The 60948-nt window shown below is 41.4% G+C and overlaps 1 protein-coding gene and 1 long non-coding RNA gene across 2 annotated transcripts; one reads left to right on the top strand and one right to left on the bottom strand.

Annotated features, from left to right (window-relative positions):
* Positions 1-381: 381 nt before the first annotated feature.
* On the top strand, positions 382-5809 carry RPL37A (ribosomal protein L37a; the record flags this gene model as incomplete). The annotated part of the gene is made up of 4 exons (XM_043993355.1): positions 382-624; positions 2531-2659; positions 3571-3653; positions 5661-5809. Coding segments are annotated over 4 exons (519 nt in total), but the record flags the coding sequence as incomplete, so codon positions are not given.
* A 13716-nt stretch (positions 5810-19525) lies between these two features.
* Positions 19526-23479, bottom strand: LOC122746380. Its single transcript, XR_006355538.1, has 2 exons — positions 23356-23479; positions 19526-19775 (listed from the first exon to the last, which is right to left on the bottom strand). It is a non-coding gene; the product is annotated as an uncharacterized LOC122746380 (long non-coding RNA).
* Positions 23480-60948: the final 37469 nt, after the last annotated feature.

Genomic DNA, 60948 nt, shown 5'->3' with positions numbered 1-60948 from the left:
AACAATATTAGCTATTAATATTTTTATAACTGCATTTCAATAAAATTGGTTTCTTTTGTAATCCTATGTATTTTATTTTATGCATTTTTAAATCTCAACCAGAATGCCAAAGGTGTTCAGGACGACACGCAAAAATTAAGAACTCCTGAACTATATCTATGATCCTATGATCTGTAAAGTAAGTCTTAAAAGTCTCCACTCACTTTTTTTTTAATTATTTTTTTAGTGAGGCAATGGGGGTTAAGTGACTTGCCCAGGGTCACACAGCTAGTAAGTGTTAAGTGTCTGAGGCCGGATTTGAACTCAGGTACTCCTGAATCCAGGGCCGGTGCTTTACCACTGTGCCATCTAGCTGCCCCCTCCACTCACTTTTAAATCTTATATTCCTATGAATTCTATTTCAGATCTAACGTTCTGCAACTCGCTGTCTCTTCCACGGCGGGGGCGGGGCGGAGAGAAAAGCCTCCTGGAGGACTCGTCCCTAGACTTTACCGCCCGGCCATAGAGTTCTGTTGCTATGTAGTCCCACCTCCACGACCTTCACTTCCGGTCTCCGGCCCTGAAAGTGCGCGTGCGCGCTCTCTTCTTTCCTCTTCAAGTTCCGGGCCTGCGATTGGCAACATGGTAAGCTGCTTCCCTCCCGAGTTAGGCCTCCCTCCATCCGCCGCCATCTACCCTACCACCGGCCCCCTTCTGACCCAGGTTACCCCCGGCCTCCTTCTCCAGCTTCTGCCCCCATCAGGCCCCCAGCCGCCGGGGTGGCCTTTGCCCCAGGACCTGGCGCAGGGGCCAGGCCCGGGGAGTCGCGCGGCCTGCACAGCCTGGAAGGACCGGGCCCCGCGACTGCGCCTGCGCCTCTGGGAGGGAAGGGGATGGAGAGGAGACGGCCGCGGCGGGGTCGGGCCCTCGGCGCCCAAGGCGCCAGCAGGGTTTAGGGGCAGTGGGAGAGAGGGGACCGGACCCCGGCGTCCAAGGACGGCTTGGAGTAGGGGGGGGAGCGGGTGTTGTGGAGGAGGAAGGATGTCCGGGGCCCCTACCCCGGGCCTAGGCCCCGGCCCCGGCCCCTTACTAGCCGTGTGGGCAAGCCGGCCTCGGTTACCCTTGCTGCGAAACAGCGAGGAAACACGGGCCTGGTTCTAAACGCCCACCGTGTGCCCGGCGTTCAGCCGGCCTAGAAGCATTTATCAGGCGCCTACTGTTTGCCGGCCTCTGTGCTAAGAGGCCTAACGCGGAGGTGGCTGGAGGCGGAGTCCGGGAGACCCAAGCTTTTCCATGCTAGGCAAAGCTATTCGGTGCCTGCCTCAGTTTACTCATCTGTAGAATGGGGCATTGTCGTGGTGGAGTGGATAAAATGCTGGGCCGGGGTCAGGAAGACGCCTCTTGCAGATATCAAATGTGGCCTCGGACACTTAATAGCTGGGCAAGCCACTCAGCTCAGCCTCAGTTTCCTCATCTGGGGTCATGCAGTGAGGCAGCCGAACAGCAAAAATGGCCTAAAAGAGCTGTGCAGATGCTAGCTGCGTGGGGGGGTGGTACAAGGAAGAACAAGGGGGAAAGGCCTGCTTTTCAAGGGGCCCAACACTAATAGAAGAGACATGTCACCGGCTACATACGTACACGTGCATATTTTACATATATACACGCATATACGCAGGAAAAATTGGAGGTAATTAACAGGCACTGCTTTTTGGGGGCCTTGACTGATTAAACCGTTATGGGTTGTTCATATTAATTTTTGTTTGGTTGGTTTTTTTTTTTAGTGAGGATATAAGTGAGTTGTTAATGGTTGGAGCTTTTTAGAAAAAGTCTATTGCTAGATTCCTTAGAGTTTGTGTAGGGTTCTTTTCCAGGTGCCTTCTGGGATCAGATAAAACTCATACTCAGTACTTTAAAGTGAGTGGCTTTTGGTTTCAGCTGTTATTGTAAGCTCCTTGAGGGCAGGGACTGTCTTTATCTTTTTGTGTCCTCATCTGCACTTAGTTCAGTGCCTGGCTGTTAGGTACTTAATAAATGTAGATGGTTTGATTGATTGATTGACTCCAGACTTTGCCCTTCAGTGCATATTTCTACCTTTGTACCTAGTAGTTACCTGGGGGTACTGAGAGGTCAAATGACTTGCCCACCAGGTTCACATAGTTTAGTATGGATTACAAGCAGGATTTGAATTGGTCTCTGCTTACTGATCCTCTTTCGGTTATTTTCCATTGTATCATGGTTTATCCAGCTTGCTCTTGAAATGAAATCGTGTTTATTATAGTGCTTTAAGATTTGTAAAACTTACTACTTTTGATCCTTATGAAGCCTGGGGGGTAGGTGCTATTATTCCCAATTTGCAGTTGGGGATGCAGAGATGAAGTGACCTGGACTAGGGTCTGCCATTTAAGTGCCTGAGGCTGGGTTTGACCTCCTGTCTTCTTGTTTCCAGGTGCATCACTTTTATCTGCTGTGACACCCAGAAATGTTTATTTTTGTATTCTAAGTCTTAATAAGTTCATTAATTAAATGTTTTATTGAAATTGGACCATCACAGGCTAAACGCACCAAGAAGGTCGGAATTGTTGGTAAATATGGAACACGTTATGGTGCATCCCTCAGAAAAATGGTGAAGAAAATTGAAATTAGCCAGCATGCCAAGTATACCTGCTCCTTCTGTGGCAAGGTGAGTAACATAGGGAAAGAGACTTGCCATACCATCCTTAGAACTTCTGCCCAAGTATTGTTTCCTGTCCTCTCTCTTGTTTTTAATCCTTAAAACCAAGCTTAGTGAGTTATAAATGCCTTCTTTGTGTATGGCAATGTACTAAGCCCTAAGGATAAAAAGAAAAATACTTAAATAGTCCTTGCCCTCAAGGGATTTATATTATAAGGCAGAGAAAATAAAATTTAAATTTGGGGAAGGATCACAAACAACTTGGGTTGATTAGGAAAAACCCTGTGGTAGCATTTGAGCAGAACCTTGACAGGGGCTAGGAATTCTAGGGGAAGGAGGGGATGAACAGGAGGGAGCATGTAGGGCAGGGGACATTGAGCAAAGGCACAGAAGTGGAGAGCTTGAAGGGAGCAGAGCAAATAGCATTGGTGCTTAGGTTAAGGCTTTTCTGTTGGTTCTTTACCAGATGTAAAAGGTGTACAAGATGGCTCTTAAATTCCAGCTCTGTCCTTGCCTTATCTGTAGCCTTGGGCAAAATCACTTCCTAAACCTCAGTTTCTTCTGTAAAATGGATATGATGATGTTACCTGCTTAAAAGGTTTTGGGGGAGAGTGCTATATAAATGTGAGCTCTTAGGAATGAGGCTAAATCTAGACAGTATTAAAGACTTAAATGGAATATATATATATATGCACAGCAGTCAATAAACACTTGTTGACTAGAAGATTTAGATAAGATTCTTAATTTGAGGGTGTGGGAGGAAAAAATTCTAAAGGAAAGGACATGACTGTTACCCCGAACTGTGCATCACACCTGGCAGCTTTTAAAGAGCTAAAATGGCTAAAATCTTAGTTGTGTGAAGGTTTAAGAAAGTCAGCGTGGCTTTTGGTTAGTTCATGTGGAAAATTTCTTTTTTGTAGACCAAAATGAAGAGACGGGCTGTGGGTATCTGGCATTGTGGATCCTGTATGAAAACAGTTGCTGGTGGTGCATGGACTTACAAGTAAGTCAGTTTTGTGTTTCTGTGTGTAGAATACATGTTTCTGTAGTGGGCAGTGCTAAGAAGGTTGCTCCATTTTTGATGCCCACAAAGTCTACTTTGTTCCATGGCCACAGATTATGTAGCCAACTCATTTGCCACTCAAAACACAGTTATGAATACATACGCATGCTTTGGGCCCTGAGCAGAAGGGCTTCACCATTGTGAATGGAAAGAGGTAGTTGTGCAGTGCTATAGATACAGAACCTCGAATTCACTTGGAAATCATTGGTGTGTTAAGCTTTTGTCAGGCTGTCCCTCATGTCTGCAGTGCACTTCTCCCCATTTTTTAATTTCTGTACTACTTAATCCCTGAAACTATCTCTATATTTAAAATTTCCTATATTTTGAATATACCTAAATGTGTACATGTTGTATCTCATAGAATGTTAGCTTCTGGGGAGGTAGGCAAAAATATTTTTTGTCTTTGTGATCTTGACTTTGGTCTGTATCAGTAGTATGATGTTGGACAATTTACCCCAGACACTCCTTGAATCCTTTGTTTACAGATAGGTTGCCATATTAAGAAATCAAAAGACCAAAGGACTGAGGTAGCACTAACTTTTCAGGATTCGATTGGATCCAGCCTCAATGAGTCAGAATTCTAATCACATACAGAATACATGCTGCATACAGTTTTGTTAATCTTTAAAAACATTTCTGCAAGACTTAGAGTTGATCACAATTTAATGGAGAGGTTTATAAGTCAAAAATGTCTTTTTTAAAACTTCAAAAACTTAATTCTGACCATTTTTATGTTGGACATATTTGTCAAACTTTTTACATACTTATGTGACATTTTGGTAGCCATGGGGGTCAGCATGATAATTATCTTAAGAGTCTGAGTTGGGGGCAGCTAGGTGACACAGAGGATAAAGCACTGACCTTTGATTCAGGAGTACCTGAGTTCAAATCTGTCCTCAGATTAACTAGCTGTGTGATCCTGGGCAAGTCACTTAACTGTCATTGCCCTGAAAAAAAAAAGTATGAGTCAGCAACAAAGGAAAATATAGGTAATTTTAGAACATTTTCAGAAATATTCCATGTAGTGTTTGCCAGCTTAGTGTTGCAGAAACTTTCTAAGCTGTGAACTATGACAAAGTAAGGTCAGTGTATGAAAAATGAAGTCTTCCTTAAACTGTTCAGGAATTTTTTTTTTTTTTTAAACAAAACCTATAAAAGTGATTGTTAATTCCACGCACTAACAATTCTGCTTCTTTTTGGTATGCAGACCTGCTTTTTTCTTTTTCTTTTTTCGGTGAGGCAGTTGGGGTTAAGTGACTTGCCCAGGGTCACACAGCTAGTGTTAAGTGTCTGAGGCTGGATTTGAACTCAGGTTCTCCTGAATCCAGGGCTCTATCCACTGCACCACCTAGCTGTCCCAGACCTGCTTCTTTGAAGCTCTCCTCATTCCAGTTTGCCACTTAGTTCTCTATTCTGGTCTGATTAATCAGATGCCCAGGATTGTTTAAATTGAGCAGAAATTAGGAAGCATTGAGGTGTGAATGACTGCTGAACACTAGAATTTTTTAACTGTTGCCTGTCCTACCTCAGTTCTCTTAGCTATTATAAAAGATCAAGATTAAAACAACAATAAAATACTAAAGGCCATCTATTTACTACAGTGCTGTTTCAGTGGTACCTCATAAAGTTGATTGTTTGCTTATTTGTTTTCTGCTGGCAACTGAACCATTAGAAGCAATAGTAGCATACGCTGTACAGTCAAGATTTTACCTTTCTGCAAAAGACTTTTAAAGTAGTCTCCAGGAATGAATTATTTTTGAGTATAATTTGCATGTCCCACTAGGAAATCCCAGAAGAGATCTTAACATTAAGATGAAACTAGCAAAGGCAGATTACTTTTCCATTTGCCATTTAAAGAGTTTTCTAGTTGGGGTTTCATAACATCTTTTCTTGTGTTAAAGTAGCTGTTTATGTTGGAAAATCTGACTTTGTTGCTTTTCTTTCCAGTACCACCTCTGCAGTTACAGTCAAATCTGCCATCAGAAGACTGAAGGAATTGAAAGACCAGTAAAATCTCCCCATCAAATATCTGTAGCCCATAGTCCAACAATAAATGGGTTAATTTATGGAATAAAAAAAATCACTTTGGTTTTTAATAGTCATTGTTTGAATCTATTCATAATTGCCTTGCAGATATTTGGTTAGTACAGAGTGTTTAAAAGCTGGGGTTGAGATGGTGGGGATACCTGGTTCTCTTCTCACAGAATTAGGTGATTGGAGGGAAAAGACCCAACCTACACAGAACCATAATGTTTAACATGCATCAGAGACTTGGGACATCTACACAAACTATAATGATGTTTGTAAAGTTCCATAACAGTCAAGGTCTCAGTTCTAAACCCAGTGTTCTTAGCATTCTACACCTGGTTTGTTAAAATCATTTGTCTATAAGGGTTGAAGGAAACATTTTTCTTAACATGAAGTAGAACTACAGGCTTGTATCCTGGGGTCCTTGGGTGATGAAGGGGTCCATGAACTTGATATAAAAATTATATCTTTATTTCACTGTAATTGGTTTCCTTTATAAATTAATATGTATTTTTGTTTTGTGCATTAAACTATTCCAAGGAGGTATCCATAGGCTTCACCTCAATTCCCCCAAGGGGCTTTGAGGGGTGTCTATGACCTGAAAAATGATTAGGAACCACTGGTCTAGAGCAGGGCTTCAAATTTTCCCAATCATGACCCCTTTTCACCTGAAATTTTTATGTGACCTTGGGTATATAGTGTAATGGTTGGAGTGACACCACCTGCTGGAGATAGGAAAGCTCCGCCGAGAGAAGGATCCTTTTTGTTCTTGACCTCACTGTGGTGTAGGTCGCATGATGGGGTCTCAGAAATAGATTTTTTTACCTTTCTCTGATCATTAGATCCTAATGTTCTTTAATTTTTTTTTAAGTGAGGCAATTGGGATTAAGTGACTTGCCCAGGGTCACACAGCTAGTAAGTGTCAAGTGTCTGAGGTCGGATTTGAACTCAGGTACTCCTGACTCCAAGGCTGGTGCTCTATCCACTGCGCCACCTAGCTGCCCCTAGATCCTAATGCTCTTTAATAAATACTTAAATACTCTTGCTAAAGCTTCTAATTTATTGGCGACCACTCATTAGATATTTTAGACTATAGAATTTTAGCAACCTTACAATAGGTATACATAACCTTTTGCCAAATTTTTTGTGACCCACAGTTTAAGAATAGCTAAGGTCTAGAGGATCAAACAGCAATGAATTCTATTACAAACCTAGACTTGGTTTCTCGGTGAATGATAGGACATGTATACAAAGTAGGTGAGTGACTTAGAGTACATTTGTAATTTTGTTTTAAATAGAATTTATGAGGCCTACTGAATAGTTTTATATTAATTTGGGAAAATTAGGGGCAAAACATCAGTGTTTTTACTTCTGGGGAAAGACAGGAAACATTGAGTCTCTAACTGATACATGTGACTGCTGAATTTTCACTGGTGTTTGAAAAACAGAAAAGAGGACAGGTGCCACAGTACTGCAGATGGGTGGATTTGCAATTATCTAAAGAGAATGTTCTTCAGACTAGGTGTTCTTTTTAATTCTTGGCAAAAACCAATGAGGCTAGGTTAGCCTGATTTCTTTGGATAAACTTGCTGTGCCTTTGGGGAGTCAAAGTATCCACCTGGGTTTCAAAAAGGCAATTGACAAAGTCTTGTTATCCTCTCGAACGAGGTGGAGGCGTATTCAGAGTTAATTACTTGGACCCAGTGTGTAGTGACAGTGGTTAGACGTCAACCGATCTAGAACTGGATCCACCTTTGGCCTTTTTGTGTTTCATTAGTGTCTTAGGTCAAGTCCTAAAATAGAATTTGGAGCAGGGAGTTTGTCAGTCAATATGCATAAAACACCTATGTATTAGGCACCGTTTTTGTTTGTCCTTCATTCCTGAAGAGGACCTATGACTTGGCAGTGAATTAGATTTAAGTGAAAGCTTTGCCAATTCACCACCCTCACTCTCCAGAGCCATTTGAGTCTGCTGCAAGATATAAGGATGGCCCAGGATGTTGGGGTTAAGTGAACTTGTGCAGGGTCACTCAGCTAGTAAGTGACCAAGGTGAGATTTGAACTCGGGCCCTCCCAATTTGAGGACCAGTGCTCTATCCATTGTACTACCTTAGCTGGTCAGGTGCTGCTATCTCCTCAGTTTACAAGCCATTCCAAACCCCCTTCCCCCATTTTATAGATGAAACAGGCTTGATTGTGACTCTAAAAGAGCCCTTCACATTCCTCCCCTACTCTAACTTTTTGGGGTTTTTTTGCTTTTTGTGGGGCAATGAGTATTAAGTGACTTGTCCAGGTTCACACAGCCACATTTGAACTCAGGTCCTGAATCCAGGGCCAGTGCTTTATCCACTGCACCACTTAGCTGCCCCAGGACCATGCTAACTTAAAAACAAAAAACAGGCCATTAAAGTGAGCCTCCTGAGAATCTTGAACTTCACTTGTTAAAATCGTTCTGTATTCTTTCCTTTGCTCTAGTCCATTTTCGATTCCATCTCTTCCCATTTAGGAGCTTGCCCTTCAGTCACCTTTGTCATCTTCAGTCTTAACTACTAGTACTTTCATGCTCAGGACCCCCATCCTCCACTTGATTCAGCTGGGGGAAGAAAAGCACTCATTGCCTCCTACTTCACCCCTTAAAATCTGCATTCTACTATTTACCTCAAATAGCTTCAAAGTTAGCAACCGATAAAACTAATGGCCCTTTTGCAACCCATCATTATTGATCTACAGCTTCTGATGTCAACTGTATCAGCACCCTATACGATGACACCCCATTTTCCTTGGTTGCTGCTTTACTTAGTTTCTGTAACATTGTAGTAGACAGGAACTTCCCTATTTCCTGTATTTCTGAGGTTACCAACTATCACAACTAAAGAATCTTCTACTCTTCCTCCTATCTCATAGTTGCCAAGTATTGTTGATTTTATTTCCCCAATATCTCTGTCATCTGTCCCCTCTACTCAAATCATGACAACCCTAGGTCAGGTTCTCATCCATTCTTATCTGGACTATTGCAATACCCTCCCTATTGGTTTCCCTGCTTCCAATCTTGTTTCTCTAAGTCATGCCCGCATGCCAAATTATTATTCCGAAAACACAGTTCTGACTATGTATCACTTGTCTGCTCAAGAAGCTTCCGTGGCTCCCCATTGCCTTTAGGTTAAAATACAAACACTCCCATTTGACATTTAAGGGTTTCACAATCTGGCTCTAGTTTGCCTTTCCAAGCTGATTATGCAAAGTCCCTCCTCTATGCAAAGGAGCCTATGTAGAGGGGTCTGGTGGGAGCTCAGCCTGATCCAGGAGGTGCTTAGCCAAAGACTTTCCTCCACCCCAGAGTCAAGGATCAGGTATACTCCCCGGATTGGCATGATACTTGCCAACTAGGAATGCTGTTAATGGCTCCTGGTCTAGACCTACTTCCACAATATGTGAGTATCAGTATGGTCCTTGGACTGTCCATCTGTTACCCATCACAGCTACAGCATGACCAAGCCACCTACTTTCACAGTTATTAGTGCTGCATAAATATTAATAGACCATATGTTGATGTGAATATGTAATCTCTAAAGTTCAGGAATTATGTGTGTCTTGGTTTAAGTCAAGCAATAGGATTTGAGGAACGTGATTGATAAACCATAGACTCTGATAATGTTGGTCTGTGTAAGCCATTGGGTCTCTTCAACTTCAACCACTATCACTATCCCTTTATAATTTTTCCCCTCTTGAAAATGCTGTATTAGGTTCTGGGGGTATAAAGGAAGGCAAAAGAAGGTTCCTGCTTCCTGAGTCTAATGGGGAAGAAAACAGGCAAAAATCTATGTATAAACAAGCAATAGGGGGGCAGCTAGGTGGCGCAGTGGATAAAGCACTGGCCCTGGATTCAGGAGGACCTGAGTTCAAATCCAGCCTCGGACACTTGACACTGTGACCCTGGGCAAGTCACTTAACCCTCATTGTCCCACAAAAAAACCCCAACAAAACAAACAAACAAGCAATAGACAGGATAAATGGGAGGTAATCAGCAGAGGGAAGGCACTAGGATGAAAGGGAAACGAGGAGAGCTTCTTGTAAGTTCCTGGGTCTTGAAGGAAGTTGGCAAAGCCAGGAGGTGAAGATGAGCAGGGAAAACATTCTAGGCATGTAGGACAGCCGGTGAAAATGCCCAGTGTGAGGGTGTGGACTTTCTTGTTGAAATAACAGCAGGTAGGTCAGTGTTACTGGACAGGAGAGTACATGGCCTGGGGGCTGGGAGGCATAAGGCATAAGAAAATTGGAGTAGGGTGGGCAGGTGATGAAGGGCTTTGAACACTAGAGTTTTTATATTTAATATTGAAGGTGATAGGCAGCCACTGGAGTTTAATGAATAGGGGGCAGGGGCAATATAAACAGACCTGCAATTTAGGGAGAACACTTTATTTTCGTAATAGTGATCTTTGGGGGCAGCTAGGTGATGCAGTAGATAAAGCACCAGCCCTGGATTCAGGAGGACCTGAGTTCAAATCCAGCCTCAGACACTTGACACTTACTAGCTATGTGACCCTGAGCAAGTCACTTAACCCTCATTGTCCCTAAAAAAAAAGAACCTACTATGTGTCAGGCACTGTAAGCAACAGAGATTTAAAAAGAGGCAAAAGACAATTCCTGTACCACTCAAAGAGTTCTCATTCTAATGGGGGAGTCAACAAGCAAACATATATGTATGTATGTATGTATATATATATATATGTATATATACATACACACACATATATGTTATGTACAAGATAAATAGGAAATCATTCATTAAGAGAGGGAAGATAGTAGAATTAAGAGGGTTTGAGAAAGGATCCCTATAGCAGATGGGGATTTAGTTGAGACTAAAAAGAAGGCAGGGAAGTAAGCAGGCAGAGATGAGGTGGGAGAGTACTCCAGGCACTGGGGACAGACAGAGAAAATGTCCAGAGCTGAGATGCAGTGTCTTGTTCATGGAATAGCCAGGAGACCAAGTGGATTTGAGTTACAGATCAAAATGTTATGTGAACCCCTATCCCCCAGCACAAGAAGCTTGAAACAGTGATCCTTGTGCCCCAGGAGCAGACCTCAACTTTAAAAAATAAGCCATGATATGAGCAAGAAACAGAAAAGGGATCTTACCATTGAAAGCTTCTGTGTCAATAGGGAAGAGGAAAACACAAACTCAGATGAGGACAATACTCTCAAATTGCCTACATGTGAAGCCTCAAGAGGGAAGATGAATTGGTCTCAAGACCACAAAGAGTTCTTGGAAGTGTTCAAAAAGGCTTAAAAAATCAATTGAGAGATGTAGAAGAAGAAAATGGGGAGAGAAGTGAAAACAGCACAAGAAAATTATGAAAAAAGAATTAACAGCTTGGAAAAAGGACAAAGATTGACTGAAGAAAGCAATTCCTTAAAAAATTCATTTGGCCAAATGGAAAAGGAGGTGCAAAAGCTTACTGAAGGAAACAATACCTTAAAAATTCGAATTGGACAAATGGAAGCTTATGACTCCATGAGACACCAGGAATCAGTCAAACATAATCAAAAGAATGAAAAAAGAGAAGAAAATGTGAAATACCTCATTGGAAAGACAACTGACCTGGAAAACAGATCCGGGAGAGATAATTTGAGAAGTATTGGACTACCTGAAAGCCATGATCAGAAAAAGAGTCTAGACACCATATTCCAGGAAATTATCAAGGAGAACTGCCCTGATATTGTAGAATCAGAGGATAAAAATCATCATTGAAAGAATCTCCAGTCACCTCCTGAAAGAGACCCCATAAGGAAAACTCCAAGGAATATTGTAGCCAAATTCCAGAATTAGGTGAAGGAGAAAATACTCCAAGCAGCCAGAAAAAAAGCAATTTAAGTATCATGGAGCCACAGTTGGGATTGCACAGGACCTGGCAACTTCAACATTAAAGGATTGCAAGGCTTGGAATATGATATTCTGGAAGGCAAAGGGGTTTGGATTGTAACCAAGAATCAACTACATAGCAAAACTGAGGATTCTCTTTCGGGGGAAAAGATGGACATTCAATAAAATAGGGAACTTTCAAGGTTTCCTGATGAAAAGACCAGAACTGAATAGAAAATTCGATCTTAACATACAAGATTCAAGGGAAATATAAAAAGGTAAACAGAGGGGAAAAAAAAGTTATTCAATAAGGGTAAACTGTTTAGATCCCTACATGGGAAGATAATACTTATAACTGGAGAACTGTATCTCTGTTTGGGCAGACAGAAGGACATAGAGGGTATAAATATAAATTGTCTTTGATGTGATGGTATAAAGAAAATTAAGGAGTGGAAAAAAAGGAGTATATGGGGAGAAGAGGGAAGGGGAGGTGGAATGGGTTTAATTACATCATATGAAGAGGTATATAAAAAAAAACTATTACAATAGAGGGGGAAAAGGGAAGGATAAGCATTGTTTCAACCTTCCTCTTATCAGATTTGGTTCAAAGAGGGAATAATATGCTCATTTGGATAAAGAAATTTAGCTTAGTCTTTAGGGAAGTAAAAGGGTAAGGGGAAAAGGGGGGCTCTGATAGAAGAGAGGGCAGAAGCAAGGGAGAAAAGGGTAAAGAAAAGGGAAAGAGACTGATAAAAGGGAGGGCAGATTGGGGGAGGCAGGGGTCAGAAGCAAACCACTGGTGAGGAGGAATAGGGTGAAAGAAGGGGAAAAAATACAAAGGGGTTAAATAGGATGGAGGGAAATAGATAGTAATAATAACTGTGAATGTGAATGGGATGAACTCTGCCATAAAATGGAAGTGAATAGCAGAGGGGATTAAAAACCAGAATCCTACAATATGCTGTTTACAAGAAACACATTTGAAGCAGAGAGATACACACAGAGTAAAGATAAAAGGTTGGAGCAGAATGTATTATGCTTCAGCTGAAGTAAAAAAAAAAAAAAAGCAGGGGTAGCAATCCTTATCTCAGACAAAGCAAAGGCCAAAATAGATCTAATTAAAAGAGATAAGGAAGGAAACTACATTTTGCTAAAAGGTATGATAGATAATGAAGTAATATAAATACTAAATATGTATTGACAAGTAGTATAGCATCCAAATTCTGAGAAGAGAAGTTAAATGAGTTACAAGAGGAAATAGACAGCAAAACTATACTAGTGGGGGATCTGAATCTTCCCCTTTCAGAATTAGATAAATCTAGCCACAAAATAAATAAGAAAGAAGTTAAAGAGGTGAATAGAATGTTAGAAAAGTTAGATATGATAGATGTCTGGAGAAAATTGAATGGGGATAGAAAGGAATATACCTTTTTCTCAGCAGTACATGGCACATATTCAAAAATTGAGCATGTATTTGGGCACAAAAACCTCATAGTCAAATGTAGAAAGGCAGAAATAGTAAATACATACTTCTCAGATCATGATGCAATAAAAATTATATCTAATAAAGAGACATGGAAAGGTAGACTGAAAACTAATTGGAAGCTAAATAATCACATCCTAAAGAATGAGTGGGTCAAACAAGAAATCATAGAAACAATAACTTCATCCAAGAGAATGACAATAATGAGACAACATACCAAAACCTATGGGATGCTGCTAAAGCAGTGTTTAGGGGAAATTTTATATCTCTAAATGCTTACATGAATAAAAAAGAGAAAGAGGAGATCAATGAATTGGGCATGCAACTAAAACAGCTAGAAAAAGAACAAATTAAAAATCCCCTATTAAATACTAAATTAGAAATCCTGAAAATCAAAGGAGAAATTAATAAAATTGAAAGCAAGAAAACTATAGAATTAATCAATAAAACTAAGAGCTGGTATTATGAAAAAACCAAAAAAGTATATAAACCTTTGGTTAATTTGATTTAAAAAAAAAAAAGAAAGAAGAAAACCAAATTACCAGTATCAAAAATGAAAGGGGTGAATTCACCACCAATGAAGTGGAAATTAAAGCAATAATTAGGAACTATTTTGTCCAACTGTATGCCAATAAATTTGACGATCTAAATGAAATAGATAAATATTTACAAAAATACAAATTGCCCAGGTTAACTGAAGAGGAAATAAAATCCTTAAATATGCCTGTATTAGAAAAAGAAATTGAACAAGCCATTAATGAACTCCCTAAGAAAATATCTCCGGGGCCAGATGGATTTACAAGTAAATTCTACCAAACATTTAAAGAACAATTACAATACTATATAAATTATTTGGAAAAATAGGTGAAGACACAAATATGGTATTGATACCAAAACCAGGCCAGAGCCAAAACAGAGAAAGAAAATTATAGACCAATTTCCCTAATGAATATTGATGCAAAAATCTTAAATAAGATATTAGCAAGGAGATTACAGCTAGTAATCATCAGGATAATACACTATGACCAGGTGGGATTTATACCAGGAATGCAGGACTGGGTCAACATTAGGAAAATTATCAACATAATCAACCACATCAATAAAAAAACTAACCAAAATCATATGATTATCTCAATAGATTCAGAGAAAGCTTTTGACGAAATACAGCACTCATTCCTAATGAAAATACTAGAGAGCATAGGAATAGGTGGAGCTTTCCTTAAAATAATGAGCAGTGTCTACCTAAAAACATCAGCAAACATTATATGTAATGGGGATGTTAGAGTCATTCCCAATAAGATCAGGGGTGAAACAGGGATGTCCATTATCACCTCTATTATTTAATATTGTACTAGAAATGTTAGATTTAGCAATAAGAGAAGAAAAAGGAATTAGAATAGGCAAGGAGGAAACAAAACTATCACTCTTTGCAGATGATAGGATGGTATATTTAGAGAATCCTAGAGAATCAACTAAAAAAGTACTTGAAACAACAACTTTAGCAAAGTGGCAGGATATAAAATAAATCCACTTAAATCATCAGCATTTCTATACATGACCAACAAAGTCCAGCAGCAAGAGATAGAAAGAGAAATTCCATTTAAAATAACGTTAGACAATATAAAATACTTGGGAGTTTACTTGCCAAGACAAACCCAGGAACTCTATGGACACAATTACAAAACACTTTTCATACAAATCACATCAGATCTAAAAAATTAGGAAAATATCAGTTACTCATGGATAGGCCGAGATAATAAAATAAAAATGACAGTTCTACCTGAATTAATGTACTTATTCAGTGCCATACCAATCAGACTACCTAAAATTATTTTATAGAGCTAGAAAAATAGTAACAAAATTCAGCTGGAAGAATGGAAGGTCAAGAATATCAAGGGAACTAATGAAAAAATGCACAGGAAGGTGGGCTAGCCTCACTAACTCTGAAATTTTACTATAAAGCAGCAGTCATCAAAACTATCTGGTACTGGCTAAGAAATAGAGTGGAGGATCACTGGAATAGATTAGACGCAGGAGACACAGTAGTAAATGACTTTAGTAATGTATCGTTTGATAAACCCAAAGACTCCAGCTTCTGGGATAGGAACTCATTATTTGACAAAAACTGCTGGGAAAACTGGAAGATAGTATGACAGAAACTGGACATAGACCAACATCTTACACCTTATACTAAAATAAGGTCAAAATGGGTACATGATTTAGACATAAGAGGTGATACCATAGGTAAATTAGGAGAGGAAGGAATAGTTTGCCTCTCAGATTTATGGAAAGGAGAACAGTTTATGACCAAACAAGAGATAGAGAATATTATAAAATGAAAAATGGATGATTTTGATTACATTAAATTAAAAAGGTTTTGTACGAACAGAAGCAATGCATCCAAAATTAGAAGGGAGGCAGAAAGCTGGGAAACAATTTTTGAGGCCAGTACTTCTGATAAAGGCCTCATTTCTAAAATATATCGGGAACTAAATCACATTTATAAGAATGTAAGTCATTGCCCAATTGAGAAATGGTCAAACGACAGTTTTCTGATGAAGAAATCAAAGCTATCTATTGCCATATGAAAAAATGCTCTAAATCACTATTGATTAGAGAGATGCAAATTAAAACAACTCTGAGGTACCACCTCACACCTATCAGATTGGCTAATATGAAAAAAAAGGAAAATAATAAGTGTTGGACAAAATTTTATGTGAAAGATGAGGGAAAAGCTTATTAATGACCTTGGGAATCTGGGGTATGGGGGAATGGGCCTTCCAATTGAGACGTAAGGGAAGCATATCCATAAGCAAGGAAAGGAAGAAGAGCAATCCAAAAATAGAAAGTAGCATGAATGGAGGTACTGAGAAGAGTTAGTGTTCTGATCATTGCTATGCAATCTCAGGATGTGTTTGCTGAATGATTGAATTAGAACAGATGAGTTTCCTCAAGGAGACAAGTTGAAACAGAAGCAAATGATTTTAAAGGACATTTATCGAAAGCTTCTCTGTGCAGGACATTGTATTGAACGCTAGAGGGTGATGAACAACAGGAAAAAAGATAGAAACCATGACTTCGTGAATCTGCTTTTCTTCAATAGAGCTCGGTCTTAGAAAATTACCAAAACCGGTCCGGCTGAGGCCCGATGGTTAATGCTCTGATTTAAGAGATGAAAAACTTCATTTATCTTATTTAATATACATCTAGGATGAAAAGGTTGTTGGTGTCAAGAAAGGACATCATCCTGGACAGGGGGAAGAGCATAAATGTTTCTGGAAGGGACCAACTGAAGTCCAGCGGGGCATCAGTCAGGAGGGGCGGCCAGTTAGAATATTGAACTCTCTGGAGTAATGCATGACTTCTGGTTACCCTAAGTCAATAACGTCATAAACAGTACTAGAGGGACCAATCCACTTTGCTGACAGAGCACGGCCCCCCAGGATGTGGGTGAGAGGGCCAATCGATTTTGGCGGGGTGCTATCACAACATCGATATCACAACATCGCTATCACTAGAAGGAGCCAATGAGAAGGAGTTGTCATTTCAGGCGAGTAGGTGGGTAAACTTTGGTTTAGCAAGCTATCCATGTGTAGGGGCCCCCCAAACCACAGATAGAGTTAAGTTAAGCCCCCAGAGATAGAGGCAGAAGATCAAGGGTCATTTAATATTTCATCTAGTATGATCAGGACCTTTCACTCAATTCTAAAGGCTCTGTTAGATCGCTGTTGAGTTATCAATGGACTTAGAATATTCAGGTATTACCAGCATACTGGTATCAGATTCAGTATAATTATGCACGTATCTTTCAAATTTTGAGAATTTTTCCAGTGGCTGTATATGTCAGAGATTTGTTTTGTAGAATCTTTGCAAATCTCTCTGCAAAAAGCTATTACTAACCTGGTAATCAATTGATTTAGGGTTGCAAAGTACCTTGAAGTTCTTTTACTTCAACCCCACTATTTAAGGGAGCTGAGACCCAGAAATGCCTTGTTCAAGGTCATATATAGGTAGTTAGTAGCAGTCAAAGATCCCATGCTCTTCCTGCTTCGTTACATTAATTTGGGGTTTACAGCCTCACACCAGTCCTTGCCTCAGTTTCTTCTTTTTAAAATGGAGGTGATAATATTTGCACTGCTTAACATGCTAGACTGTTTCAACGAAAGCACTTTATAAATTGCAACACTTAGACCAATGTGAGATCATTGATGTTAGTTTGTTAATATTAATACAAACTGGCTTCCATTTTTTCGTGTTTCATGTTGAGTATTTTCTAATATGATCATGTTGAAATCTAGAACAAATATACAGTAAGCTTAGAGAGAGGAGTAAACCACGTTTTGTACCTTTCCAATTTAGAGAATTTCAACTATCATAGAACTGAAGGTACTTATAATGAATTTGAAGGAAAACTGAAAACAATTTATGGCTTGGTGAATTAACATATTTCTGTACCTTGAAAGTTTCTAACATTTCTATATTGATATGAATTAAAAATATTTGTAAGGGAAGGAATGGAATATTGAAAACAATATTGTCATATGTGAATTAACCAAACAAAACCTTTTTTTGTTTTTCTAGGTTTGTCCTAAAAGAAACTTTTTTGAAAATGCAGTAAATTCAATGCCTTGGACGCTCTTATTTTCTAGCTTTGCTTAAGGGTCAAACTGATTTCATATAAATTGAAAATGTATAATATCAGTCAACAAACTTTTATTAAGTATTTACTATATTCCAGATTTTGGACTAAATTCTGGGAATACAAATTCAAGTGCTGCCCTCAGGGGGCTTACTTTCTGATTCAGGAGAATCACCACCTCCCAATCACCACCTCCCTCTGTTGCTAAATGTTGTTGATTCTGCCTTCTAAATATCTCTCCTATTGGTAGCCATAGTTAGGATAGAGTTTTGGATTTGGAGTGAGGGAGCCATGTTCAGATCTTGCATCAGACACTTAATAGCTATGTCACCCTGAGTAAGCCCCTAACCTCAGTTTTCTTATCTCTAAGATGGGTTCGATAATAGCACCTACCTCACAGGGTTGTTGTTGGCATAGATTAGGGTCATATTTGCAAACCTTGAAAAAATATTGTTTGTTTTTAGTTTTCGGAGAGGACCAATGACATCATGGGGTATTCTTGACTTGTGGGCAAATTGTATGTAGGTGAGAAAGAGTTGTACAAAGTCATCAGCCTTACTCTCTACGGTTATTGAAGTCCAGTGGGCAGCGGATGACCTGGCATCTAAGCTGTTTTACCACACTCTAAGGGCTCCACAGGGCCCTCTTCAGCTGCCTTCATGGGCCATTGGAACAGATTGTTCTCATCCACCCATTCATTCTGTCAGGGAAATCTTCACATGCTTGGGGTAGAAATTCCCCCTAACTCACCGATGAGTTTGAGGACTGCTGGTTACCCCAAACCTGGTTTAGCCTGTCCGCTGAGACCATTTTTTACTGAGGTGAAGCTGTTGCACATGCTACAGCTTCTTGGAGCCACAGGTACCAAAGGTAGACACCAAAGGTAGTTGAGCAGCCCTGAAAAGGGCTCATCATGCCCTCAGACAAGGGCTATATACATGCTAGTTATTACTAAATGCCTGGACTATTGCAACGACCTGTTGGTTGGTCTCCTTGCTGCAGTCTCTCCCCACTACAATCCATCCTTCATTCTGCTGCCAAAGTGATCTTCCTAAATCGGTGTTCTGACTATGTCACTCTCCGTCTACACCCCCACCTTTTACCCCAAAAACTCCCTATTATCTCCAGGACCAAATATAACATCCTTCATAACCTGTTACTACCTTTCTAGTCTTAATCTTCGCATTTACTTTGTTATTCAAGAATACTGGCCTACTTGGCTGTTCCCTGAACAAGGCACCACTTCTCCCAACTCATTGCATTTTCACTGGCTGTCCCCATGCCTGGAATTCTCTTCCTCTTAATTTGTGGCCTCCTGGTTTCCCTCAGGTCTCAGTTAAAATCCCATCTTCTACTAGGAGCCTTTCCGGACTCCTCTAAAGACTAGTGCCTTCCTCTCAAGATTAACTCCCATTTAGCCTAGAGAAATTTTTTATGTGGATAATTGTTTACATGTTCTCTCCCCCAACAGAATGTGAATTCCTTGAGGGCAGGGACTGGTTTTGCTTTTTTTTTTTTTTTAGTATTCCCTGAACTAAACCCAATGACTGGCTCACAATAACTGCTTAATAAATGTTGATAACTTGACTTTTTAACATCTAAATATAACGTAGGCTTGCTCTGGCTCTACTCTCTGAGTTTCTAGGGCCAGGTGGGTTACTTCATGGGTCTCTCTTATACCCTGAGGTGTATTGCCTAGAACTTTTACTGATTATGTTCCCATTCAATTTGAAGAACCCAGTGATTCTATTTAATTATTTAACCTGGGATTAGCTGTTACAAAGGAGCATTTACTTCAAGGATAAGCATTTAAACACTTCCCCCAATACCTTGGTAGTTTGGTAGGGAAGGGAGATTAGATTCAATTTAATTCCTACGTAGCAATAATCCCATCAAGTTCAAATTCAAAATTCCATTGGGCTAGCATCGGTGGACTCCTCTGTTTTTTTTAAGACTGCTAGTCTGGCTTCAATGCCTAGCTTGAAATCCTTGTCTCCAAGGTCCTTGTGGCTCCAGCTTCTGGGTCAGGGGCTCCATTCTCTGCACTTAGAACTGAAAAGAAAAAAAAGAATAAAAACCTAATCTCTTTCTTAGAGGCCACATTAAATAATAATGATAATAATAATAATAATAAATATTTTAATGGAAAGTTTTGAGTTCCAAATTCTATCCCTCCCTCTCTCCTCTCCACCCCCCCCTCCCACCAGGAGGTAAGCAATCAGATCCTACCTTTCATCTTAATTACTATGTCCAGCATTTGGTTGGACACAGAAATTAATTTATGGCTTCTGTTGAACATCAAGTCCAATGAGTGGCAATTATCAGTTATGGCTGTGAATCATATCTCTATGCAATTTCCCCAAGTATAATCTCACCTGCAGCCTAAGGATTTACTGTTACTTTCTCTGTCAGTCTCTTAGTTGAACATTCAATCAAATTACAAAGTCAAAGAGCTTTTCTTCTTTGACGGAAGAGCAGAACAAGTCAAGGTAGCATCTGCTTGCTGTGAAATTCTACCACCACCACCTCAGCCACCACAACCACAGCCACCACAGCCACCACCACCACCTTGGCCACCACAGCCACAGCCAACACCGTGGCCCCACTGCCGCCATAGCCACCACCACCACTGCTATGCTTTCCGTGTGATTCCAGGCTCTGCAGCCTTTGAGGCCTGCCCAGATCTCACAGCTGTTCCTTTATCCATAAGTGTATTATTCCTCTTTTCTTTTCCCAATTTTATTTTCTTTTTTCTTCTCCTCTCTTCTAACTCAGGTACTTTCCAGTGCTTTAGTGAATCAGTCAAATGATTCATCCAAATTTTCCTTGTCTCCTTTCTAAAGAAGATTCCTTATTTACACCTAAAACATCCCCTTGACATGGGAGATCTAGGCTCGGTCTTACCTATGGGTGAGGCGTATTTGACTTAAGAAAATATCTGTTTTTCTGTTGGCAAGCCTTCTGCTCTCATGAAGGCTTCTGATGTTTTAAGCAACTCTCTCTCTCTCTCTCTCAGAGGAGAAGGAGTCTGGTGAGAAGCCAGGCTGTAAAAGGAGGAGCTTTCTCCCTAACAAGGTCATGTGTCTTTAGTAGTTGCCTTCTTCAGTTTTATTCTTTTCCCTTCTAGGTGAAGGGATTGGATCCTATGATCTTGTGCATTTTGTTCTTTTTGTTGTTGTTGTTGTTGGGTTTTTTTTTGGTGAGGCAATCGGGGTTAAGTGACTTGCCCAGGGTCACACAGCTAGTAAGTGTTAAGTGTCTGAGGCCGCATTTGAACTCAGGTCCTTCTGAATCCAGGGCCGGTGCTCTATCCACTGCGCCACCTAGCTGCCCCGATCTTGTGCATTTTGAAAGGTCAGAAAGGTGAGTGTCTAGGCTTTTCAAAGAGTCTGGACTTTCATCATTTCAGTTGAGACGAACAAGGAACAACCTTCAAGAGTGACCTATGGCACTCAGCCCAGCAGTAGCCGAAAGCTGGACTCATCTGACAATAAGGCTATGTTTGAACATGAACTTGGTGGGGCCAATGGTATGCGGGAACTGAGACTGAGGGGGGTTAAGGGAGATTATGTCCCTGAGGTGTTAGGGGGAAGCTTGTGTACTTTTGTTATGGCTATATCTTTGAAATAAACATCCCTTTGTAAAAGCCAATTGAGGTTAAATAGTTAAATGCAATTGAGACCCTACTCACTGGCTTGCCTAACATCGGGGAGAATGTAGCCAGTGAGGGGCTCTAGCCAAGGGCGGAAGAGAAGAAACAAGCCACAAGGATCACAAGAGTAAGTATCCTAGAACCTAGAGGCACAGATATATCTGGTTTGGCTTTGGGAGAGCTGACCGGGGCATATGAGCTATATTGCTATGAATTATTTTATAATCCTCTAAATCATTTATTGTTAGTCTTGGTGGTTTTTAGAATGTTATTATCAAGAGACTTCCGTCTGCATCGCTGCCCATGATATGACAACACATTGCAATCAAGTCAACTTCACTTTTTTCCTCCGAGAAATTGATCCACCAGATACTAAATTGAGCATTAGAAATACAATATTGTATGATAATAACACGCTGAATCAATAGTTGTATGCAATTAACATATAAATAGAAAACCAGGGAGGCTAATTAGTGACATCATAGAATGACTGGCACAGAATAATGGGAAAGCAGTTATGATAACAACTCCCATATACCAACAATTACTATATAACTGCACTAAATAAGTACCACTTACATATGCACATAATCTCATGAAAATACTTAGTAAGTACATTAATCAGTAGCGTCAACAAGAAATGTTCTACATTACAATCATCTTATGAATTCAGTAGCAGAATTTTGGAAGAGGGACACACATTCTTGGAAGACTAAAACAACAACAACAACAACAACAATACAACTAAAATTAGATTTTTATGTGCATATTTTATCTATGTTTGATATGTGTATAAAATATAATTATATATCACAAATAAAATTTTTAAAATTAAAAAAAAGAAACCAGACTGAGAAAATATAATTTCAGTGAATTAGGGAAATAAAAATTAGGAAAGGTAAAAAGAAAGACAATTCTTCCAAAATCTGCAAGAAAACCTAGACTAAAATCTAGGCCGAAATCCAAAGGCACCAAGGAAAAAGAAATCTTTCACAAAGAGAGTGTCCCTAGTGTCTCTGAAACAAATTTGCTTCAAAGGCAAACTGAATAATAATACAAGGAAGAACATAAAATATAATTTAAAAGTTCTCAAACCATGAGAATCTTTTTCAAAAATTCTAAGCATGGGGCAGCTAGGTGGCGCAGTGGAAGAGCACTGGCCCTGGAGTCAGGAGGACCTGAGTTCAAATTCGACCTCAGACACTTAACACTTACTAGTTGTGTGACCCTCGGCAAGTCACTTAACCCCAAATGCCTCACTAAAAAAATAAATAAATAAAAAATTTTTTTTTAAATTCTAAGCATATACTCCTACATGGAAGCTCCTGGTGTTGGGGTGGGAGGGATAGGGTGAGAGGAGTGTGCCACCCATAAGAAACTGGGGCCTTGAGGGGATGGCTCCTTGATGTTAAGCAATATTAGCAGCAAACACATTGACTGGTGTCAAGGGATCTTTAGGCAAAAATTTCACCAATCTCTTACCTTGTGTGGCTCTCAACTGGTTTTCTTAAAATCTCTCTATCTCATTGGGTTCAAAAGAAAAAAAATCTGGAGTATGACTTGAATATATGCACACATACATACATACATATCAAATATACTTTCATCAGCTCCATCCCCATTCGGACTTTGCTAGAGGAAAAACACAAACTTCTTTTCAAAGAGTTTAGCTTCTCTCTCAGTTTTGCTTTGAATATTCATAGTCACCCAAATTTATGTTATATAGACATCTAGATTTCTTAATAATCATTTCAAACAGATCAGAAGCAATATCGAGCAACTAAAGGAATACTGTTTTCAAATAACTAGCTGCTTTGACTTTCATTGAGAGGGGAAGACTGTTCTCCCTCCCCAACCCCATCTCCCCACACACACCTTCTCGAATTGGGGTAGAGGGGAAATAGTGTAAGCGAGCAGCTTCCCTGATTCAAGAATGCAGGGAAGGAAAAAGCCAATGCTTCCGAGGTTTAGGTGTCTTACCAACCCTACAGTCTGCTACTACGTCCACTTTCGCTTGTTCCCACTTTTAGTTACACAGCCTCTGGTTTGTTCTGTTCTTCCTCATGCCTGGTCAGCACCTCAGGTCCAGTCCAGTCTAGTCCTCCTCATTCCCACTGTCCTCTTCTCCTCCCTGCTCCCACATCCTGGCAAGTAGGGAGAAGTCCTGGCCAATATGGATGCCAGCCAATGTAGACTCTTTCTCTATTCTCAGTTTATCTACCAGTCTGTCCCATGGAAATGCTTTCAAGGTAAAAAGCCACAGAAACACGCTTGTTCAACGATAAGTAGAAACTTTTGACCTATCAAGTCTCCATGGTAAAGGCTGGAGGGTGGGGGTGATCTGTGCCTAGACAGGGGCTATTATGTCTAGCATTTTCAATAAATGGAATGGATGAGTTCAGCGGAATGCATTTTCCTCTTTGTCACTGGGCTAGTGAGATCTAGTCAACACTATTTAAAACTCTTCTCTCCTCCTAATATATGTCCTTTGAGTTTAATTCAATATAAATTCAATAAACAGGGCCAGGCGCTGTAAGCTCTGTGGATACAAAAAGAGGCAGAATACAGCCCGTGCCCTCAGAGAATATACAGTTTAATGGTGAGCCAACATGCCAGCGACTATATATATACAAAGCAAGTTACTTCCAGGATAAATAGGAAATAATTAACAGAGGGAAGGTACTGGAATTAAGAGAAGTAGGGGAAAGCTTCCTAGGAGGTGGGATTTTTAAAAAGTCAGGGAGGTTACGAGATGGAGTGGAAGAGGAAGAGAAATTCAGGAATGGGGGGCAGCCAGGAAGCCAGTGTTTCTGAATTGAAGAGTACATGTTAGGTACCTTCACCAAAAAGGATGGCTAGGTAGAGTAGCCAACGTTTGAATTAAATTAGAGGCCTAAGGAGAAAAACTTGCCAGCTTCCCGTGGCCCAAAGATTGCCTGAGGACTCACCCTCTGCTCAATCTTCCAAAGTTAGGACCCACGTCATATGTGCATGTGAAAAGCAAAGAGTAGCACATCTCTAATTAGAAAACTGATGATCACATCCTGGGCACACTGCCCAGACAGGTGCTGTGGGTTTTCATCACTGGCAAGATTGAGGTGAGCTTTGTCAAGAGTTTCTGTTTCCCCTCACCTCAGGGTTGTGCCAATTCTAAACCTACCCCGAAGCAAGGCCCTGACAATCAATGATTCAAACATTCACACCTGTGCAGAGTCAGAGCTGACCCAAAAAACGGAGCAGATGAATTTTTCTTCTTCTTTTTTTTTAACTTCTTGGTAGTATTTGCTTTTATTTTCCAATTACATGTAAAGATTGTTCCCCAAATTCATTTTTGTAAGATTTGGAAGTCCAAATTATTCTCCTTCCTTCCCTTCCCTCCCTCCCCCCCTCCCCAAGATGGCAAGCAATCAGATATAGGTTATATATATATATATACAATCACATTAGACATATTTCCACATTAGACATATTGTAAAAGAAGAATCAGAACAAAAGAGAAAAACCACAGGAAAGAAAAAAATAACAACAATAAATAAAGTGAAAATGGTATACTTTGATCTGCAGTCAGACTCCACTGTTCTTTTTCTGGATGTGAAGAGCATTTCCTGTCATAGGTATTTTGGAATTGCCTTGGATCATTGTGTTGCTCAGAAGAGCCAAGTCCTTCACAATTGGTCACCACCAGAAGTTGTTGTTACTGTGTACCAATTTCTCCTGGTTCTGCTCATTTCACTCAGCATCAGTTTATGTAAGTCTTTCCAGGCTTTTTTTGTTTGTTTGTTTTGTTTTTGAGGGGCAATGGGGGCTAAGTGGCTTGCTCAGGGTCACACAGCTAGTAAGTGTCAAGTGTCTGAGGCCGCATTTGAACTCAGGTACTCCTGAATCCAGGGCCAGTGCTCTATCCACTGTGCCACCCAGCTGCCCCCTCCAGGCTTTTTTGAAACTCACCGAATAGACAGATTCTTGGTCACAATGCTGACCAAAGACAAAAGGAGAAGGGAGATAATAAATGAGAATCCCATTGGCCACTCTTTCCACTAGTTAGTTACTGGCTTAATATTATGAAAATTTATTTCCAGAAGGTAGAAACACTTGCAGGAATGGAAGAATTCTGAAAGGGTGGTCTATTCGATTGGTTTCATCTTCAGCAACATGGCAGGAGTGTGTAATAATATTAAGTTTTAGAGAAGTGTAGTAATATTATGTTTTAGAGAATGTTTCAGTTGTTTTGTTTATATTATATGTTTCATGTGTAACAACTAAGATTCTGAATTCTCTTAGACATGTTTTTGAGAACTCTCATTGTTTGATTTGATTGTTGACAAAGCTATTTTAAAGTTGTGCTAAGCTCAATTTTCCTGGCTGATTACCAGCATCCACACATCAACCCCTGAAAAGACTTCCATTCCATGACTACACCCAGAGGACATCCCAAGAATCATCCGAGAAAAGACTTCCAAAGACTTAAATGGACATTTCCCTGTTTTCCTTTTCCACATTGTATACACTGTTTATAACGTCCACTTACTAAAGGGGAGTGCCCCCTTTAGGTCTTTTTCTGTTTGTGATGTCCACCTGCTAATAGGGGAGTGCCCCCTTTAGCCTTTGTCAATGAGTCGCTCAATTTCTTTTTCTCTCTTTTCATTCCCTTTACTTAGTTAGTCATAAGCATCTGTAATGTTATTGCTTCATGTGAGGAAACCATGTTTCTTTACTTGAAGCACAGGGGGGACTGTGACAATTGGAGTGACGCCCCCTGCTAGAGAGATACTGTAGGAAAGCTCTGCCATGAGGAGAAGGTGTCTGAGGACAAGTCATGTGGCTTGGAAGGTCAGTTACTTGGTGTCAGAAGTGACATTTGATGTTTCTGGTTTAGACAGGAGGCTTGTGAGACGAAGAAGGGGCGAGGCTCTCTCTTTCGTCAAGACCTCGTGGGGAGTGGAACAAAAATGCTGGCTCCCTGAGATAGATAGCTGTAGGCATCTAGGCCTCTTTCTCTCTCCTCACCAAATTCTTATGCTCCTTAATAAATGCTTAAAAGTCTAAACTCTTGTTAAAGCTTCTAATTTATTAGCGATGACTCATTAGATTTTTAGACCATATAGCTAGAATTTTAGCCCCTTACAAGTGGAATGTGTTGGGGGGCGGGGGGAGGTTCTATGCTTACTTAGCACAGTGCTTGGTGCATGGTAAACACTATGTAAATGCTAGTTATTGTTGTCATTATATCTGTGTTAGGGACCAAGCATTTTTTGCATTGTATTGGACCTCTGACATCTCAGAGTGAGAGTGGTTCTAGAAATCAAAATAAAAATTTTAAAATTTGATCTGTGACTTACTTGGTACAGAGAGCTGGGTGAGGGGTTGGGTTCTCTCCACCAAGGCTGATTGGCAGCTGCTCTGCAATTTACAATCTTAGTTGTTTAGGGTGTTGAGCTGTTAAGTATGACCTGCAGCCAGTCCCATGTATCCAAGTTAGGTCTTGAAGTCAGGTCTTCTCAAATTCCAAGGCCAGCTTTAATCTACTTCACCACTGCTGCCTCTCCAAACAAAATTTAATTTTGGGGGGAAAAAAAGGCAAAAAGGACTGTGTGGGATGAAAACTTTTCCATAAGGAAACAATGGCTAGCACCCTGGAAATGAAAGGTTTTCATTTCTAGGGAAAGAAAGGAACTGACAAAGATTTTGAAAACTTCATTTAGCAGGGGACCTTGGCCACAGACAAATCCAACACTAGGATTTTGTTAGCATGAGAATAGGAACCAGTGAGTCCACAAAACAGAAGACAGCGAGAAGAGCCCAGATGAAGATAGAAAGAAAGGCATGGAGGGATGTGTACAAAAGACTGTGCCAGGAAATGAGGGGAGGCCTGTGTAAAGACTGCAAAGAATTCAGAAGATTGTGTTTTAAAGAGGCAGAAAGTGGGCACACAGAAGCAGAGAGGCTTCCCTTGTGTCAGCAGAAGCCTGGCTCTGTTGCCCGGGTATCAGAAATGCCCTGCAGGTTGTTGCTGGGAAGGCTTGGAATCAGGAAGTGAGATGAGTAGAGAAGGACACAGGGAGCTAGGTGGGGAGTAGGGCCATGGTCGGCCCTTTGCGGTGGGGGGGGGGTCCCAAATCATTTTTGATCACTTCAGGGTGATCTCATTGAGAAGCACGGGGATTCAACTACTATCTCCTTATCAATCCTGAAGTGTAAAGAGAGCAGCCACGTAGTGGAATAGAAAGAACAATCCCTTTGGGTTTGGAAGATCTGATTTCAAATCCCATCTCTGACATTTCTTGCCTTCCATCTGTAAAATGGGGGCAGGTAGGTGGCACTGTAGTGGATAGAGCCCTGGAATCAAGAGGATCTGAGTTCAAATCTTACCGCAGACTCTTACTAGCTGTGTGACCCTGGGCAAAGCACTTAACTCCAATTACTTTGTGTGGTTTTTTTTTTTTGTTTGTTTGTTTTTGTTTTTTTAGTGAGGCATTGGGGTTAAGTGACTTGCCCAGGGTCACACAGCTAGTAAGTATTAAGTGTCTGAGGCCAAATTTGAACTCAGGTACTTCTGACTCCAGGGCCGGTGCTCTATCCACTGTGCCATCTAGCTGCCCGACCCCAATTACTTTAAACATACAGGGTCAGGGGCAGCCAGTGGATAGAGCACTGGCCCTGGAGTCAGGAGTACCTGAGTTCAAATCCAGCCTCAGACACTTAACACTTACTAGCCGTGTGACCCCGGGCAAGTCACTTAACCCCAATTGCCTCACTAAAACAAAACAAAACATACAGGGCCATCTCCAGTCATCCTGATCTATATCTTGCCACTGGACCCAGATGGCTCTGGAGGAGAAGGTGAGGTTGGTGACCTTGCACAGCCCTCCCTCACTTAAATCCAATTCCTTACAAGCCAGGACATCACCCTGATGTCATGGTCCTCTTTGAGAACAAAGGATAAACAACAACAACAATCTGTAAAATGAAAGAATTGGACCAGAATCTGTAATGGAGATAGAGTAGTACTGTGGAGAGAACACAGTTGTTGTAGTCGAAGGACCCCAGTTTGGATCCTGGCTGTCCTAGTTACTACTACAGTGACCTCAGGCAAGTCATTTAGCCTCTTCTGGACCTCACTGTCCTTATCTGTAAAATAGGGGGAGGGGGGTTTGGATTAAATAGCCTTTAATGTTTCTTTTAGCCCATAATTTTTGATTGTATGATTCTAGTTTGTCTCTTTTATCTAGCTAGGGAAAGAAGGAAACAATCATTTGTTAGGCACCTACTACATGCCAAACATATCTTATTTTACCCTCACAATAACCCTGGGAGGCAGATGCTATTATTATCCTAATTTTGCAGTTAAAGAAACTGAGGCAGACAGAGGTTAAGTAATAATAATAAACTAACATTTAGATAGTCTCATTTTACAATTGAGGAAACTGAAACAGACAGAGGTTAAGGAACTAGGCCAGGGTCAGGGCAGTAATCATCTGAGGCTATATTGGAATGTGGGCCTTCTTAACTCTGCCCATTAATTTATTCACTCAACCACCTACCTATGCTTATACATATATTTATATTTCCCATTGTCTATTATGGTGCATCATTGGACTCATTAATAGATGTTTGTTGATGAAGAAGACAGCAGGCAAGCTGGAACTTATCATATATCCAGTGGTCATTTCTGCAAATGAGAAAAGATTTGGGACCAGCAGAGGGAGCACTTGATGTTAAGATTTCCATTGGTATATGAAATTTAGAAAGCTCTAAGGTGTGTGTGGGGGTTGGGGGGGGGGAAGCCTCTGTTATGTAGGGCCTTCCCATAAGGCTCCCAGTCCACTTAAGGTACTCAGTCGCTTCAGGCTGGGCCTTTAGTCCCCAAACCACACCCCACTTTGAGTAATTACCCGGGGGCCTTTTCTCTCTGTTTTCTACTTTTCTAATAGAGCTTTCACAAAAACTGCCCGAATGATTTTTTTTTTTTTTTGGTGAGGCAATTGGGGTTAAGTGACTTGCCCAGGGTCACACAGCTAGTAAGTGTCAAGTATCTGAGGTCAGATTTGAACTCAGGTCCTCCTGAATCCTGGGCCAGTGTTCTATCCACTGTGCCACCTAGCTGCCCCTTGAGTGATCTTAATGCATAGATTTGTTCTAATGTTCGTTCTATCCTCCAAATATCCAGTGGTCCAGGCAGATTACTGGGAAATATCATGGTGCAGTGGGAAAAGCTGTAGATTTATAGTCAGAACACCTGGGACCTGGGTTCAAATTCCAGCTCTGCCAATTATTGTGTTAACTTCTCTCCAGTCTTCAGTTAGGTAGCATAGTGTTAGAAATGGAGAAAAGACATTGTTGTTATTGGGTCGTTTCAGCCATGCCTGAGTCTTCGTGGACCCATTTGGGGTTTACTTATTAATTTTCCATTTCCTTCTCCCACTCATTTTACAGATGAGAAAACTGAGGCAAACAGGGTGAAGTGACTTGTCCAGGGTCACACAGCCAGTAAGTGTCTGTGGTCAGATTTGAATTCAACTAGATGAGACTTCCTGACTCCAGCCCAGCACTCTATCCACTGTGCCAACTACCTTAAGTTTTTCTTTTTTTTGGTTTTTTGTTTTGTTTTGTTTTGTTTTACGGGGCAATGAGGGTTAAATGATTTGCCCAGGGTTGCACAGCTAGTGTCAAGTGTCTGAGGTCGGATTTGAACTCAGGTCCTGCTGAGTCCAGGGCAGGTGCTTTATCCACTGTGCCACCTAGCTGCCCCGTAACTACCTTATGTTTTAATCCTGCCCCAGATGCTTAGCTGTATGCGCCTGGACAAATTACTTAGCCTCTTTGTGACTCAGTTTCCTCATTTGTCAATGAGGGGGTTGGACTTGATAACCTTCCGGCTCTAAATCTGTATTTGGTCATTAGTAAAATGAGAATGGCTGTGACCTCAGGAATTGAGTCCAAACTACTTAAAGTGGTGTGACTTCCCAATGTGGAATGGGCTCCTCAGCCTGTGACTATTGGAATTCTCTCTGCTTAAGGTCCAAACTTGGTTGAATTCCCTGGCCTTCACCCCATCCCACCGCCCCTTCCTCTCCCCTCCCCTCCACCCCTACTCCTGACAGCAGGCCAGTGGCTATCTGCCAAGGAGGAGGCTGCTTTTCCTAAGTGTCAATCCAAGGTCCAACTGGAAAGTTCCACCCCCCCCCGCCCCCGCCCCTCCCTCATCCTGGAGCCTAAGGTGGGGGCAATGAGGAAAGGGGTACAATGTTACTTTCAAGGCCAGATGAAAGAAGCTAGGGCTCTGGAGCCCAAGTTCCAAACAAACATTGCTGACAACAAACTCTGGCCACAGCTGGGATACTTGTAGGGGAAGGAAAAAAAAAAGTTTCTCCCGTGTTGTCCTTGCATAGGGACCCCCAAGGGCATTCCTCTGGTCTTGCTTTCTTGGGCTCTTGCAGCTTTGAGGGTCCAAAAATATAGCCAACTTTTTCGCCTTTGTCAGTGGGAGGACAGGGAGGATAGGGAAGGATGAAATCCACAGGTGAGCCCCATTTCAGTGATATTGGGTATTTAAGTCCCACTTTCTAACAAGAAGCAAAGTGAAGGTGTTTCCATTTGACTTTCTCCCATTGCCCCTGCCTCACCCTTGCCTCCAGGATTGGAGGGAAAAGCTTTCTCCTCCGTAACCACCCTTTGCCCCCTGCTTCCTTTTCTGGGGGCCGTGCACTTGGGAAGTTTTAATATGTTCAGATGAATGAAATTCCTTGGGATGTGGGGCTGAAAAGGGCCACACAGAGCAACCTCATAACCTTGGCCTCCCAGGTCCGAGGGGGACAGCAGGGGGTCTCTGTCCCCCTGACCACTGGCTCTTTGGTGAGCTCTCTTAATCCAAATACAAAAATCTGTTGGCAAGAACTCAGGAAGCTTTCTGCTTTAGCCGCACATTTCTCACCCAGCGAGAGACAGCAATCTTCAAGTAATGAAGTTGGAGCTGACTTCAAGGACCTGGAGGTGGGGAGGGAGGAAGGAGGAAGGGGGGAGGTGGGGAGCAGGACAGTCCTTGTTGAATTGTGCTAATTTAGTCTCTTTCTATTTTCTCTGGGGAGGAAAGTGCTTCTTAAACAAAGTGTCCTTATACATGCAAGTTATTATCGCTATATATAATATATCAACAATTAAAAAAACAACAACATTGTTTTTAAGGCCCCGGGGGAAAAATGATAAAAACAAAACAATTTTTGCCCTTAAGGAACTCAGGGTCTGCATCGGCAATACACTGAAGCTCCTGGGGAAAAGGCATTGAGTCTAGAAGTCAGGCTCACCTCAGACTCTCAGCTCTGGGTCATTCGGCCAAGCCGAACACAACTTCCTTGTGTCTCAGTTTCCTCAACTGTACAAATAGAGGGGTTGGATAAGATGGATCCTCCTACTCTAAAAGTAACATGAAATATTTTAGGAGGGAAAGATTGCTAACAACCAGAGGACAATCTGGGAAGACCTTGTATGGGGAAGCATTTATTAAGCACCTACTAGATGCCAGGCACTACGCTAAGCGCTTCACAACTATTAATTATCTCAAATGACATAATCAAGACCATAATTTGAAAAGGTAGAGAGTGGGAGTCTGAGTTGAGACATAAATGCACAAAAGGTTAAACAATTACTGGAGTTAGATGACAATATAGACTACACAACTGTGTGATTAGTTGCCTCATGAGTGATATAGACCACTGGTTTCCAGATTTCTCCCTATCAATAAAAAAAATTTTCTCTCACCCCACAAATATATATTTACACACATGTAAATTGGTTATGTACATATACTCCTAAATATATACATTATAAAAGGTATAAAAATGGGCATTTTAATTAATTATTTATTTTTAAAAATTTTTTTTTTAGTCAGGCAATTGGGGTTAAGTGACTTGCCCAGGGTCACATAGCTAATAAGTGTCAAGTGTCTGAGACTGGATTTGAACTCAGGTCTTCCTGAATCCAGGGCCAGTGCTTTATCCACTGCACCACCTAGCTGCCCCCAAAATAGACATTTTAAGAGGATGGGTGTTGATGTTGAATCCAGCTTTCTGTGACCCCACTTGAGGTTTTCTTGGCAAAGATACTGGAGTGTTTTGCCATTTCTTTCTCCAGCTAATTTTACAGATAAGGAAACTGAGGCAAACAGGCTTAAGTGACTTACCAAGGATCATACAACTGGTAAATGTCTGAGGCCAGATTCGATGAGTCTTCTTGACTCCTAGCTGAGCTCTCTATCCATTGTGCCACTTAGCTACCCTAAAAGAATGGGATAATGTTTGATCCTAGAATCAATAAGGAGTCCCTGGAGTTTATTGAGTAGGGAGAGAAACATGGTCAGACCTGCACTTTAGGAAAATCATTTTGGCAGCCATCTGCAAGATGGATCAGAGTTGGGAGAGACTTGGGTCAGGGAGACCAATTAGGTGCCCATTGCAATAGTCCAAGAGAGAGGTAATGAGGCCTGCATTAGAGTGAGGAAAAGATTGCTGACAACCAGAGGCCGTCAGAAGGATGGCTAAGGGGACAGAGAAGAAACAAGAGGTGGCAGGTGATTGAATCTGTGGGGAATGGAAAGAGAAGAGTTGAAGATCACAAACTGTAAAAACTGGAAGGATGGTGGTGTCATTGAGAATCACAAGGAATCCTGGAAGCCAGGTGGACAGGGGGGAGGGGAGGATATTTCAATGATCTCTTTGATTCAGATCATTCATGTCCCATCCCAGACAACTCATTCTGTCTCACCTAAAATGAAAAGGGGGCGGTGATCACTTCCCTGGAGCCCAGAGTCCAAACTCAAAGGGGAGCCATGAAGTGATCTGGATGGTGGGGGTACGGTTGGGGTAGTGGTGGAATTTTCCCAAGGGCACCTGAAAAGTTGAGGTTATACTTGCTTTGAGTGGGCATGTCAGGCTCACAAGGGGGTGGAGGTGGACCAAGGAGGGGAGCTGAGGGTAGGTTTGCTCATGTCGGACACAAGCCCCACACTTGGGCATTGGATCAAAGGGGAGGTTTCATCTGTTTCATCTCATTAGGTGACCTCTTAGGGACAGCCCAAGATCTCCCTTTGAAGTGAAGTGTTGATTTCAGCCCACATTTGGGGAGCCACTCCTAAAGACAACAATGCTATTCTCAGCTTTCATGGAAAAGAGAGAATTCAGGCTCTTTCAAGATGATAATAACTGATATTTATAATTCATTCTACATGCTTTATCATAGGTGGCGTAGTGGCTAGTGTGCCAGATTTGGAGTCAGGCAGACTTGAATTCAAATCCTACCTTAGACATTTACTATCTGTGTGACTCTAGACAAGTCACTTATCATGTATAAAATGTGGACACTAATAGCATTTACCTTAAAGGGTTGTTGTAAGGTTTAAATGAAATAAAATGTATCAAACATTTTGCAAACTTTAAAAGTTCTATATAAATGCTATTCATAGAGATATAAAATATAATCATGCAAATCACATATTTACATAAATATAAAATTATACAAATATAGCATTCATATCAATGCTCATTTATTCTTCTTATTAGTTGTTGTTTAGTGTTTAGTTCTTTTCAGTCTTGTCTGACTCTTCATGACCCCTTTTGGGAGTTTTCTTTTCACTGTAGTGGTTTGCCATTTCCTTTTTCAGCTCAATTTACAGAGGAAGAAACTGTGGCAAAGATTCGCTAAAGGTCACACAGCTAGTAAGTGTCTGAGGCAAGATATGAAACACAGGTCTTCCTGACTCCAGGCCTGCCATGCTATCGACTGAGTCACCTAGCTCTCTTCTCCTCCTCCTCCTTCTCCTCCTCTTCCTCTTCCTCCCTCCCCTTCCTTTTCTTTCTCTTTCATCTTTTCCTCTTTCTCCTCCTTCATTTGACTTGATCCCCATATTAACCCCATGAAGTAAGTACTACAGGTATTTTCTTTTTTTTTTCTTTTTCTTTTTTTTAGGCAATGGGGGTTAAGTGACTTGCCCAGGGTCACACAGCTAGTAAGTGTCAAGTGTCTGAGGCTGGATTTGAACTCAGGTACTCCTGAATCCAGGGCCGATGCTTTAACCACTGCGCCACCTAGCTGCCCCCTCAGGTATTTTCTTACACATTTTACAGATGAGGAAGCTGGAGCTCAGAGAGATTAAGGAAGGAGTTTACTTATGCTCACATAGCTAGAAAGTTACAAGATCAGGATTTTAACCTAGATTTGTCTCTTCACTCCAGACCCATGTTTTCTGTGCTGTTTTCCTCTTTCGTTCGATGGTTAAGCATTGGCTCAGTGGTTATGTAATGGAGGAAGACCATGGGCAAAGATATGAAAAGAAGGGACAAAGTGTCTGTAGGAGGTGGTTTTGTAATAATTGATGATGATGATGATGGCAATAATAATTATATCTAAGAATAGAATGAAGACTCTGAACCAATAGGGAAACAGATAGTAAAAAATATTTACACACCTTTTGTATGTGTCAAAGGCCAAAATGCTTTTGTAATGGGGTACAAAGGTTAGAGAATATTTGCCTCTCTTTTCTAAGGGTTTCCTTTCTTTCTTTAAAAAATGTAGTCCTGTTTCTAAAAGTCTGGTCTCCTGGTTGCTTAGCACCAGGAGATTTTCACTCCAAGCTTCTTTATCCAAACTACCTTTTATTAGTCTGTGAAAGAAACACAGTCCAATGGCAGAAGTTGCTGTGAAAAAGTCAGGGAGGGGGACTTGAGACTAAACCCAGCGAGTAGAACGTGAGATTTTCAGATTCAGGTCTCAGACCAAACTGCTCAACAACAACGTGGTTTAAAATAATGGAATTTATATGATCATAGAATCATAGAGTTGGAGCTAGACCACTGAGTCCAAGTTTTCCATTTTTCAGATGAGGAAATGGAGGCACAAAGAGGTTATATTACCTTTCCAAAGGGAACTTTGAGTCTTCCATCTACAGACTGAAAGAAGTTGGATAATAATATTTATTATCCAAAAATATTATCATCAACAATACTATTAATAATTAATATTAATTAATGGCACCATTATTATCATCTAATAAGATCATTTTTGGATAATAATTACTATAGTCTTGGTAGCACGTTAAAATTTATAAAGCACTTTCCTCATAGCTACCTCATGAGGTAGGTCATAAAAATATTATTACCTCCATTTTATGAATGCAGGCATTACTTCCTGTCTCTGTGCCTTGTTTTCTTTATCTGTAAAATGAAGCAATTATATTAGATGGCCTCTGATATCCTTAGATTGACTATGATAAAACTGGTTTTCTTACTCTTCCTCACACTCAGTGTTTAGACTACTTGCCTTTGCAATGACTGTCTCCATCCTTGGAACACATTCCCTACTCTGACTCTCAAAATTCCTTGTTTCCCTTACGACTCAAACAAAACATCACCTCTATAAAGTCTTTCCTGATATCCCCACCCAGGTGCTAGCACTCTCACCTCTAAATCACCTTGTGCCTACTGGATTCTATGTGTAGGTGTTTTTGTTGTTTCCCTTGGCTAGGCTGTGAACTCCTCAAGGTCAAGAACTATTTCACGTGTATTTTTGTATATCCAAGAGCAAGCATGGTGCCTGACATGTGATATTAACTTAACAGAAGCTCATTGATTTGATTAACTGATTAATTCTGTGATTCTGCCTCCTTCAAGGGACCCTGCAGCCCAGTTCTCACCATTGGGTCACATGGTAGGTTACTATGATCACTGAACACTGAAGAAAAAAAGGCTTCATCTCTCTTTCTGAGATGCTCAACCCAACAGCAAGGTGGACCCCCGTTCATAAATACCCCGAGAGAAGGAGGAGGAAAAGAAGCTCAGGGACAAAGAATTTAAAGCTTAGAGAGCACCTAGCCCAAGGATTCTTGACCTTTGTTGTGTCATGGATCCTTTCTCAGAATAATGATTTTTTAAAAAATATATACTTTTAATTTCATTTATTTTTTAGTGAGGCAATTGGGGTTAAGTGACTTGCCCAGGGTCACACAGCTAGTAAGTGTTAAGTGTCTGAGGCCGGGTTTGAACTCAGGTCCTCCTGAATCCAGGGCTGGTGCTCTATCCACTGTGCCACCTAACTGCCCCAATAATGATTTTTTAAAATGCATAAACCAAAGTGCATAAGATTACAAAATAAACCAATTATATTGAAAAGCAGTTATCAAAAATTTTAAATTCATAGATCCTAGAATAAGAACCCCTTACCCAGTTGTTGTTGTACAGTCATATCTCACCCCATTTGGGTCTTAGTAAAGATAATGTGGGATAGTTTTCCATTTCCTTCTCTGGCTTATTTTACAGATGAGGAAACTGTGGCAAACAGGGTAAAGTAACTTTCCCAGGTTCACACAGCTAGTAAGTATTGAGACTGGATTTGAACTCAGGAAGATGAGTGTTCCTAATTCTAGGACTGGCGCGTTATCCGTCGTGCCACTAGCTGCCCAAACAAAGCATCCCTGGGTGAGACCCTGATTCTGGGGCCTTTATCTGGTGCAACCCCTTTATTTTACCAAGGTCCAAAGGAAACAAGGCTCAAAGAGCTAAAGTTATTTCTTTTCTGAAGTTGCATGGGTACTTGGTAAGCAGCAAAGACAACCAGATAGAGAAGAGAGCTTTGGAATCAGAAAGACCTGAGTTCAAATCTTGCCTCAATAGACTTACTTAGCTATGTGACCCTTGATAGATAACAACCTCTGTACCTCAGTTTACTGTTTTGCAAAAAAGGAGGTAGTAATAATACCAATTTCAGAGAATTGTTGTGATGATTAAATGAGATAACATATAAAATGCTTTTAAAGAGATATGTAGAAGTTATTACCAATATTATGAATTATTAATAATGCTATTATATTATTGCTATATTATAATGCTATTATATATTATTGCATAATAGCATGCTATCAGTTTAATAATACTAATTATAACATGATAATTAATATAATAATGACTCCAACCCTGATGTTCTTTCTACTGCACTATGGAATTCCAATCTTGTGTTCCTATTGGGTTGGAGGAAGGACCAGCTCTCAGGAAAATTCTAAAGTCATGTAGCATATATTGGGCACTGCTCTTTCAACATCACTCAAGATCTTCCTGCTATCATTGTGGAAAGGATCTCTTAAATTAATTTACCCAAAGTCTTTACAGACCCAATGTGTTACCCTCCAACTGGCATTTAAGCTTTAAAAGAAGACTCCCAAATCTGAACTATCCTTACCCCACTAGTCACCACTGATGAAATTTCATGTATCCCAGGATATTTGTTGTTTAGTTATGCCCAATTCTTTGTTACCCCATGGGTTTTCTTGGCAAAGATACAAAGATACTGCCATTTCCTTTTCTAGTGGATTAAGGCAAACAGGGTGAAGTGACATGCCCAGGGTGACATGGCTAGTAAGTGTTTGAGGCTGGATTTGAATTCAGGTCTTTCTGCCTCTAGGCCCAGTGCTCTATCCACTGAGCCATCTAGCTACTCATTTTATAATATATGTTTGTATATATCACATATATGTATATATCATAAGATACACATACATATGTATTTGGATATATGTGGATAGACACATGTATGCACATATATTTATATACACACCTATACAAACGTGTGTATATATACACACACACATATATATATATATATATAATCCTCATGCATATATGCATATATGTGTGAGAGAGATTTTTTATCAGGAGATAATTTGGGACAAAGGGACCCTTGATAAAATTTCACTTATTCATAAGACTGCCCTAGTAGGCTCTGTTGGGGTTCTATGGGATGACTGGTAGATCTGTGATGGGTCCTAAAGCATGAATAATATTACATCTTCAATCCCATAGCACTTTAGGAAAAAACATTTATGAAGCAGTTTCTACACAACCACCCTGTGAGGCTGGTTGTTTGAGTCTCCTTTTTCTCACTTTATGGATCAGCAGACAGAGTCTCTGAAAAGGCTTGCCCAAGGCCACACAATTTATTCATTAGAAGAAAGAACTGAGGCCTTCTGACTTCCAGTCCAATGCCCCTTTAACCATATATCACTGGCCAAGGTTTGGAATAGAAAAGAGAACCTCCTAAGGCATCATCTTTCCTATGGGGAGTGTGCTCTGACCCAGGCAATTGGTTCCCTCATGTTTCTGGTCTAACCTGTGTCTGAGAAATGCCAGGCTTTTCCTCCCCCCTCCCCAAGAACAACAAATGACAACCCAACAGCTACTCACAGTAAGGTTTGCTCAATAATTCCACCCAAAAGCTTTTAAGCAGGCCTTATCTGTGTGTGACATTGTGCAGTCAGCCTAGCAGATGTAGCCAAGACTGATAACATTGGCAGGGACAGGCAGAAAAGAACCTGAAAACAACAGGACACACATTGAGCAAGTACATGAATTAATTGTATGGATAAATAAATGAATGAATGATGTCTTGACATCATGTGCAGGCCAAGGGGTAAGTGCCTGTCTGATTAAACAGCTCCGTGTCTCCTGGGCTCACTAAGACACGTGACCTTTAAGGTAGGAGACTGACACTTGGCTTCCTACAGCTTCACATCCTGTAAAATAGCAGAATCAGACCTTTCGTCTTGCTTTTCTGTGCTCCCTTTGGACCTCTAAAAATGGCCTCTGTAGCTCTGTTGTCTTTTAACTAGCCATCTGGCTGCAAACAGCTTTGACTTATGTTCATATATATGTATGTTTTCCTAAATCTGCCTCCCTTCCCTTCCCTTCCCTTCCCTTCCCTTCCCTTCCCTTCCCTTCCCTTCCCTTCCCTTCCCTTCCCTTCCCTTCCCTTCCCTTCCCTTCCCTTCCCTTCCCTTCCCTTCCCTTCCCTTCCCTTCCCTTCCCTTCCCTTCCCTTCCCTTCCCTTCCCTTCCCTTCCCTTCCCTTCCCTTCCCTTCCCTTCCCTTCCCTTCCCTTCCCTTCCCTTCCCTTCCCTTCCCTTCCCTTCCCTTCCCTTCCCTTCCCTTCCCTTCCCTTCCCTTCCCTTCCCTTCCCTTCCCTTCCCTTCCCTTCCCTTCCCTTCCCTTCCCTTCCCTTCCCTTCCCTTCCCTTCCCTTCCCTTCCCTTCCCTTCCCTTCCCTTCCCTTCCCTTCCCTTCCCTTCCCTTCCCTTCCCTTCCCTTCCCTTCCCTTCCCTTCCCTTCCCTTCCCTTCCCTTCCCTTCCCTTCCCTTCCCTTCCCTTCCCTTCCCTTCCCTTCCCTTCCCTTCCCTTCCCTTCCCTTCCCTTCCCTTCCCTTCCCTTCCCTTCCCTTCCCTTCCCTTCCCTTCCCTTCCCTTCCCTTCCCTTCCCTTCCCTTCCCTTCCCTTCCCTTCCCTTCCCTTCCCTTCCCTTCCCTTCCCTTTCCCCCTGCTCTGCTCCCCTTATCAACTTTTAAATGAAAACGATAGCTAAATGAAGCCCTGTGCCCTTTTGTTAAAGACAAAAGCCTATTTGGCAACCGCTTGGGGCATCCACCACCCTGCTCACCATCTCTCTTGTCTTCAACTTATGTCTGAATGACTTTTGAAGAATCACTCCCCACCTCTTCAGCTTCATCTGGGAGTCACCGGGCAGCCACAGAAGGCAGTGTTGTGATGAATCTTGGCTTTCATCTGCCTGGTGATTTATGAAGTCCTTGGAGAGGGCTGAGTTGAGGCGATGAGGGATGGAATGAGGGGCAGCCCCTTTCATAACTGGGGGCATGTTCTTTCCGGGCTTAGCCACAGATCTTCAACTCCCCTATCTATTATCACTTCCGTGTTTAACTTCACCAGCTAACTCCAGCAGAATTGATGGAGCATCAAGACTGTTGGCTCCAACGGAACCCTAAGCCCATGGATCTTCCTTTATAAACTGCTGTCTGCCAAAGTCTCTCCAGCCAATATTTGTACAATTCAGTTTGAACCGAAAATGCAGAAATATAAACCAGACCCTGTTCAATTTCATCTTCTAGGTTTCCACCCAGCATCCTAGTCCTGTCAAGATCATTTCAAATCCTAATTCTGACATATGCCATGTTAGGTGTCCCTCCCAGTTCTGTGTCACCTGCAGATTTGATAAGCTTTACTTTTTTGTTCTTCATCTAAGTAACTGATAAAAATGTTCCTGAACAGGTTTGGGGGGTGGAGGGCTAAGGATAGAGCCCTTCAGCATACTATTGGAGACAACTCTCTAAATTGTCGACAAACCACTGATGAAATCTTGAGATCTGTTCACTTTTTTCTCTGGGGAGTTGATTCATCTGGTTAGCCAGCCAGTTTCCTGAGGTAGAAAAGAGCTGTGGAAGTCAGGGTCCCTTGGACCCATTTCCTGCAAGATACTCCAGTTTGCTGCTCTTTGAAGTTAATTCCCCAGGGGCTTATTTCTTGCTCTTCGCTGTCACAAAGTTTTGATTAAGAATGTGTTTGAATTACTTCATTAGGCTCAGAGCACACAGAAACATTCAAAGTTATCCCTAGAAGAAAAAAAAAAAGATAGATAGCCAAGCTTGGTGCCCTTTGCTACCCTTTTGGCTAGCTATCTTTGCTTCAGGACATATGTGCTTACATGTCAGGGAATTTGAGTATAATCTGTGTAAATCTTTTGGGGGTGAGGAAAATTGAGAGCTTGTGTGATGCTTTGAAAAATCCATTGTGAAGCAAAGACTAGATTTAAAGAAGTTGATTAAAAAAAAGGAAAAGGGGGAGAAAGAGAAAAAGGAGGGAAGGAGAGAGAGATGAAAGTCCATTAAATACAAACTCAATGGGATGAGAAAAGGGAGTTTAGTGAATTTTTTCATTCTTATGCCTGTTTTCCCCTTAGTATCTGATTCCTTATAGTTTATTGCCTGATATCTGTTGGTTATCCACTCCGTCTTTTTTTTTAAATGGGAGAGCATTTATCTCCATGATTAGTATCTGATTCAGTGCCAGCTTTGATCTTCAGGATTAAATTGTACATAGGATGGTCCAAATGGTATGGATATTATGCTAGAACCAACATATTGGAGAAATGTTGCTATAATATATTCTCTATATGACATTGGAAAAAGTTTGATCTTATCCCCAAATTCCACCCTTCTCTTACCCTTCCTTTGCATTCATCTATCCCTATGTAGTCTGCACTGAGCACTTGCCCATGGCTGTCTTAAAACCATTCTCTGGTTGAATTATTTGTGTGTGTGTATGGATATTGATACTATATCTATATTGATATCTATCTTTCCTCTCCAGTTGTATTATTGGAACTTTAAGGCCAGGGACTTTGCTTTTAGCATCTTTTGTGTTATTATACATCCTGGTAAAATATCATGCACAAAGTTGATCCTCAACAAAAACTTGTTGAATGAGCAATTGAATGAAATTATGAATTAATAATTTGAAAAGGAAAGCTTTCTGGTTGTTTTAAACCCACTTATCTTTTAGACAGATGAGGGACCAAAAAGTAAACTTTTTGAAGAGTTCATCCCACCATAGGGGAACAGCATAACCGCACTATAAGTACTCCTACAGCATGTTGGTCAAACAAAGGGATTTAATGGGCAAGTAGCCCCTTCTCTCTTTTCAGCTTGGCTTTTCCTTGACTGCAAAACTGCTTCAACTTGTTTCCCAGCACTCCCTGCCCTGAGAGCCCCTGGCAGTTTCAGAACTGAACATGATAAGGCAAAAAACACACGAATTGACTGAACCTGCTAATGAAGCTAAAGTGACTTTGTCTAAATCCCTTTCTGTAAATCTCCTGCTGATCTCTCTGGACTTGCTATGGCTTGTCTGCCTCCTGTTACATTTCGTCTTTGTTGTCGGCATCAGCTCTTGGCGGCTTTGTCTTTGGAATCCCGTTGGAAACCCAAAGGTCCAAGGAGAGCTGGAAGCAGCGAAGGTTAACTCCCAGAAGTGGTGCCTGTTGCCAAACTCAAATTGGAAAACCCAAACTTAGGGCTTAGAACTTTATTGTTGAAGGTGACAGTTGAGGCTTTTGTCCTTAAAAGGGCATCTAACTTTAAAACAAGAGGAAATGAGCCTTTTTCTTTTACTGGTGTAGCTTCACTTTTCTCTATTTGAATGACAAGAGGATAGGGCTTACAGCAGAGAGTATTCGATTCAAAAATTTAGCTTTTTCCCTTCTCAAAGCATCTTTCCCAAGACTTGAGTAGACTATTAAGGGCAAAAATTTCCAAAAGATGTTTGTACTGATAGTCCTCTGCCTCTGACCTTCAAATGACTTCAACTCTCTTTCTTTCTTTCTTTCTTTTTCTTAATTCTTTTTTTTTTTTGGAAGGCAATTGAAGGTAAGTGATTTGCCCAGGGTCACACAGCTACTAAGTGTCTGAGGTCAAATTTGAATTCAAATCCTTCTGACTTCAGAGCTGGGGCTCTATCCACTATGTCACCTAACTACTCCCTCTGTCTTTCTTTCTTTCTTTCTTTCTTTCTTTCTTTCTTTCTTTCTTTCTTTCTTTCTTTCTTTCTTTCTTTTTTTTTTGGCGAGGCAATTGGGGTTAAGTGACTTGCCCAGGGTCACACAGCTAGTAAGTGTGAAGTGTCTGAGTCCAGATTTGAACTCAGATCCTCTTGAATCCAGGGCCAGTGCTTTATCCACTTTGCCACCTAGCTCCCCCTCTGTCTTTTTTTTCTAAAAGAGGTTAACATAGTCCAGAAGAGGTCATGTGCAATTGTGGAAAGAACAATGGATCTGAAATCAAAGGTTCTGGGTTTGATTCTCGGCTCTATCACTTATTAGCTGAGTCACTTAAACCCTCTGAGCCAAAATGAAAAAGGCTTCAAGTACTGGCCAGGTTAGGGATTCTAGTTCATCATTTGAGGACCATAGATGACAAATTCTGAAAGGCTCCTTACCAAAGGTCGGCACCTAGATGAATTTTGTTCATGACACCATTTACTAAAGGCATGAAAAGGTTTCAATTTGCATTCTTGTGGGAACACCAGCACTGGTAAAACTACAAATTTTGGAATACTGAAAGGAGTGTGAAGCTAGGTCAGGGCTTCTTATCCTTGTGTGTGTGTGTGTGTGTGTGTGTGTGTGTGTGTGTGTGTGTGTGTGTGTGTGTGTGTGATAGACCCCTTCTTCAGTCTGGTGAAATCCCTTTCAAAATAAAGTTTTTTTAAATGCATGAAATTGCATAATTCTACAAATCCAACAAATTATGTCAAAATAGCTATCAAAAATGTTTTTAGTTCATGCACCCTCAGGTTAAGAACCCTTGAGCCAGGTCCCTACAGGAGGATTAAATAAAGTACTTAGCCTTCCCTCATGCAGTTTGCAACCCAGTAGAGGCATACACCACATCTACATATACAACTGTAATAAAATAATGCCCGGTAGCACCCCCCCTCAAAAAATGGGCAGAGGTGGGAACCTGAAGGAAGAGAAAAAGCTTAGAAACTTTGCTTCATGGAATGAGATAGGGAGTTAATAAGAACAGACTAGAATTGTCAATCAGCAATGAAGGTCCAGCTGATGTTTCAGAGCATGAATTTATAGTGAGTGAAATCAGCAAGATTTTGTGACTTCCTCCAGTGAGGGGTTCCCCAGCATTGTAAGATGATTAGGTCAAAAGTAGCAAGGATTTCTAGATGGTACCAGAGAGTTATTAAAGTGAGATCATGAGATAAAGATGGGAAGAAAGTAAAGCCAGAATGGGGTACAGAGGAACTGGAGATTGCAATGAGAATGAGGCGGCCACATGCCCCAATGACTCATGGTATAAGGGAACCAGAAACTAGGAAAAGATTCAGGCAAACCTTCTTCTTCCCCATTGTGGTAGAAGAAAGCCCATGGGTACTAGCTACCTTGGTGATTCTAGGCTTCAAAACTAAGAGATGCACCTTCCAGTTTGAGCTGTCATGAGAAAGTTTGAAGGAGGCTGAAGGGCGCAGAGCACCCCAGAATTTCTCTGGGGCACACCGAGGAATCTTCTCCTTGAGAAACTAAACCTGAGGACAGATAACTCCTAGAGAGATAAGCTGAACCAAATCGGACTGAGCTAGCTTGGGATTCCTACCCTTCATTCTGGTCTCCCTTACCCTGGGGAGATAAGTTTGGGTGTGGCTTCGGCCTTTGTGTTCTGAAGAGGGATCTGTAGCCACCCCTCACCCAATTCCTTTACTAGTGGGGGATGGTCCTCCACTCCTCACCCAATTCCCCCAGCTACCACCAGTGGGGGATGGTCCTCTCTCACTAAAGGAACTTTTCACGGGCAGATGGTCCACCCCCATCAGTCCTCTATAAAAGTACTTTCCAGTTTCCTGTTCGAGGAGATTTGGTACCTCTGAGCCATGTGCTTTATGCCAAATCTCCCCATGAAAAGTCCAAGGATTTCTTTCATGGTTTCCCTCCCCGACCCTTCCCTTCCCTTGTTCCTCAATAAACTATCACCTTATTCTAACTAAGTTTTGTGTGCAAGAGGGTGTAATTCTTTTTTTTTTTTTTTTTGACGGGGCAATGGGGGTTAAGTGACTTGCCCAGGGTCACACAGCTGGTAAGTGTCAAGTGTCTGAGGCTGGATTTGAACTCAGGTCCTCCTGAATCCAGGGCCGGTGCTTTATCGACTGCGCCACCTAGCCGCCCCCAAGAGGGTGTAATTTTTTAAAGAGGAATTGCTAAGAACCCCAAACCGTACCCCATTTCCCCACCATATCACTACCATGCCAACATTAAGAAGTTCCAGGCTCAAACCGAGAGATGTGGGAGTTACGGCACCCGGAAGTGCCAGGCCAAGTGGGTCAGAACTGTAGGACTGTTTCGAGAGACGAGGATGAAGCTTGAGAGAGAGGAAGTAGAGGCAGAAGGGTGTATAGACCATGGAGAAGGGCAGGAAGCTGGAAAGGACTCAGGACCAGTGAGAGCTGGGCTGAAGGCAGGGGCTTTGAGTTTTCGGGCACTAAATCTCCAGGGGGAAGGGACATGGAGCTCAGTGGAAGGAAGCAGTGATAGAACTTTTGTTTTATTGAAAGGATCAGATACGATCATCCTTCTTTGTTCCTTACATGTCTGCAAGAAAACCTCGCTGTGCTCAACGTCTCCATGGTTTGAAAGCTCTTAGGGGGTTTGGAGCCCTTTGAAAGATGAGTCAACTTCTAATGTTCCCCAGGGTGACTTCTAGTTGGGTACAAAAACAACCCAGAGAGAATATTATTTGAGAGGTGCTCCCCAGAATGAACCTGGGGTCAGGATCTGAGTACTCTGGTTACAAAAGTAAAGATCAGGTTTTGTGTGAATGAGGAATAGAGACAGGTGTAAAGAGAGGTCAGTTAGGTCACTGATGATGGTCAGAGAGGGGAAGTTCAGAGTTTGGTATCTCAGAAAGAAATTCAAGGTGAAACAGACCAATCACAGGTAAACCACTAAGAGCACACGGCTCTGCTTTCTGGCTTACCTCAACCTCCCTTTTCCCTACTTAACCCTTGTTCCTTAACATGTCATGCTACATGCTTCACAGTGGTAGATCTCTGCTCTGCCTTTTTCTGCATCCCAGGGCATGAGGACTTCCAATATTTATTTGCTTTCATCTGGAAAAATACACAGTGGACCTGGACTAGACTCCCACAGGGATTTGTAGACAGTCCTACATTATTTTCCCAAATTTTACAGCAGGATCTGGCCTCCATTACCTTTAGAGAGCTGCTATGCAATTCATAAGGGGCAGTTTGGAGAAGAGGAAACTTTGGACCAAGAGGTCCCTCATTATTGTCTGAATCCCAATATTATGGTCATGACATGATGAGGCCCAAGGTATGAACTGTATGGCTCCATAGCTAAAGTAGGAAAAGAATAGTGGTGGTGAGGAAGCTGAGGAACTATGTGGTCAAGGTATTAGGAAGGTCATTAACAGGAATACTGCTAGGCAGCTAGGTGGTGGCACAGTGGAGAAAGCACTGGCCTTGGATTCAGGAGGACCTGGGTTCAAATCCAGCCTCAGACACTTGACACTTACTAGCTGTGTGACCTTGGGAAAGTCACTTAACCCTCATTGCCCCAGCAGCAACAAAAACCCATGAATACTGAAGTATCTGTGGATGAAGGTGAGTGATGAGGTGAAAGGGAAAACCTTGATGCTAAATTTGAGAAGAAGCTTGGTGGTTAAGAGATGATAGCAACAAGGATGATGGAGAGATGATATAAACGGGTTGCCTTGAAAAAGAAGATCATGGATGAATAATGGTAAAGGGACAGGAAAATGCCAACTCCCTTCTTGGCAGGCCTGACTAAGGAGGTTCTGGAGACGGAGAAGCCTCCATTGGAAAGGAATATGGCATCCATAGATTAAAGGCAGATTTTTCCTTCATAAGGAAGCAGAATTTATGTGGATGGAAGAGTTCAAGAACTAAACAGAATTTGTTAGAAACTGGGGGGACATGGGCCCCAAAACATAGAGGAGGAGAGAAGGGGCAGACAGGGCTGGAATAGGCCCGGGGGCATGGCTGGCGCTGGTTTTGATATGGATAAGAGGGTGCAAGAAGATGTGGAAGGAACAAGTTGGTCTCTCTTCTTGTGCATCCTTGGGGAAATCATTTAAGCTCTCTGGGTCTCAGTTTCTTTATCTGCAAAATGAGACTTAGATCGGAGTACTTCTAGACCCTTTACCAATACAAATTTGTGATAGAAAGTATTACTCAATGACCAAGACTGGTGTAGCAGAACAATGGTAGGTAGGTAGCCTGGAATGTTATCTGTAGTGGGGAGGAATTGCTCAGTAGGTGGAAAGTTCTCTAGTTTTTATTTCACAGAGTGGGGAAACTGAGGCATAGGAAGGGGAAGCAAAACCGAGTAAGGTATGACCTTGAGATGAGGACTCTCATCCTTCCAGTTAGTCTTCCCTTCAATCTGCCTCACCACTCCTTCAATCTGACAATGACATATAGACTTTTTTTTTTTTAGTGAGGCAATTGGGGTTAAGTGACTTGCCCAAGGTCACACAGCTAGTAAGTGTTAAGTGTCTGAGGCCGGATTTGAACTCAGGTACTCCTGAATCCAGGGCCGGTGCTCTATCCACTGCGCAACCTAGCTGCCCCCGACGTAAAGACTTTTCCTGAAGGGTGCAGAGGCCAAGACAGAAAGGCAAGGATGAAAGAATGGAAAGGGTTAGGCAGATCACACTGCCTGCATCCATCTTAGATGGTTCCTGGTTGCACAGTTGATGCACTTTATTTTTCTTGCTTAAAATGCTTTCTCTCTGCAGAGAATGCTGCCGTATTTTACTTGTCTGCCCCTGATAATCATTTGCTGTGACATAGGAGAAATGTTATTTAGAAGCAACACAGGGAAGCCTGGTAAGGTACAAAATGAGTATTTCATAGTTGGTCTTAGGGCTGCCCCTCCGTTTGACTGAGTGAGGGAATTTGCTGCTTGAAAGCAATCGTGCCTTTAATATTAATGTAAGTGAAGATGCATGTGTCTCAACTGGTATCCCAGGTGTAACGTGTTGACTTATGGAATTGTAATGTAATTTCCTCTTGGTTTTTATTTCCTCTGACTAACATTTTGCAGATGGTACACCCTGTTTATTGGGGGAAAAAGGTACGGAAACAATAAAAAAAGAAATACAAGTTTGGGTATCAGCTGAGTTGAAACCTTATACTTAAAATCTGATGGGAAAAGCAGGCTGCCTCATTTGTTACAGTCAGCCCTCATTCTGTGTTCATGGCAAAGATATCCTCCCAGCTCCTGTTCCTCCCAGTGCCTCCTGAATTCCCTTCTCTCCAAAGCATGGCTCCCTGCAACACCCACACCACTAGCCTAACCTCTCACGATTGGTACTTGCATGTGGGTCTGGAACAATCATTTCCTTCAACCTCCTCCCTGCCCCGCTCCTCCCCCACTCACTGAGTCTCCAAAGGCTCTTCACTGTCCCCCTGGCCCAACACTTGGTGTGATTCAGTCTCTATTTCTTGCCTCTGCTGTGCCTACTCCCCTTTTTCTAGCTGGTCTTGCCCATTCTTCACCTACTGATACCTCTCTGGCTGCCCTTTTCACCAGGCAAAACAACCCTGTCTTCCTATTCAGTGGGGTCCATATTTCTTCTCCTTTATGTCCTAGGATCCAAACCTACCACCTCCAGCAATAAGAGCTACATACAGTGGGTAGACTGTTGGAACACCTGAGCTCAAGTCCAGATTTGTGCACTTACTAGCTGTGGACTCTGGGCAAGTCACTTAACCTCTTCCTAACTCACTCTCTTCATTTGCAGAATGGGGATGATAATAGCACTTACCTCCCAGGGTAGTTGTGTGAATCAGTTGAGATAATAATTGTAAAGTGCTTAGCACAGGGCCTGGCACATAGTAGGCAATATAGAAATGTTAGCTATCATCGTCGTAGTCATTGTCGTTGTCATCAGCAGCAGCATCGTTATTGTTATTAGCACCTACCTCTCAGCACATTGTTGTAAGGGTCAAATGGGATAATATTTGTAAAATGCTTTGCAAACTTTAAAGCGCTATATAGATGTTAGCTATGATCATTACTAATTATTATTAATATTAATGATAATTACTCACGTTTACTATATACAGTGCTTTAAAGTCGATGTGTGTAAATATATACACACAAGGACCTTCCTCACAACTTGTAGGTAGTACAAATATTAGGACAGGAACTAGACTTATGACATTTTATTGACATGGAGAACTCCAAGTTGAGGAATCTCCTTCTACCAATGCAGATCAGCACCTTTTCTGTAGCCTCAGACAGCTTCCTAGGACACTGAGGGGTGAGGTGACTTTACCCAGGGGCACAGAGCTTCTATGCATCAGAAGCAGGATTTGAACCTAGGACTTCCTGGGACTTCCAACACCAAGACCAAGACTTTTCCTGATTAAATGGGCAATCTTTGAAGGTAAGATCTTGATTTTTTCCAAATTCTAGAACTCACCATACTATGTTCTTGAAACGTGACTTTCTTGATATGCTTAATCACAGATGGTTCCGAGGCAAGTCTAGGAGAATCCTCACTGCCAAGATAAATTAGAAATGATGAAGCTTTCTCTGTCCAAACTCTTCAAGCAATCCAAGTGTCTCTCTCCCCCTCCCCCTTCTTTTGCCAATGATTAACTCCCTTGGACTCCTTGGGCTGCTGGGATCCATGAGGAGCCCAAGAGCATGGAAAGGAGTGATTGACCTAGTTACTGACCCATCATGATGCTTTGTATCATCTGAGGTTCCTCCTCAGGGCTCAGCTCCATTCCATGTGAGAAAGTGAATTCCTCTGGCCGTCACTGTTGACTCTCAAGCCAGGTGGAAAAATTGGTTTGGACACTGATAGCTCCTTTTACGGGGGCTTGGAGTAGAAATACTCTGTGGACCGGAAAAGCTTCTGATCATGGTGGGGTTTTGTTTGTTTTTATAAAAAATTCCTGCTAGTGATCTTCTTTCATGGACATGAACTCCTTAGGGTGGAGCTTTGGGAAAGTCTAGGGCTGCCAGGTTGAGGGAAGCGGGAGTCAGGGTGCCAATTCTCTAGGCAGGCTGCTCATCAGTCTGTGGGACTTGGCTTAAGTGGCCCAGAGAGATTGGAAAGATTTCACATAGAAAAGGTCAGAATCCCACTTATGGTATGTACCCCATCATACAGAGCACCATTCCTTTCCCATTCTCTGTCCCTTGACAAAGAAGAGGTTATTGATCCCTACTATGCTGATTTATTAAGCATCTACTATGGATCAAATGGGTAGCTAGGGAGTACAGTGGATAGAGTCACAAAGACCTGAGACCAGAGCTGTGTGACCCTGGATAAGTCACTTAACCCTTTTTGTCTCAATTTCCTCATCTGTAAAATAAGTTGGAGATGCAAATGGCCAACCACTTCAGTATCTTTGCTGAGAAAACCCCAAAAGGGGTCACAAAAAGTCAAATACAACTGAAATGGCTGAATAACAACAATAACAACAACAACAACAACAACAACAAAGGGTCAAATACTATACTAGGCTTTGGAGGTACAAAGGCAAAATGAGACAGTACCTGCCCTCAAGGAGCATATGTTCCAGACTCTGACTTTGTAAGGGAAGAAAGCAGGCTGCCTCATTTGTTACAGTCAGCCCTCATTCTATGCTCATAGCAAAGATATCTTCCCGACTCTGCCAGTTATTTGGGATCTCTCCCATTCTTAGAATCTTCATGTGAGGGGAATGACAGCTGTTGGAGAGACTGTGGGAAAGTGAGCCTACTGATGCACATTGAATTGGTTCAGCTATTCTGGAAAAGCAGTTTGGAACTTCCCCCTCCCAGTTATGAAACTGTATAGATCCTTTGAGGCAATGTTACCACTGCTGGACTTAGGTGCCAAGGAGACCAAATAAGGGGAAAAGGACCTGTGTGTACAAATGCATTTATAGAAGCTCTTTTTGTAATAGTAAAAACCTGGAAAGTAATGATGTGCCCTTCCAATGGGGAACAGCTAAACAGATTATGATATATATGACTGGTTTGTGCCATAGGAAAAAAGGGACAGTTTCAGAGAAATGTGGGAAGACTTCTATGAATGGATGCAGAGTGAAGTGAGTAGAATCAGGAGAATGATTTATACAATAAACAACAGGATAATTTTAAAAAACAACTTTGAAAGACTTGAGTACACTGATTAATACAATAACCAACTTCTATTTCTGAGGAGGAATGAAAAGATCTACCCCAAAGAGGAAAGATAAAGAATAAGACATACATTTTTGGACATGGTCAATGTGGGATTTTATTTTGCTTTACTATGTATATCTATTTCAAGGGGAGATAGGGCTAAGAGATGCAAACTGTTGGGGGAGGAGAGAGAAAAAGAAAGAAGGAAAAGGGTATTATTGAAGCATCGTTTTTTCTCCTCTTGTGAAGAAGGGAAGTCCAGAAAGACCTGCAAATGAGCAGGGCAGCTTCAAAAGCTACAGTCTGAATTTAACATATAAAGTTTTGTGTTGTGCTGTGTTTTTGTTTTGCCCGTGTCAGTTATATGTCCACAAGGGTCTCCCTAGATGTGGCTCACAGGGAGGCATACATAGCTACCTTTAGCTATCTAGATATCTCCTTCCCCAACCCTTCTCCAAGAGATTTATCTTTGCCAGAAGGGGAAGAGGACAAAGGTTGGCAACTCTGCTCTCCTTAAAGGTATAGTTTGGCTAGACTTATATCTATCTGCTCCTCTAAATATCTTTCATCTAAAGGAAGTAATTTTTAGGTTCAAACTGAGCTCCTTGATCACTTTCCCTTTAATGGGGAAATAATACCCCAAGCTGTATATCCAAGGCTTGACTCCTTTCCCACCAAATATCAGTTCCATAATGAATAACTGTAGTGAATAACAGATAAACTGATTTATCCAAGTTGATCGCAAAGGAGAAACCAGAAAGTATACCCATGAGAAGATATACCAGACAATACACAAAGGGGAATGAACTCTTCCTTGGGGAGAAAAATAATCCCAGATCTCACCTGTGGGGACATTCCCTGAAGTCTCGAGTATAGTAAATAGGTCACAGGACATGATGTGGTGCCATCCTCTACATGTTTACTTTTTTTCCAGTATCTCTCTCTCTCTTCAGGGACTTTAAGAGAGTCTTCAACCATGTCTTTTTCCCCCCTCAAAGCTGGAAGCCAGAAGAACAGATTCTCTTCTCCTGAGCTTTCATCAACTCTACCACTCACTTAGGCAAGGAACATTGAGCAATCAATCCCCACCAACGAAGAGAATCCTATGCAAATGGTCTTTTGGCCTCAGATTACAATTATATAATTTAAAAGATTAGAAAAATTATAAGAGACCTGCAATTTCATAGACAATCTTTTTATTCTGTTCTATTGTATATGTATATGTATTGTATATGAAATGACCAACCGATTTGGTGTTTGCTAAGTTCAGAATACAAATAGATTTTTAAAAATTGTGTTGTAGCTCTGGATTCAGGAGTAGCTGAGTTCAAATCCAGCCTCAGACACTTAACACTTACTAGCTGTGTGACCCTGGGCAAGTCACTTAACCTCCATTTCCCCACAAAAAAAAAAATTGTGTTGTAGGACCTCTGAGGTCCTTTCCAGCTCTAAATTTATGATCTAAAATGTCAATAAAAAAATAAGCTTTGGGTAGGGCGGAATAACAAATGGAGGTATTAGAAAAGGTCTCTTGGGGGCAGCTAGGTGGCACAGTGCATAGAGCACTGGCCCTGGATTCAGGAGGACCTGAATTCAAACCCGGCCTCATACCCTTGACACTTACTAGCTGTGTGACCCTGGGCAAGTCACTTAACCTCAATTGCTTCACCAAAAAAAAAAAAAAAGAAAAGGTCTCTTGAACTGCTCCTTGAAAGGAACCAGTAATTCCAAGATTTCAAGGTGAGAAGAGAGAGCATTCTAGGGATGGGGGACACCATGTACAAAAGCATGCAGACTGGAGATGCCTGTGGAAAATCAAGCAGTCCAGTTTGGATAGAGTATAGAGTACATGAGGGGGAGTAATATGCAATCAGCCCAGAAAAGCAAATTGGAGCCAGATTGGGAAGGACTTTAAATGTCAACCTGGATTCCATTTACCTCTTGGCAGAGAGGAGCTGGATTAGAGGTGCAGAATGAGACATATTTTCAGACATGATCAACTGTTGATTTATTTTGCTTGTTCATACCTAATCGTTCCAAGGGAAAGCCCCTGTTTTTGTTTTTGTTTTGGGAGGGGGGGAGGGAAGGTAGTAGATCGAGATAGAGAAGAGAAAAAGAAGACAATAAATAAAACATTAAAAACAAGATGAAAAAAACAAGATTAGAAGGAAATGGAACCAAGGCAATTTTGTTACTGCTGCGTTAAATTTAATATGCACTTTAAAATTCCATACTGAACATAACAAATTCATTGTTTCATATATACTCCTCTGCTTTGTTCCTCTTTGTCCAAAGAGGAATTTTGGAATGTTGATGCTTATTAATAGATGTGGTTAAATGGATCATAAAAACAGAACATTTAAAAAACGATTTTAAGCCAACTAGTTTGACAATAGGGAGTAATTAAAACTTCTTGAGCAGGAGACTGGTATGGTCAGATCTGTACTTTAGAAATGTTCATTTGATGGCTGTGTAAAGGATGGACTGAAGAGACAAGAGACAGGGATCTAGGGAGATGTCCTCCCATCTCTTTTCCAGTTTCTACAAAGGGCATCACCAAAAACATGAATCTTTTTCTTGAGACATTCATTGTACCACATTCCCCTAACTCTGGAATAATATGCAGCTCAGATTATATTGTATTTTAGATTTTACTTTTGAGGAGCAGCTGGGTGGTACAGTGGATAAAGCATCGGCCCTGGATTCAGGAAAACCTGAGTTCAAATCTGACCTCAGACACTTGACACTTACTAGCTGTGTGACCCTGGGCAAGTCACTTAACCGCCATTGCCCCGCAAAACAAACAAACAAAAGAAATAGATTTTACTTTTTCCTTAGCAACCCTGTGAAGTAGACAATTCAAGAATCATCCCCATTTTATAGATGAAGACAGGCTTAGAGGGGTAAACTGACTTGCTCATAGTAAGTGGTGGGGTTAGGCCTTGAGCCTACATCTTCTTCCCATGGGTCCCACTTTATATTATATCTCTACTTTCTTCACTTTTCCCTGCTTATATCACAGTTACTCTTCATCAATCTTTCATTAATCTAGAGTGACTTTTACCATCTCACTTCCATCTCTCCTATTATAGGTTAAGATTATTTTTTGCATCTTGGGAGGACATGGAACAATCCCGAATCACATACCAGGGAGAGGGAGAATGGATTCAACAATAAGAGCTGGGGGCAGCTAGGTGGCGCAGTGGATAAAGCACTGGCCTTGGATTCAGGAGGACCTGAGTTCAAATCCAGCCTCAGACACTTCACACTTAACTAGCTGTGTGACCCTGGGCAAGTCACTTAACCCTCATTGCCCTCAAAAAAACAAACAAAAAAAAAAAACCAAAAAAAACCAAACAAACAATAAGAGCTGAATCCAAGGAGTCAAGAACTGCTGCATCCTCAGTCTTCCCCTTCCTATGTCTCTACATATATTATGGAATTCTCCTCCCTTACATTCCCCCTTCACTGTGAAATCACGAAGTCTCAGAGTCATAAAGGACCTCAACAATCATCTAGTCCAACCCACAGCTCAACAAGACTCCCCCCTACCCTATTCCCTACAGGTGTTCTCACAGTCTGTCTGAAGATGTCTAGTGATGGAAAACCCAATATTTCTTGATTCAGAGAAAGGAATATGGACAGATTACCTCTCCAGAGTGCTATGATTGAAAAATTATGCTTGGATTATTGGACTATGGAGCACTTCTTGACTGGGCTTAGGCTACACACTCTTCTTTCTTTGACTTAGAATTTCCTCCATACTGAATTATTGAGCCTGTCCCACATTTGTTTATATGTTGCTTTAGCCTGATTTCACAGTCATCTTCTGAGTCTGGGGTTCTTTCTCTGGGGTCCATGAACATATACAAAGCTCTTTGCAAACCCTAAAGTACTAAATAATTGCTAATAATTATTGTGTTTTGACAATTATATTTTAATATCATTGATTTTCTTTGTGATCCCATTATTTTATTTTATGCACTTTAAAGCTTTGTAATGTAACTGCCCTATGGGCTTTGCTAGACCACCAAGGGAATACACTACATGCAAAAAGTATAAGAATCTTGTGGGTTTGTTTCTCTTTTGAGTTCTTTGAAAGCAGGGATGAGACCTTATTCTTGCTTCTGTCTCTTCAGTGCCCTAACACAAGGTGGGATGTTCAGTAGTCACTAAAGAAAAACTCGTTGATTTCAATTTACCCTGAGAAAGTATTTCCCGGTTATGGGCAATTATGGCTTATCTTGGCAAACAAAGGGGAAGAATTAACTTTGATAAAGGAAACCGTACTGATAATCCAGTATTGAGCCACAGTTTCATTGTGCTCCCTGGGGGACCTTTCTTAGGAACTGTACACATACACAGACAGACACAGATACAACTTGGATAGATTCAAATCAATTCTTCTTTACCTGTTGGATACCTTCTCTATTCTTGACTGCCCCTCTGTAAAACTGAAGAGTTTGAAATGTGTCTTTAGTGTGTCTGTGTGTTGCTCTGTGTTTTTTCTTCTGCAGAGAAAAGGGTGGGGAGGAGACTCTTCTGAATCTCCTCCTGTTTTCATGGTAGCCCAGGACTTCCAGCTTCTGAGGATAAGTACATATCACCTGATAAGACAAATTCCCATTAAGATGTTAGGGACTCTGGATTTCAACCAGACCTGTTGGGAAAGAATGTTTAAACCAAAGGAATGAATGGCTAATGATAGAATTAAAAACATCCAGGATAAGCCAATGAGTTAGGAAGATATATAGGAACAGAGAAATTTACTCACCTCATGTCATACCCCCAAATGATCTAAATAAACCTCCTGTCCTCCAGCCTCCTTGGATAAGACATTGATGAGTAGGGAAATGGGCAAGAGAATCAGGAAGGACAAATAGAAATAAAAGAGCGTGAATGGTTCACCAAGTCGAGATTGGAAGATTTGGTGGAGCATGAGAGCTGACTTGAAGTATTTGGAGTCTGAGGATCTGGGTTCATATCTGGCTTCTGTCACTACTTGGGTGATCTTGGATAATTATTTACCCTCACTGAACTTCAGGTCACTCATCTATAAAACGGGTAGATTACAGTAGATGCCCTCTAAAGGTCCTTCTGGTTCTACATTTATGATCCTAAGAAATTTGCTTTGTTTAGACGCAGGAGGCACAAGTGGACCAATCGGTGGAAGTTGAAGATAAATAGATTTTTTAAAATTCCATTTAAGGAATTTTTTTTCTAACAGTAAGGAAAGTAGAAGGGACATCCTTGAGAGGTAGTGAGCTCCCTATCACCTGAAGTCTTCAACAGGTAGTATTAGTAATCGTGTCCCATGATAGTAGCCATGGTGTCGACTTGTCAGGGACATGACAGAGGGTATTTTTGCTTGGGTATATGTTGGACCTCAGGGGACTCTTCCAATCCTAAGAATCTTTGATTCTATGATTCTTTCCCTGGATGATAGAACCAGAAAGTAACTTAGACACCATTCTAGCTGAACCCTATCATTTTTATATTATTTTATTTTCCCAATTATATGTAAAGACAATTTTTAATATTCATTTTTACAAAATTTTGAGTTCAAAATTTTTCTTCCTCTTTCCCTCCCTTCCCCTTTCCTCTCCCTAAGACAGTAAGCAATTTGATACGTTGCATATGTGCAATTGTGTAAAACACATTTCCATATTGGTCTGAACCCTATCATTTTAAGGATGAGGAAACTGAGTCCTGGAGAGGACTCACGGACTATATAGCAAGGACTATATTCTTTTGCATCACTCTATCTCCTAAGAACTGAATGGTGATTGTAGGAGCAAAAATTCTTGGTCATAACAGGAATTCTTTTACCACAATTAAAGTGCCTTCCATTATTACTGAGTGTTTATGTAGCATTCACTGGTTGTTCTACTCATGTTATTACAGCTATTCCTTAACCCTAATGTGGCTTCTTAACCATCAGGTTAGACACAAGATCTTCCCTACTATTCTTCAAAGATCTTTCCTAGAGCAATTCATTGGAGCCAGATCGCTTCTCTTGTCTCTTGCTAGTCCATGGGATGGCCCGTCAATTCCTCTTGGAATCCCTTGCTCATTCCTTTTTCATCCTGTTACCCAACTGTAGACTTAGAACCTTCTCTCAAGCTCAGAATGTCCTCTGTCCCCATAGCCTACCAAGATTGCTTTTTCTATAGTTAAAATGACCCGTGGAACCCTACACTCTCTGGAGTGGTCAGAGGAGCGACATTCCACTAGGGCAAGGATTCTTTCTCTTTTGTTTTCTGGATCCCTTTGTCAGTCAGTTGAAGCCCATGGACCCTTTCTCAGAAGCATAAAATATATGGGATTGAAAAAGTTGAGGAAAAAAGATTTTTTTTTTTTTTTTTGCGGGGCAATGAGGGTTAAGTGACTTGCCCAGGGTCACACAGCTAGTAAGTGTCAAATGTCTGAGGCTGAATTTGAACTCAGGTCCTCCTGAATCCAGGGCCGGTACTTTATCCACTGCGCCACCTAGCTGCCCATATCGTAGATACTTAATAAATGCTCATTGACAGACTGTCAAAATGTAAAGACTCTCAACATGATACTAGCACAATTTACTATAATGCTTACTGATTGATTCAGTTTTAAAATTCTACTTTCATAGCTTTGACAGGTCTGTGTCTGTTTGTTTGTTTGTTTGTTTGTTTGTTTGTTTGTTTTTGATTTTGCTTTAAACTATATGGCTATTTTTCCCTTTTGTTCTGATTAATGTGGAAATATGTTTAGCGTGACTGTAATATATAACCTATATCAAATTGCTTGCTTGCCTCGGGAGTGGGGAGGGAAGGAAAGGTAGGAGAAAGATTTGGAACATATAATTGAGAAAAATTAAAAATCAAAATCAAATTAAAAAAAATAAACTATATGGCTAATTCATGCCACACCACACCCAGCTCAGTTGCACATGCAGATAGAGGCTTCATAGAGGTTTTTTGATATTGATGGTGATGAGTGCTATTAGTGGGGTGTTTTCCACTTGGCTTCACCTCCTCATTTGCCTATAGTTTAGTTAAGCCCCTTTCAGGCCCTGGCCCCAAGAACCTGTGCTTGCTCACTCACTCAAATTTACGATTGCTTTAAATATTTTGGACTGTCGGCATGCCAACATGGGGACCCACGCTAAGGAAAGAAAGAGAGGAATTCTCCAACGCTCAGGGTCCTGCCCAAATGCCTGGAATGTGCCAGGGGCAGGGGAGGTGCTGAGAAAGTGCCAGCATGGGTTATTCTAAACTGCTTTTCTACCTGGCTCTGGAAGCCAGAAATGTTGGCAGGAGCCAAGAAAATGAATGGATATGGAGTCCCTGAGGCCTGGGGCAGGGGTGTTCTGGGAAATACTGGAGGAAACCCAGATGGAAGTGAGTGGGCAGAGATTATACTTGTTCTGAGTGGCACTATGACCTAAAATGGTGAAAAGCCCCCTCCCCTCAAGGGAATGACTAGAGACAGAATGCCCCAAGAACCATTTTTTTGAAAACCAAATAGAAGGAAAGAGGTACCACAAGCTCTATCTGGACTGATTGAGAAGGCCAGTGGGGCCAGAGAAGTGGAAGTATCCAAACCATTGGGATTCAAACTGATCATTTTATATAGGGGAAACTGAGACCCAGAGAAGGAAAGTAACTAGATTAAGGTTGCACGGCCATTTAGCAGAACTCAGGTTAGACCCCAGCTCTCCTAGACCTCTCTCTTTTTTTTTTTTTTTTTTTTGGTGAGGCAATTGGGGTTAAGTGACTTACCCAGGGTCACACAACGATTAAGTGTCAAGTGTCTGAGGCCAGATTTGAACTCAGGTCCTCCTGAATCCAGGGCCAGTGCTCTATCCACTGCACCACTTAGCTGCCCCTTAGACCTCTCTTTTTGTTTTTTCCATGATGCTGAGGCTGTCTCTGAAGCCTGAGGGTATGATCCAGTTATGGTTTTCCAAGAGAAGGGTAGCAATCTGTTGCTCTTCAGAGAAACTGAAGACAGGACAAGGGAGAATCGCTGTCCCCAAACATAGATAACTCTCATTTCCTAGAGATAGTCTAATGCAGAACAGACCTATCTCTCTGGGCTAGGTGAGGGATGGGGTAACCCTAGATCAGGAGTTCTTAACTCGTAGACTATAGACCTCCTCAGGGATTCATGGATAGATGTCAAAAAGTCCATAAACTTAGGACATTTTCACCAATCTTTGGTTTCCTTTATAGTGCTGTGTATTTTGAACCTAATTCTTCTGACTCCAGTGTCTATGCTGTTTTTTTTGGTTTTGTTTTTTTTGTGGGGTAGTGAGGGTTAAGTGACTTGCCCAAGGTCACACAACTAGTAAGTGTCAAGTGTCTGAGGCTTGATTTGAACTCAGGTCCTCCTGAATCCAGGGCTGGTGCTTTATCCACTGCACCACCTAGCTTCCCTTATGTATTTTATTATATATATTTAAAACATTATTCTATGAAGGGATCCACCAGAATGCCAAAGGGGTCCATGATACAAAAAAATCAAGAGCCCCTGCCCTAGAGATTCATGGGTCTAAGGAGTGGTTTCTGAGAGCAGCTAGCCCAAAGGAGTAGGGTTGTCAGCAGGGAACAGAAGGGGGACCAAAATTCCTGACTATCCTTCCCTTCCTGGGCAACTGGATTCAGCCATCTGTTGCAGAAAATAAGCCACATGTGGTGCAACTTGCAAAAGATGAGGGATGGGTGTGTCCAGGGGGAGGATGCAGTCAATACAGATGGTGCTACAAACTATGCTGGCAATGAGGCAGGTCAGGCTGCCCCTTGGGAAGAGCCATTCTCTTCCCTTTTAGTCTCCTCCAGGCCTTTTGGCATAGGGCACCATGTTTCATAAATCTCTTCCCATGCAATCCAAGAACAGTAAGGGATTGGGTCATTTCACCCTCTTCACTCACAGAAAAGCACAGGTCTAGGGCCCAATGTGTCCTGCTCGCAAATCGAGGAGACAAGACTTGAAGTCATCTCATTGTGCAGATAACATGTACATGTTGTCAGTAGACCTTGTTGGTTTTAGATGAGAACTCCATTTTAGGATTACAAATTATTGGGTATCATTAAGGCACATTGGGAGAGACTTAAGAAGATAAGCAGCGTAGAGTAACCTTAACTAGTGGAGGGCTTTTCTCATGAGGTTACCATTAGCAATGAATCAAATCAAATCAACATATGTTTATTGAACAGTTACTACTAGTAAGGCTTTGTGCCAGGTTATAGGGCAGTAAGGCTATATGTGGGAAGGTCAGGGGTGGGACTCAAAGCAGTATCAGATAGATTCCCCATTTGGGAGATAGAGATAAGTATAAGAAAAGTTTAATGATGATACTGTCCAAACCAACAGTATAAGAAATGACATGATGATTTGCCAGATGGCAGGACATGAATATGTGTCAGTTGTACACTATTAAATCAGAGGAGGGGCAGACCACTGTGGGCAGGAAATACTTCTTAGAAGTAGACTTGAGGGGCAGCTAGATGGTGCAGTGGATAGAACACCGGCCCTGGAATCAGGAGGACCTGAGTTCAAATCCGGCCTCAGACACTTAACACTTACTAGCTGTGTGACTCTGGGCAAGTCACTTAACCCCAATTGCCTCACTAAAAACAAAAACGAAAACGAAAACAAAAAACAGAAGTAGACTTGAATCAGTCTTTGAAGGATGGGAATGGTTGGGGTAGAAAGAGAGGAAGGAAGAAAGCTTTGCAAGCCGGGAAAAAGGGATGAACAAAATCATGAGTGGCAGTGGGAAAGAACAAAGTATATTCAGAGGCCATTAGCTGGACCAATCTGACTGGAGCAGTGGGTTTGGGTGCGTAAGCAGTAGAAAAGAGACGAGAGGAACTTTGGGGCCAAAATAGGAAGCTTTGGGTGCCAACTGGAGAAGTTTGGACTTTACCTGTAGGCCCTCAGGAAGCCTTTGAAACTTTATAAAAAGGGAAGGAAAATAATGAGAACAGAGTTTTAGAAGGCAACGTTTGGTTTGGAGTGTGGATTGGAGAGGGTAAAGACCAAAGACAG

Source organism: Dromiciops gliroides, chromosome 3 (assembly GCF_019393635.1).
Source record: "Dromiciops gliroides isolate mDroGli1 chromosome 3, mDroGli1.pri, whole genome shotgun sequence".
In the NCBI taxonomy this organism is placed as follows: Eukaryota; Metazoa; Chordata; class Mammalia; order Microbiotheria; family Microbiotheriidae; genus Dromiciops; species Dromiciops gliroides.
This window is presented reverse-complemented; position numbering and strand designations above follow the sequence as displayed.